The sequence below is a fragment of the Glycine max genome, chromosome 9 (assembly GCF_000004515.6).
Source record: "Glycine max cultivar Williams 82 chromosome 9, Glycine_max_v4.0, whole genome shotgun sequence".
NCBI classification, from domain to species: domain Eukaryota; kingdom Viridiplantae; phylum Streptophyta; class Magnoliopsida; order Fabales; family Fabaceae; genus Glycine; species Glycine max.
In genome coordinates this window covers 39,723,864-39,794,333 of record NC_038245.2, presented here as the reverse complement: position 1 = coordinate 39,794,333, position 70,470 = coordinate 39,723,864, and the positions used below count along the sequence as shown (strand labels likewise).

General features: G+C 32.3%; 6 protein-coding genes, 1 non-coding gene and 1 pseudogene across 12 annotated transcripts; 4 read left to right on the top strand and 4 right to left on the bottom strand.

Moving 5' to 3' along the window:
* The first annotated feature begins 139 nt into the window (after positions 1 to 139).
* LOC100801631 (disease resistance protein RUN1-like) lies at positions 140 to 1,515 on the top strand (annotated as a pseudogene).
* A 14,535-nt stretch (positions 1,516 to 16,050) lies between these two features.
* LOC100801086 (plastid division protein CDP1, chloroplastic) lies at positions 16,051 to 22,006 on the bottom strand. The gene is made up of 12 exons (XM_003533243.5): positions 21,384 to 22,006; positions 20,544 to 20,657; positions 20,278 to 20,415; positions 20,069 to 20,173; positions 19,851 to 19,973; positions 18,802 to 19,170; positions 18,557 to 18,652; positions 18,331 to 18,447; positions 17,880 to 17,945; positions 17,018 to 17,797; positions 16,532 to 16,722; positions 16,051 to 16,373 (listed from the first exon to the last, which is right to left on the bottom strand). The coding sequence occupies exons 1-12, from the start codon at positions 21,636 to 21,638 to the stop codon at positions 16,289 to 16,291; spliced, it is 2,439 nt and encodes an 812-aa protein (XP_003533291.1). The 5' UTR covers positions 21,639 to 22,006; the 3' UTR covers positions 16,051 to 16,288.
* Positions 22,007 to 24,243: 2,237 nt separating this feature from the next.
* LOC100800543 (DNA-binding protein RHL1) lies at positions 24,244 to 31,453 on the top strand. Of its 3 annotated transcripts, none has more exons than XM_006587361.4 (12): positions 24,244 to 24,706; positions 26,272 to 26,382; positions 26,963 to 27,049; positions 27,174 to 27,391; positions 27,636 to 27,708; positions 28,029 to 28,244; positions 28,833 to 28,872; positions 28,954 to 29,003; positions 29,123 to 29,171; positions 30,228 to 30,262; positions 30,987 to 31,043; positions 31,148 to 31,453. In XM_006587361.4, the coding sequence occupies exons 1-12, from the start codon at positions 24,380 to 24,382 to the stop codon at positions 31,181 to 31,183; spliced, it is 1,299 nt and encodes a 432-aa protein (XP_006587424.1). In that variant the 5' UTR covers positions 24,244 to 24,379; the 3' UTR covers positions 31,184 to 31,453. The 3 variants fall into 3 exon arrangements, with proteins under 3 accessions (XP_006587424.1, XP_006587422.1, XP_006587423.1); XM_006587359.4 differs by having other exon boundaries at positions 24,255 to 24,706; positions 27,636 to 27,748; positions 28,033 to 28,244; XM_006587360.4 differs by having other exon boundaries at positions 24,256 to 24,706; positions 27,636 to 27,726.
* Positions 31,454 to 33,420: 1,967 nt separating this feature from the next.
* LOC100800013 (probable metal-nicotianamine transporter YSL7) lies at positions 33,421 to 38,095 on the bottom strand. The gene is made up of 6 exons (XM_003533241.5): positions 37,359 to 38,095; positions 35,842 to 35,996; positions 35,371 to 35,468; positions 35,157 to 35,291; positions 34,830 to 35,019; positions 33,421 to 34,731 (listed from the first exon to the last, which is right to left on the bottom strand). The coding sequence occupies exons 1-6, from the start codon at positions 37,786 to 37,788 to the stop codon at positions 33,628 to 33,630; spliced, it is 2,112 nt and encodes a 703-aa protein (XP_003533289.1). The 5' UTR covers positions 37,789 to 38,095; the 3' UTR covers positions 33,421 to 33,627.
* An 8,404-nt stretch (positions 38,096 to 46,499) lies between these two features.
* LOC100798960 (uncharacterized) lies at positions 46,500 to 55,054 on the bottom strand. Of its 3 annotated transcripts, XM_014762206.2 has the most exons (7): positions 54,662 to 55,054; positions 52,608 to 52,727; positions 52,454 to 52,497; positions 48,859 to 51,765; positions 48,423 to 48,527; positions 48,096 to 48,270; positions 46,500 to 47,098 (listed from the first exon to the last, which is right to left on the bottom strand). In XM_014762206.2, the coding sequence occupies exons 1-7, from the start codon at positions 54,662 to 54,664 to the stop codon at positions 46,895 to 46,897; spliced, it is 3,558 nt and encodes a 1,185-aa protein (XP_014617692.1). In that variant the 5' UTR covers positions 54,665 to 55,054; the 3' UTR covers positions 46,500 to 46,894. The 3 variants fall into 3 exon arrangements, with proteins under 3 accessions (XP_014617692.1, XP_006587421.1, XP_014617693.1); XM_006587358.4 differs by lacking the exon at positions 52,454 to 52,497 and having other exon boundaries at positions 52,694 to 52,727; positions 54,662 to 55,053; XM_014762207.1 differs by lacking the exons at positions 52,454 to 52,497; positions 54,662 to 55,054.
* Positions 55,055 to 58,891: 3,837 nt separating this feature from the next.
* MIR4375 (microRNA MIR4375) lies at positions 58,892 to 58,959 on the top strand. Its single transcript, NR_048701.1, has one exon. It is a non-coding gene; the product is annotated as a microRNA MIR4375 (primary transcript).
* Positions 58,960 to 63,547: 4,588 nt separating this feature from the next.
* Positions 63,548 to 65,509, bottom strand: LOC100790164 (DNA-directed RNA polymerases II, IV and V subunit 12). Its single transcript, XM_003534054.5, has 3 exons — positions 65,349 to 65,509; positions 65,131 to 65,223; positions 63,548 to 63,725 (listed from the first exon to the last, which is right to left on the bottom strand). Exons 1-3 carry the CDS (start codon positions 65,386 to 65,388, stop codon positions 63,703 to 63,705), a joined length of 156 nt encoding a protein of 51 aa, XP_003534102.1. The 5' UTR covers positions 65,389 to 65,509; the 3' UTR covers positions 63,548 to 63,702.
* Positions 65,510 to 68,190: 2,681 nt separating this feature from the next.
* On the top strand, positions 68,191 to 70,219 carry LOC100787509 (putative GEM-like protein 8). Of its 2 annotated transcripts, none has more exons than XM_006587357.3 (4): positions 68,191 to 68,471; positions 68,559 to 68,624; positions 68,747 to 69,021; positions 69,593 to 70,219. In XM_006587357.3, the coding sequence occupies exons 1-4, from the start codon at positions 68,363 to 68,365 to the stop codon at positions 69,773 to 69,775; spliced, it is 633 nt and encodes a 210-aa protein (XP_006587420.1). In that variant the 5' UTR covers positions 68,191 to 68,362; the 3' UTR covers positions 69,776 to 70,219. The 2 variants fall into 2 exon arrangements, with proteins under 2 accessions (XP_006587420.1, XP_003534098.1); XM_003534050.5 differs by having other exon boundaries at positions 68,192 to 68,471; positions 68,550 to 68,624.
* The last annotated feature ends 251 nt before the right edge of the window (positions 70,220 to 70,470 follow it).

Genomic DNA, 70,470 nt, shown 5'->3' with positions numbered 1-70,470 from the left:
TTTTACTATATGACTAAAATTAATGTTTGGCACTCCACTTATAGCTTCCCTTGATCAATTTCATATTTATTCATCAAGTTTGGTTCCAGAGTCTCAACACCTTAAGTCAACCTTAACCGCGTTGAACATTTTTCTTCCAATGGCTTTGCTATCAAGTTCCTCTTCCTTCAACAACTATGATGTGTTCATCAATTTCAGAGGCTCAGACACACGCCATGGATTTACTGGTCATCTCCACAAAGCTCTTCATGACAGTGGAATCCACGCTTTCATTGATGATCATGACCTTATGAGAGGAGAAGAAATAACACCAGCACTTAAGGAGGCAATTGAAAAGTCAAATGTTGCCATTACTATGCTCTCAGAAGACTATGCTTCTTCCTCATTTTGTTTATATGAGCTTGATTACATCCTTGAGTGCCGCCGTAAGAGAAAAGATCTGTTGGTTTTGCCTGTCTTTTACAAGGTGAGTCCTTCTCACGTGGAACACCAGACAGGATGCTATGGAGAAGCATTGGCTAAGCTTAATGAAAAGTTTCAGCCTAAAATGGATGATTGCTGCATTAAGTAGCAAACTTGTCTGGCTTAGAATTCAAACATGGGTATCCCTCCTTAGTCCTTACCAATCTTTCACTTCATAGTTTTTGTTGGATTAAGTTTCACTTGTCTAATGATTTGACATTCAAATTTAACCTTGGCAACATACTTGTTAACTGTCAAGACATGGATACAAGGCAATTAATTAGTTTAAGTTCACCAAAACTTTCTTGTTTGAAACAGAACTGGATATGAACACAAGTTTATTGGGGAGATTGTTGAGCGAGTCTTCAGTGAGATTAATCATAAAGCAAGAATACATGTTGCGGATTGCCCAGTTCGACTAGGGTCACAAGTGTTAAAAATAAGGAAGCTTTTGGATGTTGGATGTGATGATGTTGCCCACATGATTGGGATCCATGGAATGGGTGGGGTAGGAAAATCAACACTTGCCCGACAAGTTTATAATTTGATTACTGGAAAGTTTGAAGGTTCATGTTTTCTTCAAAATGTAAGAGAAGAATCAAGCAAACATGGGTTAAAACAACTACAAAGCATACTTCTTTCACAAATACTTGGAAAGAAGGAAATCAACTTAGCAAGTGAGAAACAAGGGACTTCAATGATACAAAATAGGCTCAAGCAAAAGAAGGTTCTCTTAATTCTAAATGATGTTGACGAGCACAAGCAATTACAGGCAATTGTTGGAAGACCTGATTGGTTTGGTCCCGGCAGCTGAGTCATCATCACCACTCGAGACAAACAACTACTAGCATCTCATGACGTCAAAAGAACATACCAGGTAAAGGAATTGATTAAGATTGATGCTCTTCGGTTGTTACATGGAAAGCTTTTAAAAAGAATCAAGTTGATCCAAGTTACAAGGAGGTCTCGAATCATATAGTAAGTTATGCTTCTGGCCTTCCATTGGCTTTGGAAGTAATTGGTTCCAACTTGTTTGGAAAAAATATAAAATAATGGGGATCTGCTATCAAAAAATATAAAAGAATTCCTAATAATCAAATCCTAAAGATATTTAAAGTAAATTTTGATACTTTGGAGGAAGAGGAGAAAAGTGTTTTTCTTGACATTGCTTGTTGTTTGAAAGGGTATAAATGGACAGAGATTGAAATATACTCCGTGCTCTTTATGGTCACGGCATGAACTATCATATGAGGGTTTTGGTTGAAGAATCTCTCAAAGATTAATGATGAAGACGATAGAGTTACATTGCATGACTTGATTGAGGACATGGGTAAAGAAATTGACAGGCAGAAATCACCAAAAGAGTCCGGGGAAGCGCAGGAGAATATGGTCACCAAAAGATATAATTCAAGTTCTAAAAGACAATTCAGTGAGTCAGGCTCGTGAATGGTTTGGTTTCTTATCTTGATCCATGCTGCATTTTTTTTCTATCTTTTGTTCACATCATAGTTGTTGTTTCTTTTATTTCTTTCTTTACTATTTGTAAATTTCTCTAAATAGTTGGATTGCTGTTTTACATGTACTCGTATTGTGCTTGATTGATGCCTTTTGCATTAACAGGGAACTAGTGAAATTTGAAATGATATGTGTGGATTTTCCAATGTCTGGCAACGAAGAAAGAATGGAGTTGGATGAAAACACCTTGGAGATGAAAAACCTTAAAATACTTAATATTAAAAATGGTAATTTTTCCCAACGTCCCAATTTCCCAGAAAGTGTGAAAGTACTAGAATGGCAGAGGAGGGTATCCTGATTTTCATCCGATAGTTCCATCATGACATTGTAGTCTGGTGGCTTATAAGGCAAGTTTAAAGAATACATTTTGCTCATCTATTAAATTAATAAATTCACTGTAAGATTATTCATTCGTGTTTTTTTCCCCCTTTCTTTTCTTTTTGCAGAAGTTCATGAATCTAACGGTTTTTAATTTTGACATGTGCAAATGTTTAACTCAGATACCTAACTTATCTGGTCTCTCAAATTTGAAGGAACCTTCATTTGAATATTATGAGAATTTAATTACAGTTACGTCTCAATTGATTTTCTGAATAAACTTCAAATATTGAGTGCTGTTGGTTGCCGCAAACTTATGAGTTTCTACCCATCAAGTGATGGATTGAAATAGAATGAATGAAAGAACTGTGACCCAATCTTTTTATACAAATACAGTACCTCATGCAAATGAGAATTTGGCAAGAATTCGTAATAGACAAATAGGGTTTCCATGAGAAACGATTATCAGTAGACACTGTAACATCTAGAGCAGTGTGAGCATATTTTTGGTTGGCTTGTGCTTTAAAGTTCCAGTAGTTCTGGGTGAAGGCACTTTAAATATTTCAGTTAATACAAATTCACATCACCTTAAACTTTTTTTTTTCTTTATGCAGATTCAACATTTTCCTTCTACTAATTACTAGGATGATCAGGCTGCTTATTATGATAAATAATTTGATCAGGAAGCAGAAAGAGTTACACCAGTTCAATTTTGTAGTTGTACAGCTTAGGTTTTATCATACTACTAGCATTTAATTTAGTATGTGTGAAATTTTGTATACTTGTGAGCAGAATGCTTATCTGTGATGCTTATTCACTCTTGAGTTGGGCCATATAAAATAGATCTGTCTTTACTTCTATGCCTCTCTTAAATGAAATATCTTTCAGATGAATGTCTTCTTCATTTTCTTGATAAGGCTTGTCTTAGGATGGCATGATAGTTGGGTTCTTGATAAGGCTTCTCTGACAATTTTCATGTCTAGAGATTGTTAAATTTGGAGTAAAAATATTATTTATTAAAACAGTTCGCTAATATTCCAATCAGAAACAAGAAATTTATCTTGTTTTTTTGTTGAACTAAGAGAGACATGTGAGGCAAATTTCCTGCATGGGGTTACTTTTAGAAACATTTTCCCGAAATGGGTCTGTTTCTAAAGTAATCCCTGCATGGTGCTCTTTTTTACGTAGAGACCATGCAAATCGCAAGGAGGAATGGCGATTTCGTCGTCGACGCGACAGCTGGCACCGGTGTCGCCATCTTCAATGGCGTGTTGCACCAAGCTTGGACTCGCCAGTTTGACTGGCGAGTTGAGGGTAGGGGTTTGCAGTTCCTAGGTGCAGCTATTTCCGACGCTGCAGTCTGCAACCTGCAATGGGCAGTTCCTAGGTGCAGGGTGTCGCCAGCTCCAATGGCGTTTTGGTTGGCCAAAATCGCCAGCACGAGCAGCGATTTGCCTTGCTTGGGGTTTTTAAATCCCCCCTCCCCTGTAGACCATTGACGCCTGAAAAAGATAGAGAAGAGAGAAGCTTGGTGGTGGGATTTTTGCTGGTGCTGAAGAAGGATTTGCCTTGCTGTTGTGCTGTTTGTGTTTGAACAAATTTCTTTTTTCAGTGAGTTTATTTAATTATTTTTTAATTTTATTTGTATGCTGATGATAATTATAGTTTTATTAATATTTGTTATTAGTATTTTTATCTTAAGTTAGTTTTAGTTAGAATTTATAATTATAATTTTATTAATATGTGTTATTAGTTTTTTATGTTAAGTTAGTTTTAGTTAGAAAGGATAACTTTAATTTAATTTGATAATTTAATATGTGTTATTAGTTTTTTTTATCTTAAGTTAGTTTTAGTTAGAATTGATAATTATAATTTTATGAATATGTGTTATTAGTTTTTTTTATGTTAAATTAGTTATAGTTAGATATGATAAATTTAATTTAATATGTGTTATTTGTTTTTTTTATCTTAAGTTAGTTTTAGTTAGAATTTATAATTAGAATTTTATGAATATGTGTTATTAGGTTTTTTTATCTTAAGTTAGTTTTAGTTAGAAATGATAAATTTAATTTAATTTGATAATTTAATATATGTTATTAGCTTTTTTATCTTAAGTTAGTTTTAGTTAGAATTTATAATTATAATTTTATTAATATGTGTTATTAGTTTTTTTATGTTAAGTTAGTTTTAGTTAGAAATGATAACTTTAATTTAATTTGATAATTTAATATGTGTTATTAGTTTTTTTTATCTTAAGTTAGTTTTAGTTAGAATTTATAATTAGAATTTTATGAATATGTGTTATTAGCTTTTTTATGTTAAGTTAGTTTTAGTTAGAAATGATAAATTTAATTTAATTTGATAATTTAATATGTGTTATTAGTTTTTTTTTTTATCTTAAGTTAGTTTTAGTTAGAATTGATAATTATAATTTTATGTGAATATGTGTTATTAGTTTTTTTTATCTTAAGTTAGTTTTAGTTAGAATTGATAATTATAATTTTATGTGAATATGTGTTAATAGCTTTTTTTTTATCTTAAGTTAGTTTTAGTTAGAATTGATAATTATAATTTTATGTGAATATGTGTTATTAGTTTTTTTTTTATCTTAAGTTAGTTTTAGTTAGAATTGATAATTATAATTTTATGTGAATATGTGTTAATAGTTTTTTTTTTATCTTAAGTTAGTTTTAGTTAGAATTGATAATTATAATTTTATGTGAATATGTGTTATTAGTTTTTTTTATCTTAAGTTAGTTTTAGTTAGAATTTATAATTATAATTTTATGAATATGTGTTATTAGCTTTTTTTATCTTAAGTTAGTTTTAATTTGATAATTTATCTTAAGTTAGTTTTAGTTAGAAATGATAAATTTAATTTAATTTGATAATTTAATATGTGTTATTAGTTTTTTTTTTATCTTAGGTTAGTTTTAGTTAGAATTGATAATTATAATTTTATGTGAATATGTGTTATTAGTTTTTTTTATCTTAAGTTAGTTTTAGTTAGAATTGATAATTATAATTTTATGAATATGTGTTATTAGCTTTTTTATCTTAAGTTAGTTTTAATTTGATAATTTATCTTAAGTTAGTTTTAGTTAGAAATGATAAATTTAATTTAATTTGATAATTTAATATGTGTTATTAGTTTTTTTTTTATCTTAGGTTAGTTTTAGTTAGAATTGATAATTATAATTTTATGTGAATATGTGTTATTAGTTTTTTTTATCTTAAGTTAGTTTTAGTTAGAATTGATAATTATAATATTTATTATTTATTTGAAATTTAGAGACTATGTGTAATTTTTATTATTAATTTTATTGTATTATATTTTATTGTGTAGGATCAATGGCATCTTCGTCATCATGCGCATCAAGTATACAAACGAGGTCTGGTCCAATTGAGGGTGACGTTTTGTGGATGCAACCCAAGCATGTTTCAGAACATGTTTGGAATGGAGAAGCCGACAGAAAACTACACATCAGACGAGCAGTGCTGACGTATCAAGGTGAAGAACAAATACCAGAGGAAATTATTCCTCTGCTTCGGCAATGTGGGTTTTATTGGATAATTAAGATGGGATACCTAAAGATAAATGCAGCCTTAATTAGTGCGTTCATTGAAAGATGGAGGCCTGAAACCCACACGTTTCACCTGAGATGCGGAGAGGCTACCATTACTCTCCAAGATGTGTCAGTCTTATTAGGTCTTCGTACTGATGGGACACCACTAATTGGTTCAACAAATCTTGATTGGGCCGACTTATGTGAAGAATTATTAGGAGTCCGACCACAGGAAGGCGAACTTGAAGGCAGTGTCGTCAAATTAAGTTGGCTGGCTCACCATTTTTCTCACATAAATATTGATGAGGGTAACGTTGAACAATTACAAAGGTTTACCCGTGCGTGGATCCTTCGATTCATAGGAGGTGTCCTCTTTGTTAACAAAAGTAGTAGCAAAGTTTCCTTAAGGTACCTACAATTTTTACGTGACTTCGAACAGTGCAGCACGTATGCGTGGGGACCTGCCGTGCTTGCGTATTTATATAGAGAGATGTGCAGCGCCACCGATTACAAAGTTAAATCAATCGGAGGTATGTGCATTTTAATCCAAATGTGGGCATGGGAACGATGTACAACTTTAGCTCCAAAGAGGACGCCTCCCGTCATAGAAAATAAACCACTCGGACACAGGTTTGTCATTTAAAAAATTAGATTTGAATTAAAAATATTTAATGATGGAACGTGTTGACAATGATGATTTCATTTTTATTGTAGGTGGCTGCGACGTGGAAATCAACATATTGGCAATGATGATCTTAGAGTTTTCCGTCGCAAATTGGATCTGATGAAACGACATGAGGTAAGAACATCGTAATGTAATGGTTAAATGAAATTTTAATATGTAGCCACTTGACTGAAAAATGACAAGTGTGTTGTTATGTGCAGTTTGTCTGGGAGCCATACACAGCAACTGTGATGACAGCGTTGCCTCCAATTTGTGTGGTTGGAAGTGTAGCCTGGTTTGCGGTGGTGCCACTGATTTGTTTCCATGTTGTTGAGTGGCACCAACCCGATAGAGTTTTACGACAATTTGGATTGCAACAACCCATTCCCGGGTGTCCTTCGCAACCGCAGAATCTCCATGGCATAACGCTCAAAGGAAAACAAGATGAGAATTGGTTCCACCTGTTGGCCCCAATCATTGATCAGTGGAACAATCAAGCAGAGTTTAGGGTCGACGTTTATCCTCGACAGGAGGGCCTACTGGGTTATAACTCAGACTACATGGTGTGGTATAGGCGTAAAACAAAGATGTTTGTCGACCCAAACAATGCAAACACAGCTGCATTGGTATTTATCTGTTTTTCAATGTTTAACTCTTAATTAATTTCTTAAGCATGACCAATAATTTGTTGAGTCTACTAATTGCAGGGTGAAGTTGTGGAGACTTTACAATATATGGTGTCACCACAAGGGAGGAACACGTGGACGGTTGATGATCTCGTGCCTTACGTCGATAAGTTAGCGATTATATCTGAAGAGCAAGAGAGAATCACTGAGCCAGTGTCACATGGTCCAGCATCAGAGCGTGAATTCCCAGCCCCAGAGTTTCACATTCTTCAGTCAAGTGTTGAAACTCGGGGCATAGGCAGACGAAGGGAGCCTGTTGAAGCCGAACAATATTCCCAACAAATGATGGAGCGTGGTCATGGAATGTATTACACGCCAGCAACATTTTCCGAATATCCTTCACAGATGTATCAGTATCCTTTTGCAGGTCATCATACTGATACTTCTGAGACCTCACATTCGTTCGGTGGTGTTGCGGAAACACAACCTCATTTTTCATGGCCCACTATGACTCCTTCACAGCAGCACGATGCCCCCATGGCAACACCTAACGCCCCATTTGCTTCGCAATGGAATGTACCCGGAGCAATACCTGATATGGGCGACTTATTAGGTGTTGATTTGCGTCAGGAGTTTTCTGCAGAGGCTGAGCAAGTAGAAGCGGGGAGACAACGCGGTGGCAGAAGAAATCCTGATCGTCAAGCGCGAAGATGGGATCGACCATGTGGCACATCCTCACGACATCATGGACACCATAATGACTGATTTTGATGTATCTTTGTAATTTTGTTGTTGTTTGTAAGACATTTGATTTTGACAATTAATTTATCGCATTTGATTTATTATGCCTTACTAATGTATAGAGTTTATGTGGTGCATCAAACTATAATAATAAACTAAGTTTACAAATAAAACTAAAGTACACAAATGAAATAATAAACTAAGTTTACAAATAATAAACTATAATAAGTTTACAAATAAATTTTATGTGGCGCATCAAACTATAATAATAAACTAAGTTTACAAATAATAAAACTAAATTTACGTTATGGTTAGGTTTTATGGATTATGGCTAGTTTTTAGGGTTATGGTTGATGGATTAGGGTTAGGGTGTAGGGTTTATGGGTAGGTTTAAGAGATTAGGGTTAGGGGTTATGGTTAGAGGTTAGGGGTTTAAGGGATAGGGTTGGGTGGCTTGGGTTTGGGTTATGGTTAGGGTTAGAGGTTAGGGGTTTAAGGGATTAGGGGTTGGATTAGGGTTTAGGGGTTTAAGGGTTAATGGTTGGATTGGGGTTTAGGGGTTTAAGGGTTAATAGGGGTTAGGGTTAGGGGGTTAAGGGATTAGGGGTTAGGGTTAGGGGTTAGAGTTAGGGGTTTAAGCGATTAGGTGTTGGATTAGGGGTTAGGGTTAGAGGTTAGGTGTTAGGGTTAGAGTTAGGGGTTTAAGAGTTAAGGGTTGGATTAGGGGTTATGGTTAGAGTTAGGAGTTTAAGGGTTAAGGGTTGGATTAGGGATTATGGTTAGAGGTTAGGGGTTTAAGGGATAGGGTTGGGTGGCTTGGGTTTGGGTTATGGTTAGGGTTAGAGGTTAGGGGTTTAATGGATTAGGGGTTTAAGGATTAATGGTTGGATTGGGGTTTAAGGGTTAATAGGGGTTAGGGTTAGGGGGTTAAGGGATTAGGGGTTAGAGTTAGGGGTTTAAGGGATTAGGTGTTGGATTAGGGGTTAGGGTTAGAGGTTAGGGGTTAGGGTTAGAGTTAGGGGTTTAAGAGTTAAGGGTTGGATTAGGGGTTATGGTTAGAGTTAGGAGTTTAAGGGTTAAGGGTTGGATTAGGGGTTATGGTTAGAGGTTATGGTGTTGATGCTTTAATGAATTTTTTTATTTCGAAAAGTTTTTAACTCTCAAACCTATGGTACATGTCGTTGTAATTAGCAACACAAACACCTTCCTTAATTCTCTCACTAGCTAAAAAGACTTATTTGAAGAAGAAAGAAAGACATGGCAGAGTCATCCCTAACCAACCAGCAGAAGAAGTTTTGGTGGGACCACCACCACTGCTATGCCACAGAGCTGAGACCACCATTCCATTATGGTGCACACTAGGCTCCTACACACGTTAGGCTCACCCTATGGTACTGCTATCTATGTTGCTGCTGAAGCAGTACGAAAATTATCACCTCCCATTATTCTGCAAGAAGCCTTAGTGTTCATTAGATTTGGTGCTTTGGTCCTGCTTTGCAAATAAGTTCAAATCAGACTTCCATTGGCTTACACCTTCCCCTCAGAAGCCTTATTCAATTATACAACAATTATTATGGACACATGACTTGTTATGTCTATTTCAAACTGGGCAGTGCATGCCAGTGGCATCTGTTCATTTGTAACAATCGGTACTGATATGTGTGTGATAGAAAGAACCTTTCATATATGCAAAACAACCAGGGCAAAAACCCAGATAGCAGCTGGATTTTCTTGTTGTTTTGATTTTTAATAGAGCGGAATATGCTAGGGCTGAACACAAAAGGCTGTGAAGTTAACATAATTTGTTAATCAAAGCAACGAAAACGGTTGAATTTTATCAATAACCCCATTGGAGTTTGAGTTTATTCCCTTGCTTTTGAGTTGGCACTGGCACAAGTCCACTTGCTATTGTACTTTTCATTGCATGAGAAAAAATATGAATCCAAGAAAGAAAGAAAGAAAAATTAAAGCAGGAAGAACACGGAGGTCGCCACTATCATCCACGTCTGTGGCAATTGGTGAAGTTACACTTGGGAAACAAAAGAATCCACAAATAATAATACTTCCTATTTCCTCTGGCTTTATTTTATGCCCAAGACTTGCACGTACATATTTAGTTCAAATATTTATAATTTATATTTTAATAAAAAATTTAAACATGACCAATCCTGCACTAGAGAGAAATCATTCATATAAGGGATTAGGGGTTAGGGGTTAGAGTTAGTGGTTTAAGGGATTAGGGGTTGGATTAGGGGTTAGGGTTAGAGGTTAGTGGGTTAAGGGATTAGGGGTTAGGGTTAGGGGTTAGGGTTAGAGTTATGGGTTTAAGGGTTAAGGGTTGGATTAGGGGTTTAAGGGTTAGGGTTTATGGATGTGTTTTTAAGTAACGAATTCATTGAAACCCACAAATAGGTAATGTACACAAACCAAAATAAGTAATGTTTTTAAGTAACAAATTTATTCAACCCCACAAATTCAATACATTGAAGAGAACTTAAACAAATACAACTCACTCGACTAACATACATAAATCAATGATTTGAACAACTCCCATGCTCAGATTGCATTGGACAGCGACGCCTGTTATGCCCTTCGGCTCCACATCTACTGCATTTTTGTCGGTGGTCAGATGGTTCGACCCAATCCATCTCATTCCTTATCCTTGTTGATTTTGGCCGACCTTTCGCACGAATTGAAGTTGGGTCAGGGATTAGTGTCCATGCGTCATTAGAGGGAGGAATAGCCGCTTCATTCCCAAGAGGCCACCATTGTGGGGAGTAAGCTTTTAAGATGTGCTCATTTGTATAAACAACATCTATATATTGGTAGTAGTTCAGGCTGACGTAACCACAAGCTGCAATAATATGTGAACATGGATAGTGAAGCGCAGAATACCTTCCGCATTGACAATAATGACCATTCAAGTTAACTGCCCATTTTTGTCCGCCACGTTGCGTAATAGGATTGAAGGTCTCCTCTACTTCAAACCTTGTGGAGTGGATGTCATACACGCGAACGATGTGTGAACACGCTTGTTCTTGATTTTTTCTAAGTTCTTTAACAAGCTTTGAACAATAAACTTGGCCTTCATTTAACTGTCTCTGCGCTTGGCGGCCACGCTCAACAAAGTACTTTCGACACCTACTATACGTTGATTTGACCAATGCTGTTATGGGAATGTTGCGACAATCCTTCAAAACCTTGTTGATACATTCTGAGAGGTTGGTTGTCATGTGGCCATATCGACGTCCTTCTCTATCATAAGCCATCGTCCATTTTTCCTTTGAAATGCGATCAATCCATGTTGCTACGGCTGGACTCAGTTCACGAAATTTTTCTAAATTTTGATCAAATATGTGCTTGCAAGTAGTGTAGGCTGCATAAAATTAGTTATGAATAACGTGGATAAGTATATATGAAAGGTAAATAAATGGGACCATCAAATATGAAATCTTACCCAATTTCTTCAACATTTCTTTTTGTTTTGCATTATTGAATTTTCGATTGAAGTTGTTTGCTATGTGTCGCACGCAGTAGACATGATAACCGTGGGGAGGTTGCCAACCAAGTGCTTCGTTAGCGACAGCGGACTTTATACTCGCGTGTCGATCAGATATCAGACAAATACCATTTTTATCTGTGACGTGTTCACGCAAGTGTGCCAAAAACCATGACCACGCTGTCAACGTCTCACCTTCAACCACCGCGAATGCTAGAGGAAGGACACCACCATTTCCATCTTGTGATGTGGCCATTAAGAGGGTCCCACGGTATTTGCCATACAAATGTGTGCCGTCAACTTGTATGATTGGCTTACAGTACTTGAAAGCCTCTTTACATTGGCCAAAAGTCCAAAAAACTCTATGAAACTGACGGTGTTCGCGACTAACCGTATTCCCAACGATAAAATTGTCATGTAGTACTTGAAAATATGATCCAGGAGAATGATTTTGCATGTGTGTTAGCCACGACGAAAGTTTCGCATATGACTCATCCCAATCGCCATATTCAATTGCAATGGCTTTCTGTTTCGCCAACCACGCTTTTTTGTACGACACCTTGTATGCAAATTCACTATTAATCCTCTCTTGAATCAAAGAAATTTTTATTGATGGATCTTCTCTGACCATGCCTGTCAATAACATAACAAAATTTAAATGACAATTAACAAAAAATTAACATAATATGAACATAAAATACATACCTACTACACAAGTGGCAATTAAATCTGAATCAAGTTTTTCGTGATCTTGTGTCATGGTCATATTGAGACATGTATGTGGTCCACCCCATTGTGTGACTTTCCACGTATCTGTTTTTTTGGATAAAATTGCCCTCATATAGAAAGGGCAAGGAGACTCTGCATTTTTATTCAAGCAACAAACCACATACTTGTTCGATTTGCTTTCAACAACTTTGAAACTTTGATGCACCTTCATCACATATTGTTTGAGTGCATTTTTGACCGCATCTTTACTATCAAATTCCATGCCAACATATAATTCTTGGCCAACATTAAAGGTCGATGGCATCTCCAAACCGCAAATGTCCTCCTCATCAGGATAACTCCAGTTGATATTGTTATAATGTAAAGCATCATTCCAAAATGGATTTTCAATTCGTTGTGCACCTAACAGTTCAAAAAAAAATTCAAATAATGCTTATTTAGCATTAAATTCAATTGACATCAAATAATAAATGTATTGTCTAATTTTTTAATTGAGCAAATTATACCTTCTGCTGGGTGAACAATTCTTACTGGTTGAGGAATGTCGGTGACTTCATCGTCTGTATCAGAGATACCGTCAACGCTGTCATCTTCGTCTAAAGACTCTTCAACGTATGAGTTAGACACAAGATAATCATCATCATCATCATCATCTTCGTCAAGATTTAAATTGCTCATATTTGTTGGCGGTTGTGTGTCATCGTTAGATACATAATTTCCACATGATGTAAGGGAATTTGCTGAATGAAACATTGAACCACCAGCCACATCCTTTTCTATGTACAATTCTAGAACTGACATTTCTTGTTGTTGTTTAAAACTTTCCAGCATCGTCTCAACGTCTTCGTCATCACAAATTTACAAGGCAATATATTTTCCTGACACTAAAAATCTACAGCTGATAGCAGAAATAATTTCATTATTTTGTAACTTTACCTTATCTCCAATTTTTTTCTTCAAAGCATTGAAACTAATTCCACGTTTAATCTGAATCGCTTTTTTACTGCCTTCAAATATTACACCATCATTATCTTCATATACCCTTCCATTGAAATACAACACTGTTATAATCGAATTCATCGTGTACCTACAAAAACAATATTTTAACACGTCAAATAAATTATAAAATGAGACACACTTAAATCAAATGAATAATTTCAAACTAATAAAATCTAATCACAAAAGGTCCCTTTATTGGAATTTCACATTCAATTTGTCTTTTAAAATAATTTAATTAACTTGAAATAAATTTCATGGGACACACTTAAAAAAAATGAATAATTTCAAACTAATAAAATCTAATCACAAAAGGTCCCTTTATTGGAATTTCACATTCAATTTGTCTTTTAAAATAATTTAATTAACTTGAAATAAATTTCATGGGACACACTTAAAAAAATGAATAATTTCAAACTAATAAAATCTAATCACAAAAGGTCCTTTTATTGGAATTTCACATTCAATTTGTCTTTTAAAATAATTTAATTAACTTGAAATAAATTTCATGGGACACACTTAAAAAAAATGAATAATTTCAAACTAATAAAATTTAATCACAAAAGGTCCCTTTATTGGAATTTCACATTCAATTTGTCTTTTAAAATAATTTAATTAACTTGAAATAAATTTCATGGGACACACTTAAAAAAATGAATAATTTCAAACTAATAAAATATAATCACAAAAGGTCCTTTTATTGGAATTTCACATTCAATTTGTCTTTTAAAATAATTTAATTAACTTGAAATAAATTTCATGGGACACACTTAAAAAAAATGAATAATTTCAAACTAATAAATTTTAAAGACAAAATAAAAAAATTCATGAACGAAATTAATAATATAAATAATTAATCTTAACAATAATAACTTCAAAATGAAATACGGTAATTACAAAATTACTACAAATATATTCAAATAAATATGCTACGAGAAACAACAAAGCATCGTCAAATAAATTTTTATGGTGTATTTCGTTAAATGATTTGACGGAAAAAAATATAACAAAAATTTAAACGTATTATTATGGTGTCTGTAATTTGTAAGTGTCTAAATATCAATAACATCAATCATTTGTACAATATCTCAATTAGGCGGGCATATAAATAGTTAATCTTCACAATAATAAAAATAGGTAATTACAAAACTATTACTACAAATATATTAAAATAAATAACACTTTCAACTTCAACGCATATAAATTTTTAACACACCAACAAATGAACTTAATCTAATTTAATTTAAAAAATATTATAACTTCATCTTAAAAAAACACCAACATAAACACATTTCAAAGAACACTCATAAATTTTTAAGACACTAATAAAACATAAACACCAACTTAATATAATTATAAAATAACTATAAACTTCATATTCAATACAATTTTTTTTACACCAACACCAACTTAATATAATTTAAAAATAACTATACACATTTGAACTTTTATACCTTAAAGCTGTACCTTGAACCTGCCTTCAACAATGTTTTTAGGATTCAACACAAAATAGGATAAACAATTTGAAACTCACTATTTTTTAGAAAAGGCACATAAAATATCAACTCTCAGATGATTTCAAGAAACGCACATCAAATGGGCGGAACTTTGGTTTATAAAGGAGCTGAAATCGCCATTGGGAATGGCTACTTCATGCTCAAATCGCCAGTGCTACTGGCTACTCCTACCTGCAGCACAAATCGCCAGTAGCACTGGCGTTTTCCACCAAAAAGCTGTCCCTCCTCCTGCAAAGCTGCTGCACGTAGCCTGAGAACTGCAAACCCCTACCCTCAACTCGCCAGTCAAACTGGCGAGTCCAAGCTTGGTGCAACACGCCATTGAAGATGGCGACACCGGTGCAAGCTGTCGCGTCGACGACGAAATCGCCATTCCTCCTTGCGATTTGCATGGTCTCTACGTAAAAAAGAGCACCATGCAGGGATTACTTTAGAAACAGACCCATTTCGGGAAAATGTTTCTAAAAGTAACCCCATGCAGGAAATTTGCCGACATGTGATCCTGTTACGCTGGATGGCAGCTGCATAAAGTGAGCATAGGTTAGTCACAAGTTTTAATTCTTCATGTATGGTAAAATCTCTTATAAGTGTCTACATAGGTTAAAGAAGTAGAGAATGTCTTTCAATTTGGTACTTGGTACTTTGACAACAATTTAACTATATGTAGATTCTGAAAGCAAGCAAGAGTGGAGACTAAGGATACAAAGAAAACATGACTAAACTATTTAAAAAAAATCGGTAAAAAATATAAAACAAACTTTTAACGTGCATTGAGGAAGAAAGGTCCTTTCGACGAGTTATTTTATTTAACCACTTCTATCTATTTATTACTATTGTTTTCCTTCCCATAACATGTGAAAGGTTTTGTTTATCTCTATTATTTACATGTTCTATAAATTTTTATTGTCAGTTTTAAAAATAAGATTTAGAATAATAATATTAAAAAATCATTTGATTTCTTAATTTTTTGTACATATTTGAGTTCTTAATTTGGTACCTTTTTAATTAAAATTAATCAACCCATTCTTGTTTTCTAAAGAACTTGCTTTGCATCGATATACGTAAAAAGCAAGCAAAATTATTATTATTTTTCTAATTTTTACCTTTAATTTTATCTTTCTATAAAGTTAGTTATAACAACTGCTTTTAAATTTACAACTGTGCATTGTTCAAGAGATATTGCTCCGTCTGATATATCTTGCAAGTTGCAAGAAAAAGAAGGGGGGAACCCAATTTCTCGTCCTTGCACTACATTCTTTATTTCCGTCCCCATCAAATTAAAGACCAATGGAAAAACTCGAACAGCAAACAATACAATTGACATACAAGAAAGATAAATTCTTGACTTCAAAAATGAAAGAAAGAAATCTTTACACATTACTTCTGTTGGCAGAAAAATGAATCAGAAATTTCATTATTTTCTGATAAATTCCAATTAATTCCAATCAATCAGTAGTTCCTTACATGTCAATACCAGAAAGAAGAGAGGCTGTGGGATCTTATATTGTGTAAACTGATATTATTAAGGTGTCATCATCTGCCTAAATGGAGATCGTATTTGGATTTTACGGCTCCAGAAAACAACAGTAGTTAGGGAAGGAATGAAGTTAGCTGCAACATCAGTTATCCTGGCGTGGCATAGTAATAAGTTCATGTCATGGTGATTCTATTATATCATTTTCACAGAACTTCCATGATCCGTCGTCTTGCCTCTTCATAACATACTTAACTTTGTAAGTGCTGCAATCATCAACGAAAAAATAAATGTTAATAAACACAATATAAGCAAAGAAACCAGGATGCAGCGCTTGATTGTTGTTAGGAAGGAAAAGAAACATCAGAAATGGATAGCCAGTGTCTTTGACTACTATCCAGTTGTACAAGCAAGTACATCTTACAGATAATAGTTTGGGTTCTTTTGCTGTGAACCGTCAACGAGTTCAGATGCTTCCTCTAAGAGAGCTTCAATTTCTGCCATATCATCTCCATTTCCATCTGATAGAATGTCAGCTCGAATAATGGATAACTTGAGCAAAAGAAATCTCCAGTAACAAGATCTTTCTTTGGCGGCATTGGCCAAACCTTTCCACTGTAAAGGATAACAGCACTGATTAATTCTTTTAATTAGTTGCATGACTTTGTGTTCGTTATCATTTCATTCTATCATTATATTCATAATAAACTAAGAAATTTGGAGTACTTCACAGCATAAGCTCATTAGACATGTCACTTGTCAAAAGCAAACAAGAAAATTTGAGTAGAGGTTAACTTGCTGATTTTACAATGGTGTTTCATTGAATGCCGAGCTGAATTATTGAACAATACCAAGTTGAATGACATTTGATTACATAAAAAAGGTTAAAATAAGCCACAGCAAGCACTACCTGAGCAAGCATAGATTCGTCAAGAACTTGAGCTAGGCAATTAACTTCATGGCAAGGCCCCAAAGCTTCAGCTTTGATTGTTTGCCATTGCCTGACAATGGTTTCTGCTTCTTCCACAGGCATTGGCCTTCTGGAAACATTAATAGGGGAGGATGATGAGGTAAGAGTAGTGTGTAAATCACTATGATTTCCAGCACCTGACTGGTGCAACCGCTGTATCTTAAACATTGACAGGATCCTCTTCAGTTTGTTGGTCATGGTACTTTGCCTAATATAAGCTGGGCCCACAGGGTAATCAGCTGAATCTGCAGTCCAAGCAATGTTATCATTGGCTTTAGTAGAAGCCCAATGAGAAGCAGTAAGAGTCTTGCTTAGACCAATTCCTGACAACTTAATGCTAGCAAATGCAATACAACCCAATACGGTTAAGTATGTTATTCTTTTGAATATGTGTCCTTGAGGGAAGTAACCATGCCAAATTCCTGAATTGCGATGACTACCAAGGTTCCTTTTCACCTGAACAGGTGACTCAATAGTATTGCTTCCAGTTTCATTTCTTCCAGATAGCAATGAACTCCTCAAATCAGTAGGAGTCAGCTGCTTGACAGCAAACCCTAGACTAGGAGAAGAGCTCATGTATGAGCGAGATTCCTCAACTTCTCTACGTTCTAAGGAACCAGATGAAGATAAAGGTCTATGACATATAGTGGGCAACATTTGTTGAGCTCCTTTAGAATTCTTGCTTCCAGAAAATTTCTGCTGAGCATTAAAGAAATTGGCCTACAGAAATGGGCACCCATAAGCAATTTTTTTCAAAATAAAAAATAACAAATTAGTTATTGCCTACTATAACTGATCTCACCAGAGCTGGAGAACAATCTTTAGTATCTGGATATAATGCAAGCACAGAATCCTTCAGCCACATTTCCTGCACAAGTGGTCTGATATAAGAAATCAAAACTAAAGATTTTTTCACGAAAACTTAAGATGAAAGATATAACATAATTCTTGAAGCATTCAAGATCAGCGATTATCTCGTGTAAAAATATAGCAAAAAAATAGATATTTTTCTGAAGCCAGAAACACAAGTATTTTCTGTCAAAAGGAAAATCTTTATCTGAAAGAAAACAATAGAAATTTTAAAAAAATGAATATATGTGTATGGCATTTGAATTTGAGGCTCGGCAAAAATTATTCCAAAATACACTAATCTCTGAAATCCAAGTCGTAGTTAATTGCACATACTTAACATGTCAAACACATGTCCCAAACAGCAACAAAAGTAAGAATGAACATTATAACAAGAGAAATACCAATGACGGGTTTACAGTAGAAGCATCTATTATTGCCTTCCCCAAGACTGAATTATGTTTGGGATTCGAGTTTAGCTCAAGTTGCTTAAGCTTTTCAACCACCTCAGCCTCCGTGCCCTAGAATTTAAGACAAAAGTAATGCTGAATTATTCTGCAGATACTCCAGGGAGAATTGGAAAGGGAGAGAAAAAATTATAGCTGCTGGAAACCAAAATTCAAAATGTACCTGTCCAAGTAGGAATAAGCAAAAAGCTTCCTCAAACTTCAAATCAATACCTTCTGAAGCTATCAAACATTCACATATGCCTTTTGCTTTGTTAATCTGCATAAAATTTATACAAACAACTAGTATCAAGATGAAGTTCAGAAGGCCACTGTTTGAGAATGTATGCCAAGAAAACAGTATTAATGAAATATGGACTATGGCAAGATTATTAAAATATGCCTACAAGATTCAGAGAAGTGTATTACCAACTCTTTTTGCTTGCTGGAAAACCCAATTGCCATATGAGCTTTAAAAACTCGATAAAAACAATTAGAATCAATTACTGCCCTTAGATTCTGTGATTCAATAGTCTTCTTATTCTTTCGCATCACAGCTAAGTTATCCCAAGGAAGAAGATCAACTATCTCTTTTGCCAGCAAACTGTCAAATGCTTGGCTTAGAAAGGAAGGCCAGTCCTGTACTTGGCATGAAGTTTCAACATCAAGACCCTGCCTGAGCAATTCCCGCAAAGCCAAAATTGCACCTCGTCTTCGATCAACATTTTCAGGAGCATGTGGCATACTCAGTAGTTCCAAGGTGCAAGCAGGTGCAAGCTCTTCAAGAGATTCTTCAATCTAGAAACCATGACAAGCATCCTCAGGGTTGTGTTCCATGCCTAATATACAGACATAATGTGATAATTCAAACAGGAAACAAGTTGATGTTTCATGTTCGGTTTCAATTATTTTTAAGAAGATAATCACTCTTTTTATTTTTTAAATCTCTCTTAGGAATCAGCCAAAAACACATGACTTTTTTTTATCCAAAATCAATTAAGCCACCATTATTACAGAACAATAAATTGCTCAGTAAAAAAGAGTATGAAACAGGGGCAACATAAATGAGGAAGAATGGCATTGAAATAGAATTGATACTTGAGAGTAATAAAGTTGCTAAAAATAAATAAGTATGCAACGATACTGAATAATTACTGTATTGCCTGATTAGGCCTAGGTTAGCTATTTAAAAAGTTGGCCTGAATATCAAAGCTTCTTGAATTATTGTAAGCAATAACAACCTAATGTTGAAATGAAAATAACCATTTTCATCAAATATGTGCACAGAAGAACTCATTTCCAGAAACAAAAATTAGGAGTGTAACAATTTTTCATTTGTTGACTTTAATGACCTTCTACCTTTTCTGTTGAATGGAGAGGTAGGGGTTATAAACCGATCTTTCACTCATAAAATATATTTAGCAAACCAGCTAGACTTAAAGATCTTTAGTGAATATACACTATAAAAAATTTCTTACCTGAGATAGCAGTGTCATTTTTGCTAGGGACGGTTTACTTCTTAGAAGACACTGGGCACGAGCAAGAGCTTCGAAACCTTGAGATACTTTTTTCTTCTCGAAGCCAATCTTCGCAACTGCACACTTCAAGAAAGCACCAATGGTAAGAAAAGGGTAAATAACAAGACTGCTATAAATTCAGGGAGTAATTTTCCAACCTAATTGTTCACATTTCTTACCTCAGCTAGTGCCATAGAAAGAATCAAGTCATCAGTATATGGCTTGGCATTTTGATGCTGAAGACTTGTCTGTCCAATCTCCAGCACAAGCTTTGATTCTCCAACCTGAACAAAAGGAATAGAAAAGCAATAGTCAAAATATTTCAGCAAAAGATAGAAAAATTTGTACAAGAGAAAAATATCAAGGAATAAAAAAACGCCAAGTGTACCTCTTGAAGAAGGCAAAGAGCACCTGGCAACCAAGACCAACGAATTTGAAGGGAAGATTTAGGGGGGATTTTTTCCCTCAGGTTACCAGCATATTCTGGCTCAAAAAGAAGCTTATCCCTAACATCCATCAGAAGATCCTGTAAAGCAATATTAGATAAGAGCAGCAACCAACAACAACTCCACTTACTTTATCTGCTTGCACCTCAAAAGCCAAATTTAAGAAAACTTTATAATCAACTAGTCACAAAGTATAACTGGTTCATACCTGACGAGCTGTAACAACATCAATTGTGTAACCTTCATCAATTTCTGCATTTTTCAAACCCATAACGGCCTTAACTATTTCATCTTTCTCAGCTCGATCAGGAACACCAATGAGCTGCAAAATGACATAACTGAGTAGTCATTGGTCAAGTATTAATCTTAAGACTAATATGAAAATTGGCAAGGATTATCTGACACAAGAAACAAAACTGAATATTTAACAAAAATGTAAAAACTCATCATGGCAGCTGAATACCAACCACCTACTCCTTCACCACATGGAAAACAAAAATGCAGTTACTCAGTCACTTCTTAATATACCATAATTGCAGATAAGCATTGTTCAGCATACAAGTCTAAAATTACAATGGGATTAAAGCATCAAACCAATACTTGAATTAGGATATTCCTGTTTCTTTTTCTTTACTCAACAGTAGTTTCTGTAAGGTTCCTGTATCAATAATCACGTTGGCATACTATAATTTGTAATAATAATAATAAAAAACAGTGAAACAACCATTCCATCCAAAGAAAATTCCCCACTATTTACCGATCATCATCCACCACTGACAACTTGAAGACATTTTTAGTTTCAGAAAACGTTTTTTATTCGTATTTTTCACTTTCATAAATAATTACAAAATGTCATGATTTTCCTGTATCGTTAAAAAGAATAAATGATTATTTAAAATATAATAACAACAATTTCTAAATTGAAAGGCATTTCATGACTCTTCCTTGACCTTACCTATTTCAGTCAACCTAAAAATAAAAATAAAAAATAAAAAAAATAAGCGCACGCACACACGCACAAAACGACAAACGCAGCAAGTTCTATCACCTGGTAGCAAGAAACCGGAATTTCAATTTCAACGCTCGATTTCATCTGCGTGTTTTCGGCAATGCGAGTATCAGCCGACTTCAGCTTCCTCCTCTCGAACAGCACATCACTCTTTCCCGCGTGTGACGAAACGCAAAACAACGACGTATTCACCTCGCCGGGAGAACCAGCGAGCGAAACCTTCTGGTCGCAGTAACCGATGCGAGCAATGCCGTAGAGAGAAGGAGCGATCGGAGCCGCGTATGTAAACGCCATGAGCTCTCGCTCATTCCCCCAACCCGAAACCCTAAGCGGCGAAAATCAGCTTCGGCGACGTGCGTTTTCCGTGAATTGGAATTGGAGGAGACACATTGTGCGTGGGAGAAGGTGGTGCGAGGTGTAATTGGTGGTTTGGGAACGGAAAACGTGAGGAGGAAGTGATGGAAAACGTTGCAGGGAAAAAAAGAAGAGAGTGAAGTGTAACAGAAAGTTAGAGAGGAGAGGGGATTTTGATCTGTGAAGTTAGGAACATTTTCTGGGAAATTTAGGACATAGCATTTATTTCACCTCTTCTTTGATTTAACTTGTTAATGTCTAATGTCTTGGATGGAAATTTGTGATGTACGATGTTAACTCAGATAAGCCACTGATTCAACTCTGTTAATGATAATGTCTCCTCCCATCACTAATTATACAGATGGATTATTATATTATTAATAATTAATTCATTTTCTCACTTTAAAAAAATTAATTCATTTATTTTCTTTGATTTTTTTACAAATTAACAATTACAGTATTATTTTTAAAAATATATACATTTTTCATATTCTATATAAGAATTATGCATGTAAAAGTAATGCCAATATTATATTTTTTTAAAATATATTTTAATATGTTGTTTTTTTAATTAGTTGAGATTTATTAAGAACCACAAAATTATGTATGAAATTAGTAGTGCAATTCATGTAATTTAAAGAATTTTAATGGAAAAATATGTTAAAAACAATATTATTAACATTTTTTATAAATGTAATAGTCTTTCTTTTTCCTGAAAGGATCTCTATAATATATATATATATATATATATATATATATATATATATATATATATATTATTCTTCACTTTAAATCTCCATAATATATATTTTTAAAATAACCATCCCAATATATATCTTTTCAATATAGTTTTTGAGACGATAATAATATTATTAAGTGTCAATAAGTGTTTGATAAAATGAAATAAAATATATAAAAAATTAAGATGAAAGTTTTAAATTAAAGTATAATATAAATCGTAAGAACTCACTTATTTTATTATTTATTTTATTACTTTTTAGTTTTTTTTATCTTTATCAAATAAAGGGTGTCACTCTTCCATTGATCTAAGAAAAGAAAATGTGACAGGAAATAATATTTAAAATTTGAATAGAAAGAGTAAAATGAGAGGATTTTTTTTTAAAAAAAAAATGTCTCTTCAAATTAATTTTTGTTTCTCTTTTCTTTCTTCTTTCTTTGCAACTAAACAATATAAAATATATCATTATTCGTGTTTCTTTTTTCTTCAAATTGAATAATTTTTTTGGCTTAAATATGTTTTTGGCCCCTGACATGTACCCGACTTTTGCATTTAATCCCTAAATTTTTCTTTCAAATCGGGTTCTTAATATTTGAAAAGTATTGCCCAAGGTCTTTGTTGTTAATTGGAATCTATTAATTGCTTACGTGGCCGTTAATCAAACACGTTGTGCTGTCACATATACCCGTTGGCCTGAGTGAAATTACACGTGTATGCTTAAATTTTATTTTCCTTTCTTTTTCCAATATGCCCCTTTGGACAATCTCTTTCTTTGTTGACTCTCTTCTCCCTTTCTCACGGTTGGGAATGGCATGGGTAACGAAGTGTGTTATGGTTACCTCCGCCCAGCCCCTGGTCTGCCCCCATTTCTAAGTTCTCCGTCATTGTTTAGGGCCTGGCCCCCTCCGACCACATCTTGGTGGGCATGAACCTGGAGTTCCCTGGGCTCCCCCTCCACCAACCTCTCCCTGAATGCGAAGCCCCACTTGGTTTCCCTTGCCGTCTCGGCTGCCCCCTGCGGCCACTACTACCAGTTCCTCCAAGAACTCTGATAGGGATGAGACATTGCACCACCAGCCACGCGATGCAAGCGCACTCCACCAAGATACCTTAGGGACTTTGTCTAACAGAATTGCCCGAGTTGACACTAGCTAGAAATGTCGTCTTGATCTTGTCTGCCATTATCTTTTCCATTTTGCTTTATGTTATAATTTTGTTATCCTAGCATTCTACTTGTTGCTTATATATATGAATGATGTAAGAAGGCATAATATATGAAAAAATACATAACAATTTACTTCCCTTTCCGAACTTCTAGAGGTTCCTAGTCCTTGAAGGTAGGTTGTTCCCTTTCCTTTGTCCTTGTTGTTCGTAACAAACGTCGTGTCGTTGCCGACATCCAACACTGAGGTGTGCATCTCGCACATTGGTTTGTGGTGGGTTTCGATATTTTTTTATTTTATTCTGATTTCAAGATTTTTTTGTGTTTCTGATTTTGTCACCATTGCAGTGGGTTTGCAATGTTGGTTGGTGGTCGATTTTTTGATATTCTATGGTGGTTTTGTCGTTGATATTGTAGTTGTTTTGTTGTGTGTTTTCTTTGGTGGTGGGATCTTAATTAACAATAAAGATTTAAGACAAAACTTTTCAAATATTATAGATTCGATTAAAAAAAATATTTATTAAAGACCAAATCTAAAAGTTATATATAAGGGACAAAAATACATTTAAGTTAATCTTTTTTATAGGAGTACATAGGAGCAAAATATTGAGTAAGCAAAAACAAAATAAAATGAAATCTAGGCAATTCCATTATTGACCCCGAAAACTTTACCAACCGCGATTTACAGGGAATACTACTCCATCAAAAACAAAGCCCATTTGTTCCCGCGTGTGAGCAAACACACAACACTGAAGAAACAAGCTTCACTTCCACCCCTTAATGGCCCGAGGCAAGGCGAAGAAGAAGGAAGAAGGTGAAGACACCGATGTCGCAAACCCAGAAACGTTAGAGCGGAAGAGGCTGAAATCCTTGGCCATTTCCAACAAGATTCTCTCGGAGACCCCTGCACGGAGCTCCGTTCACCTCAACCCTTCCTCCGTCGTGGCCAAGCACCACGGCAAAGATATCATCAAGAAGTCTCAGAGGAAGAGCTGCAGGTACCTCTTCTCGTTCCCCGGGCTAATTGCTCCCATCGCCGGTGGCAAGATCGGTGACCTCAAGGACTTGGGCACCAAAAACCCCGTTCTCTACCTCGATTTCCCACAGGTGGTTTTTCTCTCTGCTTTTTCGGATTTCGAATGCAAGTTGGGGTTTTGGGATGTGGGTTTTGCTTGGTTTTTAGTTTCTGGAATTGGGTTGTCAGAACGGGAAATTGGGTTTTCTTATTTTTAAATGATACTAGTAATTTAGGCGTTGTTTAGTATGAGAAAAAGTTTTCTATTTTCATCTTTGTTTAAAGTTGTTTTTGGTAGTTATTTTTGTTTTAAGTTTGAATAAGAAACAGTGGAAGCGGAAAATGGAAGAAAAAACAATTAAAAGTTGTTTTGCTATGTAGATGAATGCCAATAACACACCCTCTAACACTTTTTTTAACACACTCTTTATTATTAGTTAATTTTTTTTTTAAAAAAAAACTACGGAACCATTGCACTGACTCATTAAATAAGTAGTGAGACCACTAGATTGTGTGATTTCTGATAAATTATAGTCAATACCAGAGAGTATGTTTAAAAGAGTGCACTGGAGGGTGTCTTCAAAACAGCGTGGAGGGTGTTGCTTTGCTAACATTTCCCTTGCTATACACTTGAAAATAGAAAATGAAGTGAAGATTAGGTGATATTTTTGTAATTAGAAGTGAAAACACAAAATTAAAATAGAGAATGTTTTGTCAAACTAAACAGGATTGGAAGTGTAACTCTGCTTGCAGTTTTGTCTTTTATTTTAATTTATGTGTATGTTTTAGTTCTTAAATTATATAAACTTGATCTTCCTGTTGTAAGCATAGTTAATTTTTTTTAGCCTTTTTGGAATACTATTTGTTATTTCTGGTTTTTAGTACAAGTGTTTGTATTGGTTTTCTCTCAGTTTCATATGGCTTCTTTTTGGAAATGTTAAGGAAGGGAGTTTATACTGAATCCATGTACATCAGGTGTATGTGCTAAACTGGTTGTTCAGCCATGAGTGGATTTGGTGTATGCTGTTGTGTGGTTGACTAAACTTGTGTAATGGTAGCTCATAAGCAGAAGTTAAGAACAACTTGTAAAGTAAAATTTAGTAAAGTTGTAATGGGATTGCCAATTTTTTCTGGAACTGTAACAAGATAATTCCAGGACTAATAACAGACCAAAGTTACCGGTCAAAGAATGCCCAATGATTTAAGGAAAAGAAGTAATAAGTAGAGTAGGAAGGAATTCAGATAAAAGCTAGAGAGAAGAGTGTAGACTTTGGATACAAATTGCCCACCCCCTCCTTCCCTCCATCCTCTCTGAATTCTCTCCAAGATTCACCTCATGTCCCTTCGTTTGGGGGTAGCCATCTTGATCCATAAGTTCTTACCTGACCCTAGTTCCTTGCCTTTCATATTGGCTGTGTAACAGATCTAACAGACTCAGCTAAAGTGGCTCGACTTGTTGTAGTTCACAAGTCTGATTCAGCATAGTTATAAATGACAACTTGTTGGAGGAGAGTGGAAATCAAGAGAGGAAATGTTTTCTTGAATATATCTACTGTTTTTCTTTTGAAATTTTGGAATAGTTTTAAAACTTTTGATGTGGTATGTTGTGTATTGGTAACTGGCAAGATGCATTTTCACTTTCACTTTCACTTTTCAGGGTCAAATGAAGTTATTCGGGACCATTGTATATCCAAAGAACAGATACTTGACTCTACAGTTCCCTAAAGGTGGAAAGAGTGTAATGTGTGAGGATTATTTTGATAACATGGTTGGTTTATTTACCCTTCCTGTTTACTTTTGTTTGCCTTTCAGACACGAATTAGAGCAAAGTTGGTTAATGTTTAATTATAAAGGGACCCATAAATGCTTAGTCAAAGAAATACCTTGTGTATACTTACTGGCTTATCACAGCCTTTTCATATCATAATTTTATTTTGAGTAAATACATACATGGGTATAGCTAGTGTACCTTCTTTCTTGTTACATTATCCATATCGGAAGACAAGGGCTCTAAGTGAATTATAATATGTAGGATGGATAGAATGATGCATTGGTTTTTCCAGAATATGGTGAAAAGTAGTCAACAGAACTAAACTTGAGTTAGTGGCGTTATGATTCCATTTCATACACAATGCAACATTAATTCCTATGTTTATGATATTATAGTTAATGTTCATTACTGATTCATTTCTCCTTTGAAACATACATGTATCTACCCTTTCCTCTTTTTACTTCTTGTAGTGTTCTGCATTTTTTTCTTCTTCATTTACTAATTTGTATCTTCTGGAATTGGACCTTTTGGGTATGGATACCTATGTTCCTTATCAGCAATATCTTGATTTTACTAGATTGTATTTTCGGATGCATGGTGGATCGGGAGGAAAGATGAAAACCCAGAAGAATCCAAGCTGGAATTTCCTAATGAATTGTATGAGGTTAGGAGTTTTTACAACATAATAGTTGCCTGGTCATGAGAAGCAACTTTTGGTTTTTTTTTTGCATAAAGAGAATATGAAGTTCATTTTTGTTATCTACTCATGGAATGTCCTTCTATTTCAGGGACACCAAGCTGAGTATGACTTTAAAGGGGGTGCGGGTGCAGGTGCAGCTTCTGTAGTTAATCAAGGTGTTCCCAGAACCAACATTCAACGTGTAGAGCAAGAGTCACCAAAGACACCCACCGAAGATGATTTGTCAGACAATGAAATCAATTTAAAAGATACAAAGGAATTGGTTCCGGTCCGACATTCAACAAGAACTGCAAAAAAATCATACAAGTATAATAAGCCTCATTTATATTAGTTTACTTAATGCGTCCTGTTTTCCTGCCATTAGGTTAAAAAAGTTTGTTGAGTTATATGTAACAAAGCATTAGTTGCTAAAAATTTAATTCTGCTGTTTTTGTTTTCGTTGAACCATTTATTTTCAGTTATTTAACTTAAAGTGAAATGTCTGACTTAATTAAAAATTGTAGCTTTTGTGACTGAAAGTCCTATTCATTTAGTTTTTTTGTTGGACCAGATTTGCTGAAATTTCTTCCGGTGATGATTCTGGTGAAAACAGCCCTGAGCTTTCTGATGATGAAGAGAAAGTGGTAGAAGTTGATACTGCTGTAAATGATCATAATAGCTCAAATATCCTTATAGTCAGTTTGGTATCCCTTAAAAATTGTGGGTGTAAAATGCTAGATGGGTTTTTTCAAACAATTCTTTTATATAAACCTCATCTCTGAATTTTTCGCCTCATTTATAAGGTTACACCAAACTGACTCGTATACTTTATTAGTTGATTGAATGGCTGTGTTCGACTTTAATTTTTGTTTTGATTACCTGTCAACGTGGAATTGATAACTTCCTTGATCTTATATATTTTATATTATCAGTAAATTTATATTTTATCTTCCTTAATTCACAGATACAGAAAAAAACTGTAGTTTTTGACCTCGATGATGAGGATGATGCACCAGTAGATCAACCTGCCAAGATAAATACTGAGTCTGCTTCTCGATCAAAAAGTAAAGAAGTGTCTCAATCTGCTTCAGCCAGTGCATCTACTGAAGTTAAGTCCAGTAATCGTGGATCACTTGTTCAGGCTACTATATCCACATTATTCAAGAAAGTGGAAGAAAAGGTAAGCTTTTGAAACTGTTAGCATGAGACCCGGCACTTACTAGCTCTAAAGAAAAATATTACATTGTTTGTTATAATATTTGTATGCATGTGTTAGACCCCCAATTAATAAAGTCCATGGTAGAAGGTTTGAAAGGTCCCATTAGTTCACTGTCTGGCATAGTTTTATAGATATTGTCATACTGCTTTTAAGAATCTATTATAAAATTTGAAGCTTGAATTCAGAGCTTTAGTTGAGCCACAGGCATTTGCAACTTATGTTGCTTTGGGTAAACTTCCCATTCTGTCCCACCCAATTTTTTGTAAAGCTACACGCCTACACCAGTTACGAAATGCCTGTGATTATGTAAAATAATAACTTTTACACCATACACTGCTATTATTTTTTTAAAATCTCTTCGATTAAACCTGAGATAAATGGTTCGTGAATATTTATATCTTTATAAGTATTGCTGCATGATTTGGAGGACCCTAGGTTCACAATGGTTTTACCTTCTTTCACGAATGGATCTGAATCATGTATGTATTGCCTGGCATTGCTAAACATTGATCAAATTGATTATCTTATAAAAATCGTTATATTTTTCAGACAACTCCAAGAAGTTCAAGGAAATCCCCATCATCAAAAGGTTGTACTTTTTCTAGTTTCTTTTACATTATTACAAGCAAGATTATGAAGATTGAATAACAAAAATTATTGATGTTTTCAGCTTATGGCCAGAAGTCACAGCCTGCTGGTTCAAAAAGAAAGATTGATCTGGTTGAATTTCTTAATTTCCTGAATCTGTTTTTCCTTCAAGTGGGAATGAGAATCTTCCTTAGTTATAAGTGCTTCATGTTGGAGTAGGATGCATGCTGAGTTATTTGCTATTGTTGTAGGATGAAGGATCCAAGAAAAGGGCAAGAAAGACCACGGACAAAGATCCTGGTGAGTATTCTCCCTTCTTCCTTTGTATCTTCTAGTTGCTATGTGTTGCTATCATTATTGAAAGGTTGTAGTTCAAATTTCAAAGTGAATGAGTATGCATCTCTTGATATTTGGTAACAACACATTTAGGAGAAAACTGTTGGTCCCTTGTTGTAGTGATGTTTGTAGTCGTAGTGGGTAGCAACAAGGACCCAACTGAATATAAGCTAGTTGCATGTTAAAAATAATATAAAACTTGTGAATGAATTGGTATTTGTTTGGCAAAGTTTGTTCTTGTCTCCAACATCAGAGTTGCCTCAGATATTGATTACTCTTTAAATTTGTCAGCAATATTATCGAAGATTCGATTTGTCCTAAGGATGTCCAGACATTCCTGTGTGTTAATTTTAGAGGTTTTGACACCAATAAAGATGCTAAAAGGCTTTGGTGATGTTCTCAATTAGCATGTGTTTGGTGTATTTGGTTGGAAAGAAATTTCAATGGTCAAGTGTCACCTTTGGATTTCATTTAGGACGGAGTTGTTCACATAGATTTTTTGTGGTGTTATGCCAAAGGCCTTTTTAAGGGGTAGTCTCTGGCAAGTCTTCAGAGTGATTGGTGTGTTTTAATAAATGTTTCAAGTTCTTAGTCTCGCTGTATTCTTATTCAATGAATTCTTTGTTTACCTAAAATTAAAAATTGTCAGCAATATAATGATCCGGTAAGGATAAGTTCTAGATTATTTTATATATTAGAATAGCCACTGGAAGTCCTCTTAAGACTTTTTGTTGTAGTTAGGCTTTCATATAAATTTGGGCCTCGTCTGTCGTAGTATATGGCTGCTTTGTGATGGGGATGTCTGCCAGCATATCATCAAAATTCAAATCAATGGAAGAAACTAAAAGATTATTGCATGATTTTTCGTGTTGTTATATTATCTGTCTAAATATTTTGAATAATTTATATCCGGCTACATTTTCATTTTCAGATGACTACCAATCTGCGTTTAAAACTTGTCTTAAAATAAGCTGTTGGATATAAAACTTTGTCAAACTTACATGTTTGTGAATTTTTTAGGTAAAAAAATCAAGGCAAAAAGCAAGGAAGACGATGTAAGTATTTTGTCATTCTTGAAACTCCATGCCTTTTAGTGCTTGAATCTTCTTTCAGTGTGGTGTTATTATGTTTCATGCTTAATCATAATGCTACCCAACCTGGCAACTGAAAGGAAAGCAATTCGCAACTCTTTTATCTATTGGCTTCTCTCATTATTTCAGGGGATCATCTTTGCTTTCAGCAATTGCTACCACTAATTTTTGTCTCACTTTTGATTTCTATGCTATTAAACTTAAATTAACTTCTTTTTGAAATGTTTTCACTTTAGTAACTTTTTTATAAATATATATATGATTTGTTCATTTATTATTGTGGTTTGCTATTTTACTGTATTATAAAAGTTGAAATGTTGAAATAGGTTTATTATTATTATTTTTAATATTATGTTAACTCTTATGAGTTCACAAGTCAACTCTATGAGTTGAGTTTACATAAGTTCTCTGAGTTTATATGAACTCTCAAGTTTAACAACTTTGATTGTGATGAAAGTGTATATTCCAACTTTAGATTGGCATTGACTTGTGCTATGAGCCTATAACGTACCAATATAATTCCATTTACATTTTCATCTGATATTTTCTCTATAAATTGAATTAACATCAATCTCTCCAATATGATTACTAGGTGATCTGAAATATGTTAGGAAATGAAAAACTTTGCATCAGTCAGTCTTTTAGTTTTCCTTGAACCAGTAGTTTGACATTCACATAATCAATGTAGGTTGAAGATGGTGATGATGATGGTGATGACATTGAAGAATTTTCAAATGCTTCAGAGGTATGTACCTACAGATTCTTGTAGTTTTTACTGTTATAGTTTATAAAATGCATGGGGTTAACCTTCTATATACTGATTGTGTTTATAATAATTGTTTTATTTAGGATGCTAATGAAAGTGATGAAGACTGGACTGCTTGAGTGTGTAATCTAAGTTGTGGCTGCTAGTCACAAGAAATGACAAGGCAGGGTCATGCAAGTGATGTGATTATACCCTTTATCTCTCTCTACACTAAGATAGAACGTAACGACTTGGTTTTGCATACCATGTGGTTATGATGGGAATATGAGAATAGAGATAATACCATGTGGTTATGATGGAGAAAGAATGAGGAAGTTGTCCAATGTTTACCAATCCAATCTTCATCTCCAAGTTGGGAGTCATTAAATGTATACTTTTAATTTCGATTATCTTTTAAAGAGTTCCACAATGTCGAATGAACGTGAAAGTATCAAAGCTTTTAAGGATACGGATTACGGAAGAAAAAGCATGACTAGAAGATTTCATTGACTTTGAAAAGGAACGTGCTCTTACTAAAATAAAACAAATGAATGAGCTAGGCTGGTTGGTTCCCTTTTCTTGAATTGACACGAATAAGAATAATTTAAAATTGTTACTCTCCGAATCAAGGAACAACTTTTTACTCACCAAGATTGATTGTGTAAATGTCAAACCAGTGGTTCAAACTAATGCTTGGTAGCACAAAATAAATATTTATTTTATATAATTTTTAAATATATAATTATGTTATAATTAAACTGGCAATAAATTATATTTATTAACATGTAAATTATGTTTTAGATTTATAATAAATTATTTATATTATAATTCAATGTTATTTTTAACAATTGATATTTTTTTAAAAATATATTGAAATTTAAGATGGAATTAAATATATTAAAAGTGATAGATCGAAAGAGATAAGGAATTAAGAAAAATCTTTGAAAATGCTCGTCGGTAAAAAAAATTCCTAAATATGCTTTTGTTTTATAATGACAGCTAAAAATGTTTGTTCAAGAAATATAGAGGGTAGAGGGATTATATTGTTTTTTTTTTCAATTTCAATTTAGTATTTAAAGAAAATCAAATGTGTTGTATTAATATAATTATTTCTGCTAGTATTCACGCACTGATATGCCTATCAATTTACTTTTATTTTATGCTCATGGAAAAAATGCATTTGTCATGGTGCTTAGCTCCTTTTTTCCTTTTCAATCATTGAAAAGTTTATCTTTAATTGTACACGAAGAGTTAATAATTTGAAAATAATAGAGATGGACTCTTTTATTCAGTTGTCATTTTCAAATCTTCATATCATAATTTATTAACATGATTGTTTCCTCACTAAGCCGAAGTGTAATAGATTCTTACATCTTTTCATGCGAATAAAGGAAAACGAATAAACAATGTCTGCTTATATGGCAACCCAATAAATTATTATCCATTTATTCTCAACGAGGAAAGGGATTCAGAAATCACGATTGTCAGCTTAGTTCATCTTCAAAAAAGGTGGTTCCACTTTGGTTCATGGTCACATCTTTCTATAATTAGACTGAACAAGTCAAATAAAAACGAAATAGGGTAATGTTTATTTGAGTCAAATATAACTCATTCCAGGTTTGAATCCAAGATCAAGCTCAAAATAAATTTATTCAAAAGCTCAAATAGTTGGAACTTAACAGTCCACGAGTCTTCCTATTCTTTTATTATATACGGAAAAAGGAATTACATCAGTTTGATCACATTTTGATTATCCTCAAATATCAACAATACATTTTTAGCTTCTCTAAAATGAAAATGAAAAAATGTTAAAAAAATCACTTGAATTTTTTTAGCCATTTACTTTTGTCAATTGGTAATTAGTTCAAATGGTGCATGTCTAATTTTCTTCTAGATTTTAAATTTGTTTATATATCAAAATCTGAAGGATTTCAACAATCATGCTATGGATGTTTCCAACTTAAAGATTGTTCCACGAAAGATACTTAAAGACTGTAGTGCTATACCTAAAGCCAACTCAAGATTGCAACCATTTCATCTTAATGCAGTTTTGGGCTTCTTATTAATTACTCTAAAATTTACTAGTTGAAAGAAAAAAACTCAACGTGGAAAGACACCACTTTCGGCCTTTAATTCAAATTAAATGACACCTAACGCCATCAAGATAACTCTTAGGAGCAGATGAAAGTTATCCATATACCACCAAGGTATGCGAACATGTAGGATCTTAAAAAATAGTTTAAGTTCGCAATTTTGGCAGCAACATTAATTTTTTTTGGAAATGCAACTGCAATAGTAGCCACATTTATCAACAGTTTTTCACAATATTAAAGATCGTGATAAAATTGCAACTGTAACTGAAATTTAAAACTGGCAATACATAAAAAAGTTATGGCATGATCAGAGGAAGCATATTTGAAATGAACATATTTTGGGATCCCCAGATTACACACAATGCAATCTAAACATGTAAAACATATACTTTCTTTCTGATATATAATACACAATAGTTTTTCCTTCTATGTTGTTTTGTTCAACTACGGCTGCAAAAGTTTAAAACCAAGTCCAATTTTCAAACTTGTCCTTAATTCCCTAAGAAAGTATCGACCCTCGCATTTGCTGCTCTTGACAAGAACTTCATACAAATTGGTGGCTTAACACCAGCAAGAGCAAGAATTGAAGCAGGAAGAGTCCATATTCCATCCCCGCATATCAAACCAGAAGCTACAGCTGGTGCGAAAGCATCTGCCTTAGCCTTGTTAATCCTCTCCCACACATACAATATCAGACTTCCAACACACATGTCAATGGCAAAGTATGGCCCTATGTAGAAAGGTATTGCCATGGCCATTGGAAGTGGTATGAACCTCCCTTTGTTTCCAATGAAATCTTTAATCAAGTTTATTGCGACGGCAGCAGCGAAGAATATGTAACAAAGTAAGAGGCAGTTTTTTGGTAGATTGCCAAAACCTTGTACCCCCAATATGGCCATGTTACGGTATATAATTGCATATGGAGCAGGATATTCACTTGTACTTCTCCCAAGATCGGGAAAAGCTTTGTAGAAAATCCAAAACACAGAAGGAGAAATTACACAACCCATTGTTGTGCCAATTATTTGGCTCACAAACATGGAGCGTGGTGAAGCCAGAGTAAGGTAGCCGGTCTTAAAATCCTGCATCAGGTCTGAGGCCGTGGAAACAATGTTCATCATCACTCCACATGCTGCTAGCCCAGCAAGAACTCCACCGTGTGATGAACCGGCCCATGCTCCAATTGTGAAGATGGCGAGCTTTCCATAGGTGGATGCAAGGGACCAATCTGTTAGCCCACAACCATAAGCATTGCAAAATGCCAAGGTGGGAGCAATTAGGTAGATGACAATAATGTAATACCATTTTAGTTGGGGGAAGATGTGTGGCAGAGTGGCGGTAGAGATGGCAGCAATAGCAACATAACCTGCAATTGCAAACCATGTGGGAATTTGATCTTTAAGGAAGAGTTGGGTGCGGCGCTGGTCATCATAAGATAGGTGAGGGTTTGAGGGGGAGTCTTGATCTGCAACAGGAAGGGCATTCTCCCTTTGTTTTACCCGGACTTGATGATACAATCCCCAAAGGGTATGAGTAAGCACCTTTATGAAGTTGTATAAACCATCTCCTAGTATCAAGGCAATGGCTATAAATACCTGAATTCAAGGTATAAGGTAAATCCAATTAATAAATAGACCTTACAACGAATGTAAAGTATTGTGGTACTAGAGGTGCTTTATATCAAGAAACTTACCCTATAACCTTGGATGCCATGAAGGTTGCCTTCACCTAGGCCCTTATCATACCAATCACCCTCTTTGGTTTTTATGAGAGGCCACATTATTCCCCAAGAAAGAATTCCTCCAAGAAGCACTGATATATTTATGATATATGGGCATATCATTCCCACTCCAACATAGATTGCAGCAAAATCAAAAAAGAACCTGCAGATAAGTTTAGATTGTATTTACCCATTTCTGATTAGAACAGGACCAATTTGAATTATTTTGCTGTTAGATTTATGCAAGTTTACATCTCTAGATAAAAAAACTTCATTTAAAATGAAGATGTGACAACATACTTGTTATTATATGCTTTAAGCCCCAATGAAGGGAAGGCTTGAAATCCACACTGGTCAGTAGCTGTGTAGAACCATTGAAAGAAGCCCCATAAAAAACTGAAACTGAAGAATTTTCCTAACATTTTCACTTGCTTCCTGGAAGAAAAGAAACAGTAAATTAGTTTGGATGTCATGCAGTCACCTCTAGTAACATGGAGTCAACGATAGTGCCTACTTCGCTAGTTTGGCTCCTTGAGGAGTGTGGAAGCTGTTGATGAGATGTGCAGTTGCAGTACCACTTGGATATGTCAATTTGAAGTCAATGACCATAATCTAATGCAAATAATAGAAGCATAACTTAATCAAGACTGCGGCAAGTGAAATACTGATAATAATTTCTAAAGGGATAAAGTGATAAGGATTAAAAAAAGAAAATATGCAGCTTTTCTAAATTAGCCCTCAATAGTATTTATACAAGAAAAAAATAAGAATGTAAACTGAAATTACAAAAGCTCTTATTTATCTTCTCCAAAAGCTAATTTTAACTTATTGGAGAAGCTAATTAATTCATTTACCTTATTAAAAGTGTTTATTGAGAAGTTTATCTAAATAGACCATCAATAAATTCATTTTCAAGTTTATTTAGGAGTAAGATGAAACATTAATGCACACTGCAATCAATATTTTGAATGTGGCTGTGTCATACCTTTCGTAGAGGTACAACTGAGAATAGGCCAAGAAAGCTAACAACAAAGAGAAAACCTATTATCCACCCTAATTTTGGGTCCTTAAAATGACCAGTGTCTGAAGATTGCTTGGCTATTTCTTCACTCATTCCAAAGAGGTAACTTCCAAACCCTCCTGTTCATACAAGTCAATCAAAGAATGAAAATTCTCATTTGATGGGGCAAATAATCTTTTTTTTTGTAAGCATTGATGGGGCCAATCATGATATCAACAAAAAAACTGTTCCTAGATTACAAACAGACTAAGATTCCTATAACTTGGAAACATCAAAATCCCATTCTAGAGTTTTTGTTTGTTCTAAATTCCAATTTTCTTAAATAACTAACACATGACATTTCAACCAAATTAAACAGTTTACAATACTTTTCATTTCAAAATATGACGCAATGAGGAGTGCTAGCAAAACACTCTCTAACACAATTTTTCTAACCCATACTTTATTATTAATTAAAATCTATAGAAAAGTACAAAATCAAGAAAAAGACTCGTTAAATGAAAAGTGAGACATTTGAGATTTTCTAATAAATAACCAATAGTGGAGAATATGTTGAAAAGAGTGTGTTTTTAGCATTATTCATGATGCAATACGTTTAATGATACAAAATTTATAATTTTTTTAAAATAATGATGAAAGATGAGATAAAGTAACTTAAAATTTCTGCTGATGTTCAGTCGAAGTTGGTAGAAAACATCAACTAATTATTCAATCGCATAACATTGGTTCAATAAATGTAGCCCAAAATTTTCCGAAGTTCCTGTCATAATTTGAAATTTGAAAACAAACAAAAAGTCGTATCTTTCAAGGCATGGACAAATTTGATGACTTTGCACCTCATCTCCTGTGGTTTTTCCAAAGTTAGTACTGTATATTCTAAAAGGTAGGTATCGTCTGTAGTGTAAAGAAGTGACATTTGATAACAAAAAATTGTGATAACACCACAAAAAAAAAAAAACTCATGATATCGTCCGGCCAGAAATTTCTTCCAATTATTCAATCCGAGGGACTGAGAAAGTTGACTTCACTCTAAAACTACGAAATCTTCAATAAAGAAGAAAAAACAACAAAGTTGATTTCATACTGATTTAATTAACCCCACCAGTGGCTTATCAATTATCATCTCTATTCTGGTATTACTAAGGTTTTTTCCTTTGAAAGCCTTTCTGTAAATGATTTGATAGAGAAAATGATTTCATTTTTTCTCTGAGGAATCAGATTTGTCAACACTTGAAATTAAACTAGGCCTACCTCAAATCCAAATCCCCCACAAATTATCACACTGTAGAATCTGAAATGGCACCAAAAATCCAACTTTTTAAAAATTCTTGTCAAATTCAAAACCAACAATTTCAACCTCATAAAACAAAAAAAGGGTCACAAATCACAAAAAATTAACCAATTCAAAACATTACAGAAATCACAGCAACAGTAACAAATTCAAAAGGGCACAGAATAGGTGAAAGGAAGAAAGAAGGTACCGCTAAAGGCTATGCCAGAGGATGCTACAACACAGGTTTGGATGACAGTATTCTCTTGCCTTGTGAAGGGTTGCCTCAACATGTTAGATTTCTCCAAGAACTTGGTCCATGTCTTTACAAAGAAGAACCCCAGAAGGCCAGCAGAGACATTGAGCGAAGGAATAATACCAGTGGTGAGGTTGAGCTTCATCACAATGAAGCTGAAGAGTATGCTGAGTGCAAAGCTGACCACAAAGGCTCTCACTGTTAATTGGTTCCTCCATGATGGCACCAGAAGGTGCTGGAACACCCTCTCCACAGAAACCTCTTCCTCCTTGAGCTTGATGCTACCCTTTTGGCTCAGTTTGTGTTCATGATCATCATATGCATCATCAATGGATTCAAAACCATTATCCACCGCTACTCTATCCCCACTTCCATTTAGAGCCATGATTTCTCACTTCCTCCTCTTGGAAAAGTGGAGTGGTTGAGATCTCCCACGAATTTTGATGTGAGTGTTCGGAATCTCCAAGGATGGTGAAACTTCCTAGATACTACTATGTTGTCTTAGGTTAAAGTTGGTGGTGTCTTTTTTTTCACCTTTTATTCCAAGGGTGGAGTTGTAATCTGCATGGTGGTTCACTTAGTAGTATTTATGGATGGAACCATGGACATCAATATCACCAGCTAGTGGAAGAGAGAGAGAGAGAGAATAGGCCAATGTAAAGTTACAACTTTGCTAGAACTAAGTGTGACATGGTGGAATAGACCAGCACCCAACAATGATATAGGGGGCCCTTGGATTTGGATGCAAATTGGGGTGGATACGTAGAACTGTAGAAGACTAGAATTATACTTCTTTTTATTATTATTATTTTTTACAACTAACCACTTCATAATTCTCTTATATAGCATATAACATCAAGGCAAAAACGGCAACAAGTATGTCTTTCCCAAACCCTAACGAGGACAAAACTAATATTAGTCTAAATGAAATTAGACTTGATTCTTTAATTAAAGTTTCAGTTTATTAAAAGATTAGTTTAATTGATTGAATAAAATGTGTGAATATTATAAATTTTCGTATTATGTTTAATTTCTATAGATAAAAAAAAGTCTTCTATTAGTAGTCAAGAAAAAAAAAAGAATAAATACTCAATTTGATCATTGAAAGTGTAATTCATTGACATATAAATCTCTGAAAGATGTCAAAACATTTTTTTGTCCCTCAAAGTGAAAAAATACTAACATATAATCCTACTATTAAGTTGGATGGTGAAGGATGATGTGATACATAAGGATTAATCTATCATCACAAAAGATTATCAAACGAGATATTGAGTTAGTCATTGACTAATTTGTCATGGAAGATTCGATGGACTATTTTGAATATTGTAATGAATCCATTTAGTCTTGAATCATTTTTTAATTATTAATTATTTAATGTCATACCTAAAAAATTATAATTATTTTTAAATAAAAAATTGTCTCACTTATAGTATCATGATTAATTAATGAATTGATTAAATTGAATAATGCTATTTAATAATTTTGGATAGTAGATTAGTTCATGAATGAATGAAAAGTGTTTAGTAAAAAATATAATATTGGATAAGATTAAAATTAATTTAATTTAATAATTTTTATTTTAGAATAATTGACTAGCATTTTATCATTTAAAGATATTTTAAATGTTTTCAATTATTAAAAGGAAATTTAATATTTAATCAAATGTATATTAAGAAAAAATTTAATTTTTTTTAATTTTGGCTAATTTAATTTTTTTATTGGCTTTTAATATTAGAGGGAAATTTTAATGTCAAGCTTCTAAATTTTTTTTCAACCGTGTTTTTTAATAGATCATAAGTATTTTTTTTATTAGAGACAATTTTATGATAATTGAGTAGGATGACTTAAAATTATTTGTTTAAATATTTAATATAATTATATATTTATGACTCAAATTTAAAATCTTCATTGGATTGAATCAATTTTGTTGAACATATTCTCATATAATTACTTTTTCTAACAAAGATTCAAACATTGATTAGTCACGAAAACCTAACATTTTCTATTTGGTACCCAAAATATAATATGATAAATTTTATTGATGAAATTTTGGTATATATATAATTATTATCATTATCATCATTTATTTTACTTTAATTTTCAAAAATCATCGTTCAAATGAATTGTCGTATTAAATATTAGTGTTAAAATTCGATATTACTTATATGTTAGTGGGTCAGAACATCACTTTGTATTTCTTTGAATAAAACATTATTTGTTTATAAAAATTATATTTCAAATAAATAACCAATTTGACATTCTTAAAATATCCTTTTGAAGACGACATTCTTAAAATATCTACTACTTTATCATTAATCCTTTTTTTTACTGGTCTTTACGAATATATAATTACATATTTTTTATTTATAATTCATCTTTAAAAAAAATTAAAAATATTAATTTGATGGAAAAATATTTAAATTATTTTTCTTAATATTGATGAATGATTTAATTGAGCCTTATAAACAGGAATTATAGAGTATATTTTTTTAAAATAAGTTACGGTGTTTAAATTTATATCATAAATGTATTAAATTAATATGGATCAAGCTTTATATTTTTTAAAAAGTCAAGGTTTAAGTTTGAAAAACTCGTTTATAAGCATTAAACTAAACTTGAAAAACTCGTTTAATATATGTATACGTTTGTTCACACAATCTTTATTGTCATTAGATGGGTTTTTAATTAGCGAGGGTATAAAGTAACGAATAAAACGCTCAGCATAATTAGTATTGAATAAAAAATCTTAATCGCTCATTTAATGTGAAAACTATGAGGTTATTATTATTATTATTGGTACATACTATATGAGTATAACTTGTTTAAAAATGGTAGGAGTCCTACAAGGACAGCAAAATTCCTTCTTCGAAAGGATATATATATATATATATTCAAAGTTTGAATTCATATAGAATAACTTTTAATAAATATTTTTTATCTGAAAAATAAAAAAATAAGTATAAATTTTTATAATAATTCACTGTCTTATTCAATTAATCGTGTTAAATTTTTTAGTAATTTTGTATAAATTAATTTGCAGGTAGCTTCTAGATTTTTTATTAATTAAAAAATTTATTTTATTGTTTGGTAACACTTGAAGTAATATTTTTTAAAACATTAATTTTTAATTTTTTATACTTTTTTTATCTTTAATATATTTATCAAATTTTGTATTTGTCATTTTTAAATAAATTATAATTTTATTATTTAATTTTTAGTAATTTTATATTTTTAGCTAGTTTTATTAGACACTTATAATTTAATAAATTAATTTTTTAATTTTTAACTAATTATTTATTTTTTAATTAATTTTGTTAAAAATAACCTAGAATGATGATGGATGCAGGAAATAATAGTGACTTGTATGGTGAAGTTGGGTAAGGCAGCGCAGAATTGCTAGGTAGCTTGGCGTTTCCATTGGTATTAATTCCCGTGCCGTAGATAAATGCGATAATTGGAATCCATGATTGTCCCCACCAAATGGATATACGATGTCTGCCAAACGGTGTCAAATGGGAATAGAGATATATCTAAATTCATTCCCACTCAAATCCAGAAAATTGGTAGAGTAATATAAGATTTTATTTTATTGTATTTATATGAGTGATAATAATTTGTTTAATAAATTTTTCTTTTTGAATTAATAATAATTATATATCATGAGCCAAATTAATAAATAAAAAATGTTAGTATTTTTTAACCTAAAAAAAAGTCATTAACACGCCATAAAAGATAATGAAATTTGTCTCTTATGTGGACTTGTTGACACTGGATAATTCTATGAAACCTGTTTGATTTTTAGTTAGATTTTCAATAAAAAATCAAATATAAATTAAAGTAATTTTAAATAAATTTTATATGTTTAATTTCATGTTTAAGAATTAATTATAGTCTAAAATTAATTTTAAGTTAAAACAATCTTAAATAATTTTTTAGATAGATAGAAAAAAAATTATATTAAGTTATACTGTAAATTTGTTTTTATAATAAAAACATATTAACTCCTCTTAAAAAAACATATCAATTTAAGCATAATTCACAACACTTTGAACTAAAATCGGTTTTACAAAATCAACTTTATTTAAAATCGATTTTGTCAAGAGCTGATACACGCTCACTGACAAACACAAAAATATTACACTAGGAAAACAAGGTTTTGTTTCCCTTATATTGTCTGAAGGATTTTGTATTTTTGCAATAAAAAAAAATTATGAAGTGTGGTGGAGTTGGTTCCGAAGCTATGAACTTTGCGAGTTTAATTTCATGTCAAATACAGCTTGCTATTGATGGTGAATGGTACTGATCTTTGTATTTGCATTGATATAAATTTCTTTCCTTCTAGGTCTTAATCTATATATATGATGTATTGTTATTATTTTGCATAGTTTGACCCTAGAAACAGTGTCTGAAACCTTTAATTTCTTGTATTTGCTAGTTCACACATCGTTGATAATGATGGTAATAAGAATACAGAACATAGTTTCTGCCAACTTTTCCGTCTTTCTATATAAGATCATTTTTAGATCACATCGGAATGCTGTCATGCTGATCTTCTAATAAAGATGAAATAAAGGAATCTATCATCAAATAATAAGTTGAGAACCAATAATGCATGTTAGAAAATATAAGATGTGATGGGTAAGATTTGATCTTAAGCAACTATTAATTAAATAAGGACTCGTCAGTACTGTTCTAACACGATTTTCAGATTTTGACTTGTTTTGTTTTTCTATCCCACTATTTTCGGAGTGTTTGTAAGAACGGTAAACATGGATTATACTCTTGTCTCTAATCTGGTATTTATATACTCAAGCATGTCTTGCATCTTAACACGTCATGATTTGAATTTAATTCATTCCTTAATTCAGTTTTATGTGATTTTCATCCTAACCTATAGGATTAACATAATGTAAGATTTTGTTATATTTACATGTAAAAAAATTATTTATTAAGCAAATTTATATTTAATTATTTATGCGTAAAATTTTCTTAAATTAATGACAGTTACGTATCAGGAGTAAAATGATTTTTTTATCTAATAATTTTGAAAATATTATCATATTTAACTCATGACAAAAAAAAATGTGATTTTTATTCCTAAATACATGTAAATTATAAAGACACATTTATAATAATGTTTTTAGAAGTTGTAAGATTGATTTAATATCTTAACTTAGGATTGACATAATGATATAAAATTTTGTTATATTTAGGTGTAAGAGAACTATTTATTAATTGAAAGAATTTACTTCGTATGTAAAAATTTATTGCTCTAATAATGATCACGTAACTGAAATTAATTTAGTCATTAAAGAGGAAAATGAAAGAGATAAGTGGTGGGCTTCAAATGTCTTATACTTACATTCTAATAAAAAACTATCAATTAACATTGATAAAAAAATATTTATAATACTAATGTTTACCTTGAATAATAAGACACATTTATTAATTCAAAAGAAATATTCAACACGGAATATTTTATTATGGTTCTATTAAAAAAAATATTTTGTGGCAATCAAAAATTAAAAATATTTTGTTACTTATCCAAAAGGATGCATTTATTATGTCGACCTCATTATCACCGTATTTTTTGGATTGCATGCAACAAAAGGTTCCATGTGGAATTTGAATGGAGCGGAATTGAGACATGCGAAAATGAAAAATCTTAGTTATATTATTGTAAATACTGTTGGTGTTATTTTATAATAAAAAAATATCTTGTCACAATGATTTTTACTTTTATTTTGATAACTAAATTGATTGGAATGAGTTGTTAATTTTGATTAAAAAATATTTTTGAATATATTTATATGGTTGTATTTAAAATTTTGTCCACATTTAAAATGATATTGTGTGAAAGAGTTCAAAGTAATGTGTTGTAGTTTTTTTTACAATTTATGTGTCGTAGTTATTAACTTATTATATTATTGCTGGACATAATCACATAAATATGGACTTAATAATGAATTAGTGAAATAGTGACAAAACTCGGCGAACTATCTTCAGTTTCCCACTTTCCCTCCCAATGTGAATTAAGCATTTGACCGCAATATAAATAGTTGAGTTTTATTTTATTTTTATATTTATATAGTTGAGTTATCAATCAAGTTTTACACATTCAAAAAAAAAAAATCAATCAAGCTTTACATAATTGGCAAATAATTAAAAAAACTAAAATACATTCATTAAGATATTCTTGATTGTAGGCATAAAAAGACTTACAAGAAAAGATTAAATTATTTCGTGTTCTTTACGACTCCGGTACAGTATATTTGTATAATATAGTACTCTTAAGTCGTTTTTTAATTTTTCTTTTAAAGATACTTTTTAATTAATAAATAAAAATTAATTTCTTTTGATGTGTATAACTCAGGTGTTATTTTGTATAATATATTTACTTTAATGACATATTTTGGATAGATTATTAAATTATATTAATCAAAATCACTAGCACCGGGAAGATCAACTATCTTTGACAAGGAAAAATATTAATATATTTCTAACTTATTTTTTTATTATTAGATATAATTAACGTTAATTTTACGAAATGTTTGTGTCACCCTCACTTTAATAAATTTCCTTCTTTTCAAAACATAATTTATTGCAAGCATTCCTTTTGAAAAACATAAGAATATTTTAATATGGCACTCAATATCTACAAAAACAAAGCTCCTTGTCACAAAACTCAATTTGAATAAAATTAAGCTCTTTGTCATATTCACTAAATTAGACTAATAAATTGACCAACAAAAATTGTTTTAAGATATTAATTTTTTTTTTCTTACTTCATCATCAGACTATGAAGATCTTCCTATTCATTAAATAAGAAATAAATTTTATTCGAGATTTATCCAAATTTTTTTTTATCGACACACAATGAGAATCAAACATAAATTCTTTTATTAAATAATTTTTTTTCATTTTTTTTCTTCTCGATTACATTATAGGATACCAACCCTAAGTTAAGAAAGAGTTAATCTCTAATATTGGTATTAGTCCAGAGATATTTTAGATTTACCTAAACCAAAATTGTTCAATAAATATAAAAAGTATAGGTGCTGTTGTTTTTTGTTTCTTAAATGCTTAATAAAAGTGAAAACTTTATGATAATTAAATATTTTGAAAGAATTAATAGTAATATTTTAGAAATAAAAAAATCACATACTAAGAACTTTATTAAAAAGTTTCATCCAATACAATCACGTGAAAGTTAGATAATGACAAGGAAAGAAGAATCCGTAGGTTATGGCGTGTGTCTATTGTTTATCATTATTTTAACTTTGATAACGACGACTCCATGTGCGTCAAGCTCGCGCTATGCCTTAATTTCACCCAGAAACTCCTCATTTGTTGGATTTTAAATTATTTTAACAAAAGGTAGCATCAAAATAAGTAAACAACATGAATTAATTACTTTTAAATATTTTATTTTGAATCTACTTATTATTTTAAAATTTTATCCTTTTGATATTTGCACATAATTATATCAATAGAATTTCTTGTGTTCATTAAGTAAAATTTTTACCCGTGAAACAAACTTTTCCTAAAGAAACTATCAATAGAATGAAAAGTTAATTAAATCGAGTATAGTTATATTTCCTTAGAATTTAATGTCATTTAATTTCTATTTAAATTATTAAATAACAATTATTTTTTGGAGAATTAAATAACTGATTTTAAAATAGAATTAATTGTGTTTTTTCTCTCTCTCCTTCACAAATTTAAGTTATCTTTTAAAAAATTAACTTAAAAACTGGCAGAAAATTAAAAGTTATCTTAAACTAAAAAATTAGTTAGAAGTTGAAAGCTAAAAATCTAGTTTATTAAATTATATGTTTGGTAAAACTAATTAAAAAAATATAAAAGGACTAAAAAATAATAAAATTATGATTTATTTTAAAAAAATAAATAATAAATTTAATAAATATATTACGGATAAAAGGAAAGAAAATACAAAAAAATTAAAAGTATCATCACATAGAAATAGAAAATACTAATATGAAATTTCAATAGAGTGTTTATGTTAACATGTGAATATGAATATGTTGACATGGCAATGAATCCTTTAAATAAAAGAAAATTCATTGTGCATTTTCTTAAAAAAAAATAAAAATCATTATGCAAGTCTACATCTACACAACCTTAAAATTAAATAATTTCCTTTAGTCATGTTGAACTTCTTCAACCGTTCAGATCCTTCACAAACAATAAGATAATTGTTCTTCAAATTATTCCATGCGACAAAGCCTGAGAATAAATATATGCAAACAAGTTCTTACGCTTAAGTTGGGATAATAATAATAATAATAAACAAGTGTACTTTAGTAGGAGTAAAAGACCATAGGTATCCACCACAAAAAACTAAACTTGTTCATATCCAATAAGACTATTATGGATCACAATTTTTTTTAATAAACATTGAACACACTACATATCAAAGATTTAAATTTAAAATTACTAATTAAACTAAAACAACGGTGATGGATTGCTTCACGTGTTCAATGATAACAAACTAGGTGTTTAGCCATGAATTGCATCCCGGGATGCTAGTTTTTTTTTTATTACTACTATTAATAACTTAAATAAATAAAGATAGAGGTATGTGAATAAACAAGTATAATTAATATAGAAAAATATCCTTAATTATATATAATCAAATCTTTTGAGAAAAATAAATAATACTCTGTTAAATTAGAAAAAAAATGTAAAAAAAAAAATAACAAACATAAATGCATGAAGTTTTATAGCAAACTATGAAATTTAGCTTCAATAAACAATGCAAAAGACATAAGAGAGAGATTAAATAGTATTAGCCACTTAGAAGAAAATAAACCAAGAGTTAAGAAATTTACAAATCATGTAGTGGCTATCCATGAATGATGCCTGTTTAATATTTAATGAAAGATTAAAATTGGTAAAACAAAAGACGCGTATAGACTTAAAACTAATACATAAATAGTTATGTTGGTGTGACAAGATTATGCTTATATAGAGTGTAGTTGACGGGTTAATGCTTTATATAAAGTTCTCTTGGAATCAAGGATTGATTCAATTGCATTTTTAAATGCGAGAAGAGCAAGTTGGACACAAGTATGAACCATGAACGCACATATGGCAGCATTCACTAAATTCAAGCTATGAAAAACAAGAATAAAAAACTAAACTATATGGAAAAATCCAGAATAGCTGCTAATCTCTCACATCAGCACTACAAGTTTATTGCTCTCTCTAACAAGAAGCAAAATTAAAAGTGAGAATTGACAGAAAAAAAAAACCAAAAATGGTACTGCACAAAGAAGCTATGTATGTACAAACGAATTTATGTTGAAACTAGGACCTAAAAGACACATGCAACACCATCAATCACACTTAGATCCTACTTGGGGTAATATCCTATGTGATGAATGTAGCCAAAATCATTCATTTGTAAGTCGTAACTAGCTGCTGGCCTACTCATGATGATTATTAATGGTGAAAATTTTGAGGAATCAATACCGCCGCCTAGACATGAAAAACTCATAATCAGGGTGTCTGTTTGTACAGGTTAGGTTCCCTTTGTTGACCACGGCTCTTGCCATGAGAGATGCTGTTTCCTCAAGTGTCCTCAAACGATCTTTAAGAAGTAGCGAAGGGTCTAAGCCCGCCATTTCTGCTGCAAGTGCAGAATGCTTCAGCTGGAACCAGCATTCACCCTGCTCATATCACATTAAGTGCTTAACTGCTTAAAAAGTATCCACATTACTTATCAAAAGTGTAATTGCAAAACAACAAGTGACTTTTTTTATCAGCAAATGTTAACAATTACTATCTCTGTTTCTTTTCATAAGAAACAACTTATAGTGTAAAAATACATTATAACTTGTTTCTTATAATAAGGAACAAAGGTAGTAGAGTATGTTATGTTAATACAATCACAATTATTTGAAGACATAGTGCAATTGCTTCTATCTTTCACCTATAAACTTACTCAGGTAAAAGTAAAAGCAAACCAAATTAGATGGATGGTATTTTAAACTTCTTCATATGTTCTATTTGAATAAACTTCTCTACATAAACATTTATAGAAGAAGAAAATATAAAGCACAATAAATCAAACTTATTTCCATAAAATTAAATCAATTTTTGCATCAGTTTCTGAAGAAGTTAAATGAGACAACTGTTATAAAAGTTGAGGGCCATAAATTGATTTTAACTTATGAAAACAGTTTAATCCATTTTATCGTTTCTTATTTTCTTTTCCAGTCTGTAAGTTTTTTATTGATAAGTTTATCCAAACAGAGCTTATAATCAAAGTACACAAACTAAGTATAATTTGAACAACTTCAATCAACAACATGCTTCCTACAACATCTTCCAATAATATTTCCAATGTAAATAACTTCTCCCTCGGCTTCTCTTTTAGCAAACTGCAAAAGTTCATCTTTTCACAAATAGTGGGGATTAGAAAATTCACCTTTTACATTATTTATTTCCCCCACCCCTGGCAAAGATTGCCTCAAAATAAACTGTGATTAACATGATTGAATATACTAATAAAAGTTCCAATTATCTCGAAATCAGCCACATAAACAGAATAATGTAAATGTGTCAACATATTATATGCAATTGACTTGTCTCGAAAGGTTTTGCTTGACCAATTGAAAGGTTCATCTCAATGCATGGAGGAATGATAAGCAAGAAAATTCATACCTGGGCATTGTAGCTTTGAAGCCCCACAGTTGGAGATACTATGCAAGAACCTACAGTTGATAAATCTGAACTAGTTCTTCTACGAACCAAATGTCCAAGTGAATGGTAAGTCAAAAAAGATGCACGAAAGTTGCCATCTGGTATGCGGTAAATAGGATACCATGCTACTGAGAACCTGGAAATCAGGTGGTCTTAGTGCTACTACCATTTGAAAAATCAGTTGAAATTAAGTCAAGATAATGCTTATTTCTGGTTATCTGATCTTAAGGCAGATACAATCACATTTTCTTTAGCACATGAAACATATTTGGCATGCAGATCACTTACCAAGATCTAGGGTGAAGATCTCGCAGGTTTATTGAATCCAGTTTTGTTGGGTCCCCATAAGTTGAAGATCGGATTGGTATATAGCCTCTAACCAGTTCTTGTATCCTGTAAGAAGATCAAAATCAAATCATGCATGTGTTCAACCGACAAACCTGCTTCTTATAGCGGTGAAACATCTATGACTCTATGGACAGAAAAAAAGGTGAAAACATTTTCTCTCGTCTTAGTCATCTATTCAACTACCCTCCTCCCCCTCCTCCTAATTCCTACAGAGTATAATGACAAAAATTTGATGATCTTATTAAAATTATTCAGTATGATATAATCATTTAAGTAAGATATGAAATGACAAGCTCTATCTATTCTAAAATATTGAAGACAGGTAGATGCATTGAAAGACACTGTTTAATGACAGGATAAAAGAGATGAATCTTACTTTTCATAAAGAGGTCGTCTTTGTTGAGGTTGCTCAAATTCAAAATATTCAAAAAGAAGTTCTAAATCACCAGAGCAGTTTGAGTTGATAGATGGAATAGATCCATTATTGATAGAAGCTGTCTCCTTTGGTGTTTGACTGCTTGCATCCTGATTGCGAGGCCAAGGAAAGAGAACAGAAAATATCAAATGTTGACTGGCAGTAGATGACTTTTCTGAAATGTCAACCATTTCGCATGCCTCTGAAACCTCACAATTTGGAAGCTTGTCCCCGCTATTTACACATCGGTTTTCATGGTTCTTAAACAGCTGAACTGCTGATAAAGAAGGGACAAAATAAGCATGAAATGGAAAATCACCAACACCTCCTTGTCTCTTCGGATTTTCATGATCCTGAGCCCTTATCTCTAACCCATAGCTCCCATGTTTCTCATACCACTTCCACAGGCATCCCAAAGATAGGTTGGGGATCTCATGTCTGCACAGTGAGACACCACCAGCATGGTTGTGTGAGCAGGTTGAACAACTGAGTGAATTGAGTGAGTTGCAAATAACAGGACTACAAAAATGTAGTAGTCTTTCAAACTCTGCAACTGGACCACCTGTAGCCATGTGTACCGCTTCACAAGCTAGTTGTGCCCTACAGGCATCATTCACAGCTTGAGCTATTCTGTAAGAACCATTTTCTAACATATCTTGATTTTCACATTCATAAAACATGTGATTAGCAGCTTCATGCTTGTCCCTGTGCTCTGTCAATGTACATGCAATCTGACTAGCCATTTTATGGTTCTCACCCTCATCTAGACAAGACACTTTGTCGTAAATCTGGCCGTTGCATGCTCTGGTTGCATTTAGTGAAGAATCCTGATTTTTAGAAGAGGCCACTTCTGGTTCAACACTGCTTTCTGAGTTAGAATTGTTACTAGAGGATGCATCAGAATATTCTGGTGGTGAATTATTAGATTCAGATTTTTCCAACCCTCTATCTTTTTTCCCAACTGGTACCCATTTCCATAGGGTAGTTCCAGAACTGAGGATTTCTGCATTGTAGTTTGCAGATGAAACTTCTTTCTCTGTTTGACCAACCTCATCACCTTCAAGATTACAAGAATCTGGAGACAGCTCCTCAGACATATTTGACTGATTGATGTTCCCACCTGGCATTACCAATGAGCTATCCTGACTATCTATATTTTCATTGTTTGTGTTTGCAATTATATGGCTGGCACTTTTTTGTGGACCTGACTCCTCCAGATGAAAGTTTGCACTGTGACCTATTTCAGATGTTACCTGTTCAACTTCATTGGTCTGGACCCCATCCGTCAGGCAGTTAATATCAGAATTAAATCCAGAGACAGTGTTCAATCCTTGTTGATCAATTTCCTGAGAAGAGATAAGCAACACATCATTCTGTTGAACACCAGCCTTCCCATGATCATTCGACAAAGACCTGTTAAAATGGAAACTCTTCTTGGAATAGTTGTTGTGTTCCTTTTTTGAAACTGTCTCCACTATACCTTTTGATTTCCTACCAATTTTATTTTTCAAGTGTTTCTTATCTTCAGTATTTGATACACCATTTACACTAACAGAATTACATTCTTTGATAACTGAAGGATCCTTTTCCAGAGTAGAAGCAAATTGTGGCGAAGTTGTGTTTACTTTCTTCAAGTCACCACTACCTTCATCAGAACTGTTCTTCTGAACCTTTTGCCATACAGAATGAATATTTTCCTTCCCTTTTTGACCATGCAAAATTCCAGCTCCCCCAAATTTGTTTAAACTTGAACTCTTTGACATTGTTCTCTTCTGCTTAACTTTCTTATCATTACTGATGCAATTTTGACCACCATGCCCAATCCCCTCATTATGTTCACAGTTATTGTGAATACCATTCGTTAAGTTTTGACCAAGAGAATATCCATCTCCTGAATCTGAAGTGATTGTGCAATTTGCCTTGTTTGACGGTTTTCCTATATCATCAGCACTGATACTTTCATCACTTCTGGAACCAACTGAAACTGAATCCAGCACCAAAGAGTCATGTACATCATTAAAACAGCATGGCTCAACGTGTTGGATGTCCTTTATTCCTCTATCAATGACTTCAAAATCAGGGCCCCTATCTTGGAGCTGATTCTTGGGTTCAAATGTGGTGCATTCTCCAGCAGAACTTTGAACAATAGGTGCAGTAGCTTTTGAAATCGCCTCCCGATCAAGATAAGAGTTGCAACTATTAGGTGCTTGCATAACATTGATGTTGCCATTCCTTTCACAATCAGATTTTACTAACCTATCATCAGAAGTTGAAAATTCTCCCACACCCTCCTTATCCACATCATTGCTGCTGCAGGTTTCAGAAGTCAAACTTACACAGACATATTCCTCAGTAAGAACTTCACATTCAGGAGAACCACTGTCACTTGACTTCTTCTTACTCCGTTTAACTTTCTTTCTTGCCCTTTTTCTTGATTTTTTCTTCGAAGACTTGTCATCTTCCATGGAATGACTTGTGTCCTTATCAGATGAATTAAGTGCAGTAGAACTATCAGGGAATAAGCCAGGGCCACAGACTAATGAACTTTGAGAAGAAGAATTGTCAGGGAGTTCATTCAGTTTAGAAGCTCTGTTAGCAATCTTGTTTTGACATCGACGACGCACATTTGAACCAGTAAAGCCTTTTTTAGTACATGATTTAGCTGAATAAGCATAGGGAGGAAGAGGCACTCTTGGACCCTTACATTGATCAATCTTCAACCTATTGAGAGGTGGAGAGAAAAGGAGTTGCAAACCATCCATATTTACACCAGAAGCTAAGTTAACGTGATTGGAACACTGCACTGGTAGGGCAACAATTCTCCAGGTTCCATCAGGCTCGAAGTTATGGAATGAAAGGATTGCACACCTGAACAATAATATCAGAACTTAACCATTATCACTTTCAAGTTTCAAGTGTCTTCTGAATACAAAAATACATAAACAAATAAGTAAGGGAGCAATATAACAATGGCAAAATTTAATTGAGTCATGCAGCCATTAAGAGTCTTAAAAGCTTGAACATTGTGAAGAAATTTAAAAAAAATTGTTAGTTATTCAAATTAAGTGTATTATTGTCTTGTGTCTTTTATAGCCCTCGATCAATGCAAAGAAAGATCAGACCACCTCTTGGAAGTTTTTGGCTTTTTGCCGGAACTTTGAAACATTTTTTTCCAACCCTGTTTCCTCAATTGATGATGCAAAATTAGGATATACTAGAATAATGAAAAAACAAGGATACCAAGATGATGTAGAATGAAGTGAGCAACTCCTTCAAACAGGAACCATATGGCATCATTATGACAATGCCAACATGGACTTATGTTCCCTCCCACCATGCACAGAATCAATAACACTGCCAGCTTTTGGTATAAGCCTTAGAACCATTCTACAAGGAATAATATACTTCTAAAGAATGTCCTAGAAGGCTAGGAATACATTTTATATCAATAGGTCAACAATTTCAACAAAAGAAACAAGTAAATCAATTATAGAATCATATTACCATAAGAACAAAAGATAATGAAAGAAATGCTACAGGCATAAAAATATATTACCTACTATCAGTGTTAATCTTTGAAAGAGAAGATTCTTGACAATCCTGAACAAAATAATTACATTTAAAGAGGAAAAAATAGAGGTAAAAATCAACCTCCTTTCCAAATGCTATTAAAAAGTCATTATAAAAAAAGGACTGGTATTTATTGTGACCTCTAAAGATGTGAGTTTATTTTGTTGTTGATATATTGTTGGTATGGAATCCTTTCTTGCTTCTAAAACTTCTGGATTATTATTACCTATCTCTTGAGGGGCACAACGCATCTTTCTTGCCTGTCCATATTGGAGAAAAGAAAACAATGAGAAGAAAGAAGTTGCAATTTTCAAAACAAAGATAAACAAGATATTACTCTAGAGAACTGATATTCAAATACTTTTACTGTTTACATTATCATCTTGCAATGACCTAAAAGTCTATTAGACATCAATTTAAGTTGTAAACAGATCATGGTAACTTGAAAAAACTTGCAAGCTAAAATCAGAGCAAGAGGAAAACATCTAAACATAAGTGAAAGAAACACAGACAAAAAATGGCATGCCTCTTTACTTTCTTATTTTATTAGCCTCTTTCTTTCCATAGTTCTAAAAGATAACCATTTACCAAACAAACAACCAAGGAGCAATTTAATTCCAACATTTCTAATGAAAGAAACACAGACAAAAAATGGTATGCTTCTTTACTTTCTTGTTTTATTTGCCTCTTTCTTTCCATAGTTCTAAAAGATAACCATTTACCAAACAAACAACGAAGGAGCAATTTAATTTCAACGTTTCTAATAATAACTAAAAAAAAGATTATAGACTTCCAGAAAACATTTGGCCATGGAAAGGTAGAACAGGGCCATTTGATGGGGAGAGCTCTAATAGAAAAAATGACAGCAGAATAAGAAAGTATAATTCCTGAAAACCTGCAGAATCAAAAGCCAAAACCAATAAAATATGTTGTGCCTAACCTTATGTGCATATTACCAAAACTAGTTTCTCCTCTTAGATTACAAACCACTACTGGGATAACTACATAAAGAACAGTAGCCACATTGTTTAGACACAATAAATTAGCCATATTCCTTTAATCCAAAGAGAAAATGGCCACCTAAAGAAATGGGAGCAATGATAATATTAGTATTGAAACGGTTGAAACAGGTTATGTGTTATCAGAAATACAACAGCTAAGGCGCGAAGACCAAATGGCATAGATGGTATGCCAAACATTAACTTCCTTAAACCAATTTCATTGATTCAAGTCAAACAGGAATATTCCTAACAAACAAATACCTCGATTTTGCAATCTTTGAATGCACCTTCTTGATTCTAACATAATAGAAGGCATCTAAACCCAACAAACTCAACTTCTAGTTGCCCAAATCTATGCAAGCACATTCAATAAAAATCCCCCCTAGCTGCTGATAACCTTTGGTTCAATTCTGGACATACATACAAAATCCTCAAGTTTTCTTGGCTTTCATGAACAAATGAAGTTGAAAGTCCAGAGAGAACTATTCGAAATTAAAAAATGAACAAAGAATGCAATTCCACACACACAATAGATATGTGCAGGAAAGGAGAAACCTCAACTTGGGTTTCTCCAAATTAAAAACAGGAAAAGATTAAATTATCCCAAAAGGAATTGAGTTCTGTCTACCAGTCAAAACAAAGGTTACCCTCTTCTAATTTAACCCAAACCTCACTAAGCCTATACAAAGCCAATCTCAAAACTGAAAAAAACTACATTAATAAGCAAACGAAGATTTAAAAAGAAAAGAAAGAAAATCAAACTTGAAAACAAGGCTTATATGAACCATTCACACAAAATCTACAAGCAAAATTATACTGAACCACAAATCCCCTCCCTAAAATATCAAAAACAAAGACTTCCGTATTCTTAGCCATACAACTCGTCCTCAGATTTAGGCCCAAGTTTCAGATTACATATACGCACAAGAACACCTAAATTAGGCAAAAAATTCCTAAATATAGATTCCACCAACCCCACAAGCCCGATCACTTATCCCCACATGAAAAAAAAATAAAAAATCAAAGAACCAAAGAAACCAGCAAAAAGAACCACGCCCCATCATCACTCCCAATTCAAAAACCCAAAATTCTCAAACAATCCAATCACACACACAAAACACAAAAAGGCTCATCGCCAAAAACATAAAAAAAAAAACATAGGAAAAATCAAAGAAACAACAATCGGGACGAACCATGATACAAGTTCCAATGGGTCGGAACTGAATGGCTCTCTTCCAAGCCTCAACGGCTCTCTTTTTTCTCAAGTAATCACCCGTTTTGTCTTTTGGGATTGAAAAACTCTCTCTTTATCTCTTTTTTTTCCTTTCTCTCTCGTGTCCCTTTTGGCAAAGAGAAAGAAAGCGACTTCGGTTTTTGGGCGAGACACTGAGGTAGTTCAGTAGCCACAGACAGACACTCTTGAAGAAAATGATTTTGATTTGACTGGAACTCGCATCACAGGGGACAATTATCGCCACATAAATGCGTTTTAATATGCTAATCGTTTTGGTAAACAAGGAGAAGAAAAAAATTAGTTTTTTTCTTTCTTTCTTTGTAGGGTTTTTGTTTGTTTTGTCAAATTTGAAGCTCTTAGGAGAGTATATGAATATGACACTAAATTCAATGACTGGTTGGTGCTGCCGTTTTTCCACACGTGCACCAATAAACAGAAATAAAAACAAATATCCTCGAGCCAAGCGTGAAGCATGCACAGCAGATAGAACAGAAATTTAATTTGCAAGGAAACAAAATATTAATAATAATAGATGTGATTATTTCATTTTGGTTTTATGCTATAAAACTTTTAATACTTGCAGGATATGGAAATTAAATGCATTTTTAATTATTACAGTTTATTTATTATTTTTTAATCAATAGCTATTAAAAGTATCGTTTTAAGAGAGAAAAATCTTCTTTTTTAGGTAAACAAAAAACAAAACTTTAGTAGTTGGTATTATGAATGGGATATAGAAATGAAAGAAAAAGGAAATAAAATGAAGAAAGAGGTTTTCATCTATCACTTAAATAAAGAGAAAATGAAGAAAAATAAATATTTTTTCTTCTTATTTATTAGACAGAAAAGGTAATATTAAATATTCTATATTATCTTAACACAATAAGAATTAAATATATGTTATTTTTTACTTTATTTAAAAAATTTATTTTTTTCTCCATTTTCTTAATCAAAGAAGGGAAAATAAATTATTAGCAGAATAGTTTTGGTTTTCCTTTTTTAATATGGTAGAAGATATAGCTTTTTCTCCCCTTTATTTTTCTTCACTTGTTTATTTTTTTTTTTGTTAGTTTTGTTCTTAACAACCAAAGGATAATACAAAGGACCAGGGTAATACAAAATGAGTAATGTATTTTCTTTTATTAATCCTCTAACAATTCCTCTTTACTTCTCTATAAAAAAAAGTAGTATTAAATAAAAATGAAAATGTTAATATATTAAAAATATGAAATACATTTAATTCTAACCATAAAGAAAGTAAGGGAGTATTATTAAAAAAAATATTATTATTCATACAAAATAGTTGCTTGGTAACTTTGATACAATTAAAAGAGACCAGGATCCTCTCCTAGCTGGATATATTACACAAATGAAGATCATTCTTCAATTTTTTCTTCAATTATTGAACAATGACTAACCAACCATTGAGATTTAATTGGATTTAAGTTTCACACATAATTATTTGATAGGATCTGATTTTAACTAACAAGAGAAATGTTATTACTAAAAGTATTAGTAATATTTTCGTTCGAGTTTGAATAAAATGTTACCTTAATTTCTTGCATTCTCTTTCTATCATTTTCTTTAAAATTGAAAAACAAATTGAAAATCCAATTTTATGGGTCTCACTTTTAAATTAGGAGAGATAATTATTAAATGAGAAGTTGGACCAATAAAAATTAATCATTTTCAATAAATTTCAACTAAATAAATAGAGAGTTCTTAAAAAAAGAGAATAAAGAATATGCCAACATACCTCTTAAATATTTGAAGATGAAACTTTTTTGCCTAGAGTAATCTAATCTAACAGGAGTAGAATTACCTCTAATAAAGAATACATGTGGTTTCTATAAAAAATAATATTATCTCTTTCAAAATATCTTGTTAAATATTGATTAAAATTTATTAAAAACTATCTATAAGTTTTTTAAATTAAAAATGGCACTAACATGATTTTATAAATTTCAATAAACTTGATTAATAATAAAGAATATACATGTTTATAAAAGTATATTAAACATAGTTATTTAAGGAGCTTTCTGAGCCATGGTTTGAGGCTTTCATTATCACATTATTGGGGAAGAATTTAGGATACCCTGCTATGCTTTCTAAACTATAGACGACTTGGAAACTTCAATTGGTATTTGATCTGCGGGATGTTGCCTATGGATACTTCATGGTCAAGTTTGACTGTATGAAAGGTAGATGGTCATTAGTGGTAGTTTATGCCTTGATCATTGTTTAATAGTGAAAACATAGTCTCCAGATTTCATATTAGAAGCTTACACTATCAACAAAACTCTTGTTTGGGAGTGCTTCCCAAAGCCTCAGTATGGTTTTTTATTTTTTATGATGAAAGTTTCTTATTAGGGCTAGCCTCTATCGGTCGCATACTCATAAAAGTTGATACTAATACTCTTTCATACTGACTAGTTTTCAAATGGAATAACGGTTACTAATGACAATCAAGTCTCGAGAATCTCATCAACCCAATCCATTAATGATTTCCTAAAACAATAGTAATGTACACATGATTGATATTCATGGGGATTGGTTTGTTGTACAATAGAAGAAAAAGGAAACGAATGTGCCTATAATTTGGGAAGCAATAAAAGCACGATAAAGAATTTAAATGCTCATGATGGTGCAAGGGAGTTTTCTAAAGGCCCACAACCAGTTTACAACTAGGTTTAACTATGATTCAGCTTAGCGAATTATTTTACACAATTATATTCATTAGGTAACAATACATATTTTAACACATTCTATGTTATTGGTTAAAATCCTTAACCATTCTAATATAAAATAAGCTATAATTATCACATTGAAGATACGATTCTTTTTTTGTCTTTAATTAGTATTGCCCCCTCAAAGGGAAAGGGTTTCATCACGTCATTCAAAAGTAGGGGCGTTTTTTGTAGTAATGGTATAATACTTATTATTTGCTTATTGAAAGTATCTAAGCCTTACGTACAAATGATGTGATTGGATTATTACGACCTGAACTATCTCCAGGCAAAATTACTAAATTGGGTCCATTTTACAAATTTATTATCAGAATGGGTCTGTTTCATAATTATTTACCAAGAGAGTCTATTTTTTTTTACTACAAAACGCTTACCTGAGGGGCACGTTCCACAAGAAGACGACACGTGGCGTGACGTGACAAGTTGACAGGGGACGATGGGATAGGGGGGAAGTGGTGGCCTGCCAGGCGCGACCACTAGTGGTAGCCTCTCAGGCGCGTCCACTAGTGGTGGGCAGCCAGACACTTCCCTCTTCTCTATAAAACCCCTTTTTCTCCGTTTCATTTTTCATTACGAAATCGTTGAAGTGAGCTGAGTTGAATGTGACTTGTTACTGTTATATGCATTAGTGTTGAAGCGCTTTATACCGGTTAGAAATCTTGCTCAAAACTAGTAAATATTTTTTATCTTCGATACATTATAGCATTAATTAATATTTATTTTGTTGATGATAATAATGATTATATTTTGTAGGTGCATAAACAAATTGACACGGACTATAAAATGAAATAGTAATTTTGTTTATATTTTTTGTGTGATAATTAGTAATTTTTTGTAACTTAATAATTTAATTTTTGGTTATAATTATGTTATATTTGTTTGTTGATGATAATAATTATTTATTGTAGTAGTTTTTATGTCCAGCACATTATTATTATTATTATTAGTTAAGCTCATAATTATTGATGTTGTTGGTATATTTTTTTAATAGCCAAAATTTAATTGTTTTGCGTCATGAGTGTGCGAAGTAGGAAATTGTTGTGACAGTAATTTAATTTATTTTGAGTAATTTGTTGTTGTTAATTTATTTTAGGTTAATAATTTATGTTATGTTAATATATTTTTTATATTATTGTTTGTTGACGACATTAATTATTTATTGTAAGTATATTTTTGAAAAATGAGTTCAATTATTAAACTCGTCTATTTAAATGGTAAGATGTACGAAACTGATAATGGTATCACATTTGAAGGCCCTAAAAAAGCTATTCAAATAAAGCGTGGTATTAGTTTTGAGAGTTAAAAAAAAGGATACACGACAAGGTAAAATTACAAAAACATGTAATGAAAAATGAAACGATTTCGTAATAAAGAATGAAACGGAAGAAAATGGATTTTATAGGGAAGAGGAAAGTGTCTGGCTGTCCACCACTAGTGGACGCTACCACTAGTGGTCGCGCCTGGCAGGCCAACACTACTAGTCACGCCTGGCAGGGCACCACTAGTGGTTCACCACTTCCCCCCTGTCCCATCGTCCCCTGTCAACTTGTCACGTCACGCCACGTGTCGTCTTCTTGTGGAATGCGCCCCTCAGGTAAGCGCTTTGTAGTAAAAAAATAGACCCCCTTGGTAAATAATTATGAAACAGACCCATTCTGATAATAAATTTATAAAAGGGACCCAATTTGATGATTTTGCCCCCCAATGCCTTAAAAAAAAAACCACTAAGCCACCTTGAAATATGAAAATAACTTTTCTTTTTACGTAAAAAATGAGACAAACTTCACTTCGACCAATTGATTAATGTTATTCATTTTTATTTTATATTATCATTACTATAAAAACTGAAATTAACGTCGGACAGTTAATATCAATTTTAATAAAATCAATATTAACAAAAGCATGATAGCATATTTATAAATAAAGTATTTTTGTTAGTATCAATTTTATTAAAAATCGATATTGTGAGTTTGCCTTAACATCAGTTTTATTAAAACCGATATTGTTAGTGGTAAATTAACATCAGTTTTAATAAAATTGATGTTGTTTTTCCCCCTTAACATTGATTTTTATTAAAAACCAATGTTGTAATTAGTAAGTTAACATCGAATTTTAATAAAATTGATGTTGTTATTTTTCTAATATTAAACTCACGCTCAAATGTCTCAGAACTCATTTTTCATATCTCAGAACCCAAACATCTCGCGATAACCTTTGGAGCCCTAGCCTGTTGTCATCGTCGTTGTGAATGTCGTTGCCTCTCGTCGTTGCTGCTGTCGTTTAGGCATGGCAGCGAAATCTAACCTCGTGGGGATTGAACCGAACTCGCTTCGACTTTGACGGAGAAAAATCACATTGACTAGGTTTGGGGTTGGATTCGGATTTTCCCTGATAACCCAAAATGGGGGCGAGGGCGATTATGGGATTATTGATATCCGCCCCGACCCCGAACCCGCCCTGCCACTTAAAAAATAACATAAAAAAGTAAAAAAAAAAACCTAAATATATATAGTGTATTAAAATATTACTATTTGAAACCTAATTCCTAAAACTTGTGTCGTGGCTTCTCAATCCTCATCTGTCATAATACACTCTTTACCTACCTCTCTCACAAATTCACATTTTAGCCATGAAGATCGTCACACGGTTGTCCCCAATCCTCTCTCCTCTCTTTCGTCACCATGTGAAATTGTCCCTCCTAGATTTTGAGTGAATGTTGTTGGACTGTGACACTAAACAGTGAACACTCCTATTCCTATGGTCTCACCCTTTTCACCAACCCTTTTCTTTTTCACTCACAAAAACATACATAACTTTCTTTCAAATCACTTTCATCTTCACCTCTATTTCACTTTACTAGCTGTTAATCAAGTCTCTTCCTACATTTCTCACCGTGAGTTCCTTCTTCTGTTCTCTTCTCCTTTTATTTGCTTATCAATTATGTTACTACTGTTGGATTCTTCTTTTTATTTTTTATTTTAAATCTTATAAATCCAATTTTTAAATCTAAAAAATTATAAAATTATCAAACAATTCTATTTTTTTATTTTCATTTCAACTTTAAAATAAATTTTTAAAGGAGAGCATATTGTGTTACTGCTTCAAGTAACTTTACTAGCAAATAAATCTCAAATTGAAAAGGGAGTTAAGAATCGATCATTTAATTTGTTCAATTCATCATGACAAATTAATAAACTTTAGGTGCTAAATAGTATACAAACAATATTCGCATGATAAAATCCTCTGTTATTGTTGTGTTAGGTATTTCATATTTAAATTTTCCATTACAATGCTTCATATATATTTAGTTTTCATGCACAATCATTCCTTGTGATTGAAGCCATAGAAGAAGCTATGGCTGGTGAGTGGTGATGGGAGCTGGGGCCATTCGAAAATTAGGGACAACATCGACAACAAAAATATAACATTGGATTTCAGATAACTCAATCGAATGGTGCACCAAAAGTACCTAAAAATGATCGTTCGATTACTAAACACTCGATTGGATGGTATTGGTCACTTTTCCACATACGAAACTTAGTTTCGCTCAGGCACCCTAGAACTCGTCAGTGTAGGTCAGTGCCAGTAGTCCAACACACAAACCTGCACTGGCTACTGAACACTGATTATGTGGGCCTTTTCTCAAAGTTGATGCTATGCATAATCCACAGTGGGACCATTTTTTGGACGGTTAAAATATGATGTTTTTTCCTTAATGTGTTATCCTTCCAAAACCATCTTATTTGATTCTCTTTCAATAGAATTTTATATCTTAATTTATTAGGTTAAATGCCACTTTTTATTAATTTTTATTTTTATTTTTATATTAAATCTTAAAAGTTTTATTTTAATCATTTTTTTATTTTTTTAAAAACCATTAATATGCTGTCAATATTTAAAATTTTGATAGAGTACTAAGTAAAACAATTAATTTAAAAATTATGATAGTTAAAATAGTTAATTATTTAAAAATTTAAAATGTTAACAAAGCACTAACATTTTTAATCAAAAACAACAAAACTAAAAAGATTAAAATAAAACTTTAAAAGAAATACCAAAAATGAAACTTTCAAAAATATAAATAATTAAAATAAAACTTTTAAAATTAATATATCAAAATAAAAAAATATTAAAATATAATGGATGAAAAATAATATTTAACCGATTAATTGTATTATGAAGTCTAATGTTTTATATTAAATTTAACTTGATATGATGGGAGAGATAATAATTAAGTGGCAAATAAAGTTCTAAAATGTAACAATTTTTATAATGTTAAGATTATTATATTTTTTTTATAATTTTCTCGCTTTTATTAAATTTGTTTTTTTTATATATGTATGCGTGTGTTTTTAATTCGATTTACTTAAACAAATTATCAGAGGATAAAAAATCATTTGAAAATAATTATTATACGAAAAGAAAAGAAAAATCATAGAAGTTTGTCTAATGAAAAAACTTCTATATAGGGAAAAAAGGTAACCTCACTGACAAAAGATGAGGAATTAGTCGAGCACACGCATTTCATTTTACCATTTCTGTCAACCGCCAACAAATATATCTGCTTTTGTAAATTGGTGACCATTGGGATTGGTATGGGACCATGTCAGTCTTTTGGTACATTCTCGAGAAGATACCCAATTACACCATTCTCCAACCAAAAAATTAACCAAATTAGAAAGTTAATTAATCCATCCATTATGTCATTAAACAATTTCAGTAACATTAAACCAAAGCATTTCGTCATTAATCATACAAATTTGAAGACTAAAAATACAAATTTTTATTTGAAGAATTAAGATAAAAAGACTTTCTGATTTAAGAGACTAAAAGCATAATTAAACATTTAAATGATAGAATCATTTTTTTTTACCAAATTGATTAAAAAATTATAAAACTGTTTGAATTTGGAGTGAAGAATGTCAGAGGCTATTATCTTGTAATAAATCTTACAAGGGTGTTTTTTTTTGGACAAGAAACAACGCAATGGTGTTGCTTATGCTTTAGTAAGGGCAGTCCCATATCTAGGTTATCTTTAACAAAATTGACTGAAAAAATTAGTTAAAAGTTAAAAAATTAACTTATAATTATTCTATAAAATTATTCATTAGAATAATTAAAAGGTTTAAAATAACTAAAAAATAATAATCATAATTTGTTTAAAAAAGATAAGAAAAAAATTGATAAATATTTAAGTTTAAAAATATAAAAAGTTAGAAAAAAAACTTATTTACTAAATAATCAAATACTTTTTTTAACTAAAAAAAATGATAAAAGCTTGCTCGGATGCCTTGAGTTATTTTAAATCATGTTTCGACTTGTGTTGAACATTTAATTATCAATGAATTGCCATAAGCATTTTTCTATAAAACCGTTTCATGTTTTAATCGAAACCGATAATTGAAAATAGTATTATCCAATTCGTATACAATGTACATATCTATTATTTCCACTATAATAATAAAAATAATTCACTATCCATTTTCAAAAAATAAAAAATCACTATCCACTAATCAAAATTTCAGGATCAGTCGCTGGCTGCTATCCAAAATTGATTATTATGATTTAATATAATCCAATCATGGCTATCTTTAACAAAACTAACTTAAAAAATTAACTAAAGTTAAAAAACTAACTTATAAAATTATAAATATTTGATAAAAATAACTGAAAAATATAAAATTAAAAATAATAAAAAAAATATATCAAAAATAAAAATAAAAAAATGAATAAATATATTAAAGATAAAAATAAAAAAATCAAAAATTAATGTTTAAAAAATATTATTTTAAGTAATAATTCAAAAAATACTAAAAATTACTTTTAAAAAAATTTATCCAACAATTAAACAACTAGTAAAAATAAAAGCTAAAAAGCTGGCGAAAAGGAGGCCTTGCCGAACAAAGCCTATAACTTTGCCAAAATATGTTATATTTCGAATGGAACTCATTTTACAAGCCACAAATGAAGCGTTGCGTGGGCAGACTGTTTTCTAAATCATAGCAAGTTGATCCATTAAGAGCACCAATCCTTTTCCTAGTTGAAACTTTTTTTTAACCATCGTAGTGATAAAATTGCAAACTAATGAAACACAAATATTTGTAACATATTCACATTTCAAAGTTTTTATCCTTTTCTAAACATCACCCAAAAGCAATGGTACTGTAGAATTAAAAGTAGTTCTTCAATATCACAACACAGATGTAGTAACAATTTCCATGGAAATTACTTGCCAATGTCAGAGCAGTTTTCTTCAGCGTGCCTCGTATTGGACAACTGCATAGAAACCAGAATTTTTAGAGTACTGTAAGTAAATTGCATGTATGTAGAAGGCGGAACAAAAAAGAAACCACAGCATTAAGCATATGTAAGAAAGTCACAGCACAACAGGGCACACCTTAAGGAATCTGGTAATTAATTTTCTGATACTGAGGCATAACAAAGGCGAGCCACACTCAATATGAACATCATAATTAGCCTTTCATTTTAACTTTTTTTTTCCTTTTCTTGTTTTCTCTTCTCTTTCCTTTTGAGTCTTATCTGCCTAGATCAAGATATCCCTCAGCAGATACAGCTATCTCTTATGAACCAACCTTCAATACGTCACTCATCACATCATCTTTTAATTAACTCTAATAAAACTTGCTAGAACTTCAAAACATGTTATCGTTTTGAGATAAATTACATCCACTCATTATATTCAGGACAGGTTTCCAAATTGAAACATCCGTATTTACACTACAGTTTCGGTCCAATGGATAGGCATCCACCTCTAGATCATATGAAGCTCTACTACAAAGTGGTCAGGAACTCAGTCCATGGTAGTTTGAATTGCAAATTGAAAAGGTGGAACAGAAATAACTCATTATCCGCTGGTGTTAGACTACTAGACTGTGAAAGGGACCAATTTACAATTTTTAAAAACTTTTAGATGATTGTGCACCACCTAAAAATGGGTTTCACGGTATAGAGAGGTTCAAATGAAACGTGGAAGACCTCAAGAGAGAGTTGAAGTCAAAGAGTAAGAGGAAATTTTAAATCCACAGTGTAATTTATAGGGGAATAAGAGTGCACTTATAGGGAGGGTTATTGTATGCAACCTTACCCTTGCAAATATGCAAAAGGCTGTTACGGATTTGAACCCATGACCAACCGGTCGCCAAAGCACATTCGATGCCCCTCTCACTTCTTGGTTTCAGGAACTGTTTTATAAAATAGTACCGTACTACTCAGCAATCAATTTATTATCCAAAATCTCTCAAGTTTTGAAAATTAATTACAAAACAAGTGTTTTAAAAGCAAAGAAACAGAAACAGAGATGTTTTCTCATCCATCTTTTTCGGTCTTCATCAAGTGCTCTATTCAATTTACTCAAAGACACACTTTCAAATGAACTCCAGTGACAAAATTTATAAAAACAAAAATAAGATAACTGCTTTTAGAACACTAAACAAACAGGGCCTTACTCTCCACTGTTGCACACTGAACTGGAGCGAGCAACTAGAACCCGTGACTTCGTTTTAAACTCACTCATCTCTAACCAAACCGCTAAAATTTCATAAACCATAATTACTAATTACCTCTACATAAACATGTGAACAAAGCAAAGAATAACTCAGCAACCACGAACGAAACAGAGAAATTATATACAAAACAGAGCATTAGTAAAATTGAAGCTTACTGCGACGAGTGCGCTTCTTGTAAAGGATACGGTAACCGCACTCACGGCACTGTATAACGTCACCAGGCTTCAGCGTATTCTCCATTCCACAATCTACAGCACATACACATGCAAAATCACATTTCACTCTCAAAACCCTAAACACACTTATAACACTAGCAGAAAAGGGAAACGAAAAACGCGATGTGGTCAAAATGAGATGAGAGTAGAGAAGAAACCTCCGCAGATGTAGCTAACTGGCTCAGGCTGAGGATCCATCGCTGATTCCGGCAAACTGTGAGACGGAAGAAGGTTCTAGGCTTCAGGTTTTGGTTCGGAGGCACAATGAAGAAAACGAAATTGAAAACTGTTAGAGTCAAAGATTTTATAACGAAGGATTGGGCTTCCTCTTCTTCTTTTGGGGCCCAAATTCGAAACTACTTGTCCAAAATCAACAAGTCTCTATTTTTTTTCTGCTCTTGTTATTTACACCCTTTTGCTAAGTACACCTTATACCCCCTTTCTACCTCCCAACTACCCATTATATCCTTTTTGTTAAAGAAGTATACCCCTTTTCAGAAATGTATTTTCAGAATTAAATATACCTATTTTAGAAATATATATCTAGAACTATAATTTATAGTTCTGAAGATATACTTCTAGAATAGATATATGTTTTTTTAGTAAAATATCACTCAGGAATTAAGATCATTGATGAGAAATAAAAAAAAAAAACATTGACAAGATAAAAACTTATCTTATTCCCATGTTTATTAGTCTTATTTTTATCTTATCATTGGGGCTTTTTAATCATATCTAAAATCTTATTTTCATTTTATCTTTATTAATTTTTAAACCCTAATTTTAAACTATCTTCATCATATATTCATCATACAACATTGTGTTTTCATTAATAACATATAATATTTTGACTTAAATGCAACTTTGGTTTTTCTATTTTTCAAAATCCATAATTTTGATCTCCTTATTTAAAAATATAGATATTTAGTCCCCATATTTTTCAAAATCTGTAACTATAGTCTCCCTAATTTAAAATAGACATTTAGTCCTCTAGTTTTATAAAATCCATAATTTTGGTCATTTTTTCATCAAATTTGAAAGGTGTTGATTGGTAAGAAATTAACCTAATACAACATAAATTTAGTGACATGACACAAGATTATTTGTTTAATCTATCTTATAGTCAACAATTTTTAGGAATTTTTTTAGAAGGTCACCCATTTCATAATTATTCCAAGTCAAACACGTTTAACTATAAAATTCTTAAGTGAAAGACCGCTGAAAATAGATACATCTTGTTGGTATATGTAATAGCAATTAATTACTTTAAGTTATCATCAACCCTGCAGTGCCATACTTGTATGGTGTCTAGATTCATCTTTTTTCGGTGTGATTCATTTGGGTGTTTCAATCTAATTCATCTTTTTCCGATGTGATTCGTTTGAGTGTTTCAATCTAACAGAAGGATCAACATCGTGGCCTAAATTTGAAGTTATTTGGAGATTGACACTTGAATTATTTTCATTGTCTTTCTTTTGTAGTAACTTGGTGGGTATGTTTCTTTTTCTATTTTTTTTGGCGTTGTGTGGTGCCTTTCTTTTATTAATATATATTTATTTGGGTGATAAAAAAATATCATGGATTTTATAAAAGTGGAAGACTAAATATTTTTATTTTAAAATAAGAGGACTAAAATTACTGATTTTAAAAACAAGAAGAATAAATATCTCTATTTTAAAATAAAAGATCAAAATTATGGATTTTAAAAAATATAGAGACCAAAACTGTATTTAAATCTATTTTTTTTAAGAAACTTCTCAATTTTGTTTTTTCATGTATTCCTACATAAAAGAATTTCATGGTCACAGTTGATTCATACTGTATTTAATTAATATTGAATGGTCGAAATTGAAAAATAAAATAAATATTGCAGCATTAAGTCAAATTTAATTTTTATTTTATTTTATTCACTCTAGGAAATAAAATAGAGTTGAAATTGCGATAATCTCCTATATATTGTATTCATTTTCTCGTTGAGACAATTTTATTTTTAACATTTTTAAAGACGCTCAAATTAATTACTTTCAATTTTTTCTTTTGATGTTACAATGTTATACTTCTCCGAAGTTCAGCAACATGTATTTGTATCACTTAAAATGTACCCTTTTTTAATAATAATTTGATCACTTAAAAATATTTTCTCAATAAAAATGGTTCATGTCATTCTCATTTCCTTTTGTATCTGGGAGTAATATTACAAAAATGGTAGAAAAATTACGAAAATTTTCCCACAAGATAGTAGTGCATACTTAAAATGGAGAAAAAAAATCCAATAAATAAATTAAAATGGAGATACAATGCCATTAAATGGTGTATTCTACGTTAAGGAAATGCCTATTGATAAGCAATTAATAGAATAGCGCGATTGAAAAAATAAACCTTTTGAATGTTATAATGTTTGATTTCGTTTATTATTGGTGTGAAGTATTTGTTAATGAATAGTCTTTGTTGAGAACCTAATCAAGAGGAAGAAAGGGGTAGTTCAGTTGTCTATTCTTTGTCAACGTCAAGATAATACTAGACAGGAGATATATTACAAGGACTGAGGGCCTTTAATAAGATTTTCACTTCTAATTACACTTTTTTTATCTACAAAACTTAAAATTAAGATTTTTTTAAGATATAAATCAATTGTACTTGAACTAACGGCATGGTAAATATTGCAGTGATTACTCATTGAAATTTAAATATTGTCAAAAATTGAATATAAACACATCTTACTACTTGATTAATTTAATTTTACGGTGGAAATTTGGGCATTTTTTTCTTTTACATTTTTAAATTAATGCATGGAAGAACTGTTCATTCTAGAATAGTCAATGATGGCCAAGCTTAGGTCAACTAACCATTAATTAGACAATCAAATTCAAATCCAAAAAGTGTACCAACTTTCTTTGACTTGGAAAAAAATTTGATTCCAATTGGCCCATTCGGCTTAAATTTCAACCTAGTGATTAGCCAGAAACTAACAAAGCAGGTTCTAGGAAAATTCAGACAAGATTCTGTCTTACTAAGCACACCAAATTGTATTTTGATTTATTTATTATAAGAATTATAATACATAGCTTCCCTTGGACGGCTGTTTACAAGAATTGTAGCCAATACAATCCTTGTTAGTATATTTTGAAGAATTCCATTTTTGAATATCAAATTTCTGAAATTACACGCAATTATGAAGTCTTTTGATACCTCTCCGGGGAGATGCTTTTCTTCTCCACAGCATGATGACAATTTACTACACAAAAGCATTTCTGTTGATGCCTATACATACACCAACACAGGTAAGAATAAACTTTTCATCATACCAATACACAATATTATACCAGTAACAAAACTAAAGAGGTTTCTCTTATACCTAGCTATTGCAGAAAAGGAAATTGCCACCAAGGGCACAGGAAAAAGCAGAAGTTTTACACATAGGATTCATGACCATGGTAATTTCAAAGTTGAAAGATCAGAACATAACATAATGCATCATCATAAGAAAAATGTGATCAATTCTATTGAACATTAGATTAACTCACTACATGTTGTATACATGTATGTATGACTGCAGTAAAAATGGGTCCTAATCTGTCTGAGATTCTGAAGGGTAAGTTGAGTTTGGGGGCAAGGATTATACAAGAAGGAGGAAGAGGGAGCATCTTCAAGAGTGTTTTTGGGATGCAAGAAAAAGAGCAATTGTTAAAGGCCTCTCAGTGTTATTTATATACCACAGCTGGTCCTATTGCTGGAATTCTCTTTGTCTCAACTGAAAAGGTTGCATTTTATAGTGAAAGGCCCATAACCTTCTCTTCTGCGACAGGAGAGTTAGTCAGGGCACCTTACAAGGTAGGATTCATGTGGTACAACCCAACTTTAAGCTCAAAGTAATTAATATATGTTAGAAATCAATTATAAGGTACAAGACTTGAGTCTCATATTGGAAGGATGTGATTCTAGCATGATGTTTATAAGGTCTTGTTTTTTCCAACTAATATAGCTAGCTTTTATGGTATGACTCTCCCAAGATTCTTATCAATTGGTATCAGAGGCTTCTACCATGTCTCTTAGCTTCAAATACTATTACTAGGAATGATATACCTGGTACATGAGAATAGAAGAAGAAAAAAACACGTGTAATATATATAAATTCTTGGAAATAAATAATGGCTGAGAATGTTATTTTTTTTACTTATACCAAACATGAGAATGTTTCATTCTCAAACTCAATTTTGCTGAAATAGTTTTGTAAGACTTGAAACAAAATACACTCTTAAGATATGAGACTTGAGTTCCACAATAGAAGTATGAGATTCTAGTATAGGGTGCCTTAGACTCTTTAACTACAACAGCTAACTTTTTGTAGTTTCTTATTTATTTCATTCTTCTGATGTGAAGGTGCTTCTTGTTATGTATGCAGGTTTTGATACCAATAGGGAGAATAAAAGAGGTGAATGAAAGCCAGAATGTGAACAAGGCAGAACAGAAGTACATAGAGATAGTGACTGAGGATGATTCTGAATTTTGGTTTGTGGGATTTTTGCGGTATGAGAAAGCTCTCAAGAATCTCAATAAAGCCATTTCCATGGCCAATCAATTCTGAAAGAGGAAAATTATTGTTAGCTTCCTAGATTTTTAGAGATATACATAGTTTTTTTTTTTTTTTTTTTGTAGGTTAAGTTTTGTAATGTGAATATTGAGATGTTTTGCAATCTGATGTTCTAACTTTATGGTTGTTGCCTGTCCTGCAATATTTCATCCCTTATCTCTTGGGGATTAAGAGCTTCTAGAGTTCTAGTGACTAAGCTGTATGCCACAGAAAAAGACATCAGTGTTGTCCATAGTGGGAGGTGGTGAATGCAAAATGGCTTAGAACCGTGTCAAATAGGGACCAAATGTAGAAAATCGGAATACAACAGCTAGCCAATAATGAAGGTCAAGCACATGTAATGCTACATGTAGTGCTATTGAATTTTTTTTATTTTACTTTTTATGTTAGATTCTTAATAGAAGACTTTTTTATGAATAACTTAGAACTAGAAGCGTATATGTTTGTAATTCAAGTCTTGCCACTGTATATGTAATGGAAGAGATTTGGATTTTGGTACCCAAAAAAAAGGGTAGGCTTATGGTACGGTGGAATGGGGTTAAGAGCCTTAGAGTAAGAGAATGGGAAAGAGCTGGAGTGCACTGTGGGAGATCAAGCTCGCACATTCACAATGTGTCCCACAACTTAAAGTGTGCTTGGATTTATGTCCACATAACTCAAATGTGGATCACATAAGTAATTTTTAGTTA

Excerpts from the sequence above, each read along its gene's own strand:
- LOC100801086 (XM_003533243.5), bottom strand. The coding sequence starts at position 21,638 with ATGGCGTTTACATACGCGGCTCCGATCGCTCCTTCTCTCTACGGCATT. Across the intron at positions 20,658-21,383 it reads TTCCGGTTTCTTGCTACCAG|CTCATTGGTGTTCCTGATCG; the intron begins GTGATAGAACTT and ends GTCATTTTGCAG. Across the intron at positions 19,974-20,068 it reads TTTCTATGGCACTAGCTGAG|TGTGCAGTTGCGAAGATTGG; the intron begins GTAAGAAATGTG and ends GCTTTCTTGAAG.
- LOC100800543 (XM_006587359.4), top strand. The coding sequence starts at position 24,380 with ATGGCCCGAGGCAAGGCGAAGAAGAAGGAAGAAGGTGAAGACACCGAT. Across the intron at positions 27,392-27,635 it reads ACTGCAAAAAAATCATACAA|ATTTGCTGAAATTTCTTCCG; the intron begins GTATAATAAGCC and ends TTGTTGGACCAG. Across the intron at positions 31,044-31,147 it reads AATTTTCAAATGCTTCAGAG|GATGCTAATGAAAGTGATGA; the intron begins GTATGTACCTAC and ends TGTTTTATTTAG.
- LOC100800013 (XM_003533241.5), bottom strand. The coding sequence starts at position 37,788 with ATGGCTCTAAATGGAAGTGGGGATAGAGTAGCGGTGGATAATGGTTTT. Across the intron at positions 35,292-35,370 it reads CAAGGAGCCAAACTAGCGAA|GAAGCAAGTGAAAATGTTAG; the intron begins GTAGGCACTATC and ends CTTTTCTTCCAG. Across the intron at positions 34,732-34,829 it reads ATGGCATCCAAGGTTATAGG|GTATTTATAGCCATTGCCTT; the intron begins GTAAGTTTCTTG and ends CCTTGAATTCAG.
- LOC100798960 (XM_014762206.2), bottom strand. Across the intron at positions 48,528-48,858 it reads AGACGACCTCTTTATGAAAA|GATACAAGAACTGGTTAGAG; the intron begins GTAAGATTCATC and ends ATCTTCTTACAG. Across the intron at positions 48,271-48,422 it reads GATCTTCACCCTAGATCTTG|GTTCTCAGTAGCATGGTATC; the intron begins GTAAGTGATCTG and ends CCTGATTTCCAG.
- LOC100790164 (XM_003534054.5), bottom strand. The coding sequence starts at position 65,388 with ATGGATCCTCAGCCTGAGCCAGTTAGCTACATCTGCGGAG. Across the intron at positions 65,224-65,348 it reads AGTTAGCTACATCTGCGGAG|ATTGTGGAATGGAGAATACG; the intron begins GTTTCTTCTCTA and ends TATGTGCTGTAG. Across the intron at positions 63,726-65,130 it reads CAAGAAGCGCACTCGTCGCA|TTGTCCAATACGAGGCACGC; the intron begins GTAAGCTTCAAT and ends GTTTCTATGCAG.
- LOC100787509 (XM_003534050.5), top strand. The coding sequence starts at position 68,363 with ATGAAGTCTTTTGATACCTCTCCGGGGAGATGCTTTTCTTCTCCACAG. Across the intron at positions 68,472-68,549 it reads CTATACATACACCAACACAG|CTATTGCAGAAAAGGAAATT; the intron begins GTAAGAATAAAC and ends TCTTATACCTAG. Across the intron at positions 69,022-69,592 it reads TAGTCAGGGCACCTTACAAG|GTTTTGATACCAATAGGGAG; the intron begins GTAGGATTCATG and ends TTATGTATGCAG.